This window comes from Rhinolophus hipposideros (genome assembly GCF_964194185.1).
Source record: "Rhinolophus hipposideros genome assembly, chromosome: 7".
NCBI lineage: Eukaryota > Metazoa > Chordata > Mammalia > Chiroptera > Rhinolophidae > Rhinolophus > Rhinolophus hipposideros.
Window position 1 is genome coordinate 66,910,353 of NC_138053.1, and position 56,938 is coordinate 66,967,290.

The following is a 56,938-nucleotide window of genomic DNA, read 5'->3' on the forward strand; positions in this document are numbered from 1 at the left end:
TCAATTCTCCAATCACTTGTCACGTATTGGCACTTGTGTCTTATCCCACTTACTGGTTTGTAAATTCTTAGAGGTCCGGTAGTGCCTGGCATGCATTAAGAGTATACAACAAACAGTAACAAACTAATTAATAAATTAATAAATCAATGAATTCAGATCCTATTTTAGGAATTGCTAGCAAGAAAATGTTCATCATAGGGTATTTCCCACTAAAATATTCAGGACTGGTCAGGATAAGGGAAATAGGCAAGCACATACAGTGCTGATGGAACTCTAAACCTTTAAGAGGGCAATTAAATTTTTTTGCATTCTCCCCCCATCCCCACCAACCCTGCAAATTCATTTCTAGTTAATTTATACCACCGAGATAATCATACAAATGTTCAAAGATACCTGACTATGGTAAACTGATTAACAGTCTCCCAAAGATGTCTACATCCTAATTCCCAAAAGATGAGAACCTGTGAATATGTCATATTCATGGCAAGGGGTAATAAATTTGTAGAGAGAATTGAGGTTTCTGATCAGCGAACCTTAATAGAAGATATTCCTGGATTACACTAGGTAGACCCAATGTAATCCCAAGGGTTGCTTAAATGTGGATGAGGAAGGCAGAAGGGTCAGTGTAGGAGTGATTCAGTGTTGGTGTGAGAAACCAACATTGGCTGGCTGTGAAGATGGAAGAGAACCAGGAGCCAAGGAATGCTGCAGCCTTTAGAAGCTGGAAAAGCAAGAAAAAGGATTCTTCCCTAAGTCTCCAGAGAAGAATGCAGCCCTGCCAACACCATGATGAAAACTATTTTGGATTTCTAACTTCTGGAACTGGGAGGTAATAAATCTGTATTGTTTTAAGCCACGTTTGTGACAATTTGTCACAGAAACAATAGGAAACTAATACAATGACTAAAGATACTCATTGCAGCATCATTTGTGACAAAAAAAAAATTGTAAGCAACCTAAACGCGCATCAATAAAAGCCTAATAAAATATTGTGTCATTACCCTGGGTGTCAAAGATTTTAGGGTTTCACCAAAGAGAACTGCTGGAGGTAATCTCTCTTTCTGCTTTTGGCAAGGGCTTGCCAATCAGTTTAAAATAGGAAAGAGGGAAAATACAGCAAAGAAATTCCAGTTAATAAACTATCCTGCTTGCAAATGCACAGAAAATATAACACAACACTGAGACTGTAGGACTTTTAAGTCACCCAGTCTGATTTCATTCTTACAATAAACCTATAAAAATGCCAAGCACTATGCTAAACACTGGAAAAGACAGAGGAAAGACGCTGACTAGAGAAGGAGGAGGGGAAGCAGGCAAGAGAATTTTACCAAGTGCAAGAAGTGTCGAAGCAGGGGAGAGCATGGGCAGCTCAGGAGCATAGGGACATCTAAACACACCAGGGTGGGAGGCAGGACAGGGCAGCTTCCAGGAGGAGGAAGTGCCTGAACCCAGTCCCAAAGGAGGAGTGGGATTCAACCAGACAAAGAAGACATGGAAGGCTGTGCCGGGGGAGGAAACAGCATACACAACGTTAGTTGGCATGATGTCCAATATGGGTGTGTGGGTGGGGTGGCATATGAGAAGACACTACACAAGGACTTCCACATAATTAGCCTTTTCACGTTCTCCGAACCTCAGTTTCCCCAGCTTTGTAATATAATCATAAAACCTTCCTTGCAGGAGAGGATTAAGAGATCTGCTCAGAGCCTCGGGGTCAGGAAAGGAAGACCCATCTCCTGGGGTCCCTGCCCTGTACTCCTCCTCCAGGCGATGGCTGCTCCCCAGAGAAGCCCCTTGGCTGCAGGCAGGTTGGAGCCACTTCTGGTTCTTCAAAGCCCCAATGCACTAAAGCATGAAAAATATTTTGTGGTACATTTTGTGTATATTTGACAGATCATTGCTTTTAACACATACAAAATACAATGAAATAAAATTGTGCTATTCAACATGATTACAGACTAAAATGATACTAATTCATAGTTCATTACAGGCCATGTGTTCTGATAACGGAACAGAGATTCAATTTACATAATGAACGTTTTCTTCTTTCAATCCCTTCACTGATTCTGACTCTCTATTAGACCTCATTTAGAGGGGACCTTTGAGAGCTTTCGTGAATGAGAAGCCTGGACGGCCTGCCAGTACTAGGCCCTGTTTATACTGACTTGAAGAAAGAAAGCAAACTTGTGCTTCAAAATCATCTGGGGAGTTTTTCAAACATACTGAAGCCTGGGCTTCACTTTCTAGATTCTGATTCAATTGGTCTAGAGCAGGATCCAGGCATCTTCATATTTGTTAAAAGTTCCCTCAGGTGATGCCAATGGAAAGCCAGGGTGGAAAAATATCATACCTGAAAGCAGGAGAGACTGAGAAAGAAATCCTTTCAAGTTTTATCAACTCATTTACAGATATTTGTGAAAAGACAAGCAATGGTGAAAAGAAACGAAAAGAAGTGATCAAATGGGAGCAAAAGGAAGGTTTAATAAGAAGGTGCCCCTCGGATAGACAATGGTATAGCAGAGGCACCTGGCCAGCAGGCCGGGGACAGAGTACAATGGGGAGGTTCGACCATGAACAGCAGCCGATCAAATGTTTTTACGTCAGGGAGCGGGAAGGAATCCAAAGGAATTGTGAGCAGGCTGTTCAAGTTTGCCAATTCAGTTTGCCAATACACTGGGCAGCATTCCAACCGGCAGTTATGAGGTTCCCGGGGTGGATGGAGAGGCAACTGCTGATCCTCAACCCCTACGTTGGAAATACCAGCACTGGTCAGAAGTAGCCACTACAGGGACCAGGCAGATATAACCGCACTGAGAAAGAGACAAGATTCTCAGGCCATAACCAGGATGGCCAATCTATTGCTGAAATATGGATGTGTGCAACCAGAACCTTGGAAGTCAGTTTTGTATGTCTACCCTCTAGCCAGGCTACTATACCTGGAGACAGAGATGAAGTGGCCCCTCGCATTCTCTGAGAGCTGAGTTACAAAATACATAATAGATCAGAAGAATCACCGTCGTGTGGGGCGGCCTGCGGGGTCTCTGGTCCCGCTCCCCGCATAAGAACGCAGGATATGGTGAGGCCAAAAAGGAACACCCACGGAGCCATAGGTAGGGGAGTCATAGCACTATATTCTCACCGGCGGCATCCGCCTCTCTGCAATCTGCTCTTGCTAGCCCCCATTTTTCTGCTAGTGTAGCCACGGCAGTTATATTAGTGGCCAATGGCTCACTGGTTACAGCTGACAGCCAACTAGCCACAGCTGATGGCCATCCAATCACAGTTGATGGCCATTTACTACCTGAGCCAGCACCTTTCTATGTGAGGCCGAGAGCCTGGAAACTGCTTTCTGGGGTTCTGTCCCCACAGTCACACTAAGAATGAATGGCCCTTGAAGCAAAGCAAAACTATAAAGTAAGAAGTTATCTATTCAAAGGGGTGGTCATCAGCTGTGGAGGACACAGAAAACGCAAGAAGGCACTGTTCCTGTGCTTGCTAGCTCCATACTGGGCGCAGGGTGCCCTGGGCAAGGGACTCGCCCCCACTGTCCTCAGCCCCCACTGCCTCCATCTTTGTGTGGCCCCCATTGTGTCTGGATTATCACTGAGCCTCCTAACTGTTCATCTCCCTGCTTCTCCCTTTTCTGTCCCTATACAGCAGCCTAAGTGATCCTGTCACATGAGGCAGATCGTGCTCTTTTCTGTTCAAACCCCACAGAGACTCCCCATGTCACTCAGAGTAAAAGCCAAAGTCCTCATAACAACCTACATATGACCTTCTACAACCTGGATCCCCCATCTGCAGGCTTTATCTCCTCTCCTCAGCTCTGCACCTCCACTATCCTGACCCCCAACCCCCACTCCCATCCTACACTCCCTCCCTGCTGAGCTTCAAACATGCCAGGTGGGGTCCTGCCTCAGGGCATTTGCACTTGCTGCTGATGCTCTGGAATGTTTTCCCCCTGGGCATCCACATGGCTCACTCAAGTCCTTCAGCACTTTCCTTCAGGTTGGGAGGCCTGTCCTGACTACTTTATTTCAAATAAATTCTCCCACCCCTCACTACTCATATTCCCTACGCCATGCCCACTATTTCCACACTCTACTATCACCATTGAAATACCAAATATTTCACTAATACATTTGATTATTTCATCTCCCCCCAACTACAATGTAAATTCATGAGGACAGGGTTTGGGCTGGTTTTGTTCACTGCTGTATTCCTCGTGCCTAGAATAATGCCTGGAAAATAGTCATTCAATAAATATTTGTTGGATAAAGGAACACATTAATCCAAGTACCCAGGATATCTCACGGTGCCAATGGCTTCATCAAACTCTTGAAACTGAGTGACTCAATGTGTGTTGATGTTGGGGTAACTACGTTTTTCACAACCACCTTTGGATGATGATTTGGTTTCTCACGGGGTAAAGCAGGAGAGAATACGCTGGTCAGAAAATACGTAGTCTGCTCCCATTCGAAGTTTTTGTGTGGAAGGAATAAAAGCACTAGCATGGCAATTTATTACTTTTTCAACTTCTGTAGGGTTTCAGTCTCCAGACAGCTTTGATGACGTGAGCTCTCAGCCTTCACCTGTGAGACCCCTTGGCTGCCCACTCAGAGGTCAGTCTTCCTTGTGATTCCTGGAGCTCAGCTTGCACCTTTCTTCCAAACGCTGCCTACGTTTATATTTAGGGTGAACAAACAGCAGCAACTGGGCATATATAGATTTCTGTTCACAAATGACTGGGTTGGGCGTGATGTGCGGTCATGTGTCACGTAGCTGAGGCATGGATTTGGGTCCAGCAGGCTGGGGCGCAGACGCAGGTCCGCAGCCGAACAAAGTGGCACTGTGGCCAGGGTGCCGGCCGGCTCTCTCCATCTGTGGCCGACTCCGCCGTTCTCCTGGAACTGGAACAGAGGTCCTTCTTTGTGGAAAACTGCCCTCATGAGAAGGCCAACTGCTGTGCTGGTGGTGCAAACACAGAGGGCTAGCTTTTTGACATTTCATTTCTTTCATAAAATGCAATTTAGTGTTATTCGCAAACCTGGTGAGTCAAAGAGGTCTTCTGTTCTCCAAACCACAGTTCTCCTGTATGTACTGACTATGGCTGTCATGTGGGATCCCAGGAGGTGTAAGACAGGGACAGTTCCAGTCTTCAAGGGGACGGCCACACCACCTCTTCACTGGCTAAAGCGCACGTGCTATGTATCGAGTAAAGTGACCAACACAAGCTGTAGAATCTGACCCTGGGGTCCGGTGATCTGGATTCAAATCCCACATCTGCCCTTTCTGGCTGCATGACTATTACAGAATGTCTATAACCCTGTTTCCTTGTTTGTAAAATAGTTTTGTAATGTATATAATGGAAGGTAATGTATGTAACGGCAGGTAACAGGGCTATACCTAGGGCAGGTAACAGGGCTATACCTAGGGCATAATAAATGCTCGATATGAGTGGTAAGAAAAAGAAATAGATCTCAGCCCAGGATCTATGGGTCCTTAGTGGCTAAGTGCCATCACAAACGTGATAGAAGTGCAGAGAGGGATGAGACACTGGCATGAGAGCATTGTCGGAAGGCTTCCCAGGACAGGGAGGAAGACCACGGTTTTTTATTTAGAAGGTAAAAGAATAACCTGTACCACAGGAAATAACAGACTGTGGTTTGGTTATACGAGGTCAGACAAGTTTGTGAACTTGATGCATCGGTGTTGCTAACCTTTTTGCTATCGGAGGGATTATTCATTACGAATTTGTACCAACTGGACAGGTAACCGAGTTTACTATTTTGCAGTGCTGAAAAGGCTGCGTGATAAAGTTAATAGACCTGAACTTTTCGCCAACAATTCATGGCTCTTGCATCACGACAATGCAGCAGCTCACACGGCACTGTCTGTGAGGGAGATTTTAGTCAGTAAACAAATAACTGTATTGGAACACCCTCCCTACTCACCTGATCTGGCCCCCAATGACTTCTTTCTTTACCCAAAGATAAAGGATACATTGAAAGGAAGACATTTTGATGACATTCAAGACATCAAGGGTAGTACGACGATAGCTCTGTTGACCATTCCAGAAAAAGTGTTTCAAATTGCTTTGAGGGTGGACTAGGTGCCGGCGACAGTGCATAGCTTCCCAAGGGGAGTGCTTCGAAAGTGACCGTAGTGATATTCAGCAATGAGGTATGTAGCACTTTTTCTAGGATGAGTTCATGAATTTAATTGTCAGATCTTGTATGTCTCTTTACAGTATATTTTACATATTCTCGTAACAGTACATTTCCTAATGCTGTTTGAATTTCAACAAGAAATAACACAATGAGGATTTATTTGGTCATTATGAGTCTGTTACCCTTATAAGATTGTTCCTTCTATGCCTGCACAATTTGCTTCCAGGTCTCAGGTTTTCACAGAGCTGTAACTCCACCCTCCTTTTCAAATCCTGAGTTTTGTTTGTTTTGGTTATGCTAATCTCCCTGTCAATTTTTAAATTTAAAATTTTATTCTTAAAATAGAAAATACATTCAGTCACTCAAATTCAAAAGATATAAAAAGGTACACAATGGAAACAACCTAAGTGTCCTTCAATGGATGACTGGATAAAGAAGACACGGTACATATATACAATGGAATACTACTCGGCCATAAGAAAGGATGAAACGCTGACATTAGCAACGTGGATGAACCTTGAGAATATCATTCTAAGTGAAATAAGTCAGACAGAAATAGAACCGTATGATTTCATTCGTACGTGGGATATAAAACAGAAAGGAACAAATGAACAAAACAACAAACACACAAACTCACAAACACAGACAACAACAGGGTGCTTACCAGGAGAGAAGGGGGGTGGGGGGAGGATGAAGAGGGTAAAGGGGGTCAAACACATGGTGATGGAGGAGACTAGACTCTGGGTGGTGAGCACACAATGCAATAAACAGATAATGTATTATATAAGTTTCAAATGAAACTTATATGTTATTAACCAATGTCACTCCAATAAATTTAATTTTTTAAAAAGTATATACAATAAAAATCTTCCTCCTACCCATCCCTAAGCCACCCAGTTCCCAGACCCCAAAGCAATGTTACCTCGTTACCAAATGTTTGCATCTACTTCCAGAAACAATCTGTGCATATGTAAACAAACGTATTTATTTTCTAATCTTACTTGAAGGATAACATACAAATTACTGTCCTGCCCTTTTATTGTTTTCAGGTAATTTTTCTTGGGAAATTTCTATTATTTGTATATAAAGAGCTTCTTGTCCTTTTTAAAAAATGACTGACACGTAGTTTTTAGTCCTTCAGATAACTGCAATTTATCATGAGATTACCTGTCAGCGTAGCTAAAAGGTCAAAATTTCTTTCCGTGGATTCTAGAACAGGAGCCATCAAAAAGCACCATGTGTCAAGGAAGCCCCTTTGTCTCCAGGTTCCAGGTTTTGCTTTTCCTGTGGATATTCCGGTTCAGATAGAAGACGGTCTCCTGGGCTTCCTGGTCTCACAGGATTGCAGCCTTGTATGAATATGGAGCTGGCACGTCACTACTCCAGTTGTCTCACAAAGGAGTTCGCAAACTGGGGCCAGGTGATAAAAAAGTGATCACAACTACGGCTGCCGAACACCAACAGATACAGTGAACTACTGTTGGTTTTAAGCTGGACCTAATTTGCTAAATCCTAAAATTGGACTCCAAATTGTTTTAAGATTTTTCTCCCAAGAGAAACATTTTGAATGTGTAACTTGGTATTTTCTAACTGTTAGGTTAAACAGAAGCATCATCACCAAGATGTTTAACCAAATTTGCTGTACACCAATGTTTTATTTGATTCAGGGCATGGTTGCTCCAAAAGTGACCGTGAGGCATTGAATTCAACTTTATCGAGTGAATGCACTGACAGTCATTTAGAAACGTCTGTGTGACACGAGGTCAGGGCTGAGATCCCGAGCACTGGGTGCCACTCCTCTGTGGCCTAGGCCTCGGGACGTATTTTCAAGGTGTGACAGCAGAAGACATAAATAAAATCATTCATTGGTGAACAAAAGCAGAATTCTGAGCCGTCTGCCTCAGATATTTCTGGTAAGATCTATAGGACAACTTCCTAAACATACTGATATTTAGTTCTTCAAGACCAAGTGGGGAGCCTTATTGAAAATGGGTTTTATCTCTGGAGAACTGAGCCCCTCACCACCCCAGCAGGGAGAATGAATGAGTTTGACAAGCATGGAGAATTAAGCTCTAGCAGAATGTGCAAGGATGCTGTGTTACGATTTAGGAGCAGGAACCTGCAGAGGGGGGTTGCACCTGAGGGCAGCGCTGGCCAAGGCAGGTGGAAGGTGACAGAACCACAGTGGAAAGCAGGAAATTCTGGGACCCAAGAGTGGATTCCTTAATTTTCCAGCACAGCTGATACGAAGTTCTTATTTAAATCCTTCATCTCATCCCTTCTCACATAATCACAGAGGATCTTTATTGTTCTTACTCTTGTCACGCTTTGGGCTCAGAACTTTCTATTTGTCATCCAATTTTCACAATATTTCTGTGAAGGAGATACTATATCCCATTACAGATAGAAAACTGACTCAGAGAGATTGACTAGCTCAGGGCCACACCACGTCTGGGAATATTGCTATCATTTATTAAGTACCTACTTCTGGAATATTTGTCCTTCCCATGTTTGTTATTTAGAGAGAATACTGCAAAATGGTTAAGGACTTTACATACTGGTTAATCCAATGCTCTCAATCATTCAATAAAATCTAAGCAGGCCTACCATACAAGTGAGTAAAGTGAGGCTCAGAGATGGGTTGGTAAGTAGCCTGACGTCATTAAGAGAGCGCGGAAACTAGGATACAACCCCTGGCTCCAGTGAATTGCCTTTCTCACTGCTCTGCTCAGTCGGCTTCCCTGCTGTGCTTGCAGAGAAGACCAACAACTCAGCAGTTATTAAGTCCTGCACGGAATTTCCTAGAGTGACTGAGAATTTAAACCACTAGAAAAATATGATCTGATGCATCTGGCCACCTCAAACTTAGAAAACATTTCCAGATAAGCTGACAGGACCCACAGCAACAGAATACCTCCTATGTTGTGTGTTTCTAAGCCCCTTTGAAGGTGGCTTCATAAGGACAACTGGCCTTGTCCTTGGCCGACTTCTGGTACAAGTTACTGAAGTTACTAACATAAATAGATACTTAGTGGTACTACCTGAATGGCTGATAATTTTAAATTAATCAAATTAGCTAGAGTTTCGTGAACAATTTATATGGCAACTACAGATGGAAGCTTAAGACACGAAATACACTCTTCCATTGTATAAGTCTTTCACATTAAATAAATGGAGAAAAATAATTATAGTATTTCATTGAAGCTGAGAAATAAAGCAACCTTTGTTTATTTTAAAAAGATAAACATGGCTGATCTGCACTAAGCATAACATTTTGAAGGAAATAAAACAATATTCAACATTTTTAGTCTATAAATAAATAATACCCTGTTTTACTTATTCTGTTAGCCAAAGATAAGGTTGGAAATGAGAAAACTGGATAATGCTCATGGATTTAAAGGTATCTGACATGGTATTCGATTCTGAGGCAATAAAGACATAAACAGAAAAAATGGCTATAACAATGAACTTAGTAAGAATGACATTTAAAGGTTTATACATTAACTTTACATGCTTGACTTGAGAGACTAAAACATTGTTCAAGTCCTTAATTAGGAGAACAGCAGCAAAATTTAAGACAATTGCAAATCGGCATTTAGGAATCTGCTGTATTGTTATGAATCAACGTCAAACAACTCTCAGTGAGGCCCATGAAAACCCCTACTACTCTGCTCACGCCAGTGTGCTCTGGCTTTATATTTCACTTTCAAATATGTTCCCTTATTCTGGGTTCAAACGGTACCTTCACATCCAACAGCCTAGAAGAGTTGAACTGTCTCTTCTAATGGAAGAGACATGACTGTAGAACCAGTCTCACTGTATTATAAACAACTCCATCTGTACTTAAAATAGCAAAACTAGGCTCAAGTGGACGCCCTCATGTTATAAATACATCATATAAGAGAATTATAAATAATAGAAATAAAGACAAATAATGGCATGAAGGGCATGATAGTTTATTTTAAAAAATTGTACCACACTGATCATAATGACCAGCATACACATTATGATGGCTTTTCTCTTGGGTTTGAACATTGCAGTATTTTTGTATACTGAAATGTTTCAATAGGACCAAGAACGTTAGAGAAATAAAGACCTTAGATGAAAACGAACATGACTAATTCTGGTGTCCTACCCCACAGAATTAATTTAAAACCCCTTATGAATCAGTGGCATTACAAAGTTATATAGTTATAAAGAACAAAAGTTCTTTTTTAAGTCGGCAGCATGAACTTACACTTCCTTGTACTTTAATCTTTAGTTTTTATAATTTAAGCTATGTCAACCCTGGCTAAAGCACAATCATACAAGACACCTCAGATAATTTCCATGCTACCATTGCACAAGTTTAGTTATTTTACTTAAAAAAAAAAAAAAATCAAACCACCATCAAAATAAAGAGGCAAATAAAAACTGATTTTCAAATCATTTGGAAAGCATAGTGCTTATTTGTCCAATACAGATTCAAACTTAAATGCTAGACTTAAACCTCCAAACTTATGCAATAAAATTAACATTTATGTGTAGATGGGTTTTGTTTATCAAACTGTATTTTGCAATCGTTAAGAGAAAGCTACTTTTTAGAGAATATATCTGGTTACAGTTCCACATATTTGCAGTAGAGACAAAGCCACATGATGTTAAATCTGGCTCCAAGTTATCTAAGGTATAAAATTTTCGTCAAAATTATTATACTCTGATCTTAAAAATTCAACCCAGATGAGATTACTTTTTAATGTGCTGTTAAGTAATTTCAATAATCACCCTTTTCTTTAATCAATGTGACTCACCAATATTTCAAACTGACCTCTTTACTTTCATGTCAATACCCAGGGATTTCTGAGGCAGCATAAGTTTGACTTCATAAAACAGTAGCTACTTTAACCTTTCAGTGACAATTTTTATATCTGTAAACGCAAGAATCACATTATTTAGCTCAGCAACTATGAATAACATTGAGATGTTGGCATTTCAAGCCAGAATCTCTTTGTGCTTTTTAAATGAAGCTGCTTTTGAATCTTTTTGGTATTTATCAGCCATCTGTATTTCCCTTATAATAATAAAAGAATATAGTTAAGATAAATGGCCTGGGGGATTATCAATACTTAAAAAAAAGAAAAAAAAAACAATTTCAGCATTTGGAATAGTAGAAATTATTTCTGGTCCCTCCTAGATCAACACTACTTCTCATCACGAATAACACTGAATTTTACAGACATCCCTGAAAAGTGTTTGATTAAGTAAACGAGTGAATCACAGTGGAGTCTCAATCAGGTAACAGTGTAGATCCATTAAAAACAAAAATCACACTGAATAGTAAAAGAAAATCTTCAAGCTAAAAAAAAAAAAAAAAAAAAAAAAAAACACAAAAGAAAACCCTCCTAAGAAGTAAAACCAAGTGTGTGTCCTCACTGATTCTGTGCTTGTATCCCCAACTGATTAGACTCCTCTTTCTCCGTGTTATTATAAGACTTGTTTATTTAAATCTCCACACCAAGTTTCCAGGACACTTGAGTGAAGAGCTATGCTGCTGTAGCATCTACGGGAATAGAGTGGCACCGTTTCCTTCCCTAACGGACTTCATATCCCACGATGGGAATCAAATCTCCCTCCGCTGCACCTACCAGCATGTACCAGGAGACAAAACTTGCTGTGCAAACTGATGACAGCTGATACTCCCACCTGCCCCCAATGCCAATATGAAGTTACCAGCAGTTTGTCATTATATGTACTGGCCTTTCACTCTTTCAATCAGCAAAGTTATGAAACTTAAAAAAAAGCAGAGGTGGGAGAAGATAGGGGGGTTGTTGTGGGGGTTAAGGTGGAGAAATGAAAACCAAGAGTCTAAAGGCACAAAGTCGCATAGCTGCTCTAGTTGGAGTTTGTAAACAGAGAACAGGTTGAATTTAGGTAAATCCCAATCTATGAGAGTAAAAAGGCATCCACAGCAGGCTTTTATCCAGCCAGCTTCTTTGAGACCCTTCATGGGTTTTGAGGTCTACAAAGTATGCACTAAAATACCCATACTTCAAAAAGCAATAAGGCAAATAGTATACTCATTATTCGAAAAGTTACAATGGTAGTGTAGGCATACATAGTATAATTTAGTTACAATGTGTGGTACTGTTTCTATTATATAACCATATTAACTGTTTCTTTCCTACATAATTACATATTCAGCCAAGTCTCAGTTAACACAAAACCATCCTTGTACCACCACTGATAGTTGGCAATAGCTCTTTGATAGCAGTTTTTATTCTGCTGTAGAAATTATCCTTGAACTGAAAGAACTCCACAATCCAATGTCCAGTCATTAAACACTATCATATTTGTGAAGAGCTTCTTCCAACTTCTGCGTCACTTTTTGGAAAAATATTATTTGTTGTTGTAAGAAATGCTGCATCTGTGATCTAAAGTCTCTCACTCGAATTTGATGGAAGTGGTGAATTTCAGCCAAGGTGGCAAAAGAAATAGTGTTACAGCGATCTTGAATGCCATCAGCCTTTTGGACTTCCATTTTCCCTTCTTCCACGTGTCGCCTACTCTCCTTTACTTTGGTAAGAGCTCCTGTAGTTAAAAAACAATAATAATTAAAAAAATGCATACATATATTGCAATGCCACAGTTACACAGTCAACAGAATCATGGGCACTATAAATACTTTCCTGAGCTATTTTAAAGTCCTTTAGAATTTCAAGGGATTTTTTTGTTTTAAAGTAATCTGGTAAAGTTTCTGAAAACACCTCCACTGCTGCAATTTCACTTATTAAAACTAGCATTTGCCATTGACCAATTAACTACAGTTTGTTTTATCTCTTCCAGTAGAGATACTATACATAACAGATAATAATCTGCAAGGAATTGTCCCTAAAAAAGGCAAACCAAGAAAACTTGCAGTTTTCACATTTTTAAGAGGAAAGGTGTGACACCATTACATACACGTAAGTTAAGAGTTACCCATAAATACAATTCCCGCAGAGGACGCAAACCCACTTCAGAAAGTCTCACCAAAGAATTATTGTAAGACTCCAGATACGGACTCTGAAACTAGGTAGCGCCAACTCAGGTTGTATTTTAGAAATCACGACACGCCATGAAGAGGGCAATGTTGGCAAACGTTCACTGGGGCTTACAATCCCGTGTATCATTGGCAAGAAAAGGGTAGATAATGCATGGCTGCCTGGTTACGCCTGGTTCTGACTCCATTTTCCATCAGGAGACCCATACCTGGAGCGTAAGGGCCCTGTAAGTAAGAAGTTGTTAGCTTTTGTTTCGGGGCTGTAAGGATTAGTGAGTTTTGAGTCTGCCCTAAGGATGACCTGGCAGTGAAGCCTGCGGTGCCAACAGCATCTTGTCAAGAATGTCACCAAAGGGTGTCTGCAAAGGGGGAGGGAAAGGGATGGTCACCTTGGCAGGCGCAACATGAGGGCAGACCTTCCCCCAGAAGTACAATCACATGAGGACACAGAGCCTGAGGATGTTTACGGGCAGGAAATCAAGGCTATCCAATGGGTGCTTGGAAATGAGTGATGATAAAGCTCAAATTACTTGAACACAGGCAGCTGAAGAATTCAGATTTCCTAACTCCATCTAGCACTCATTCTACTACACCACAGTGAGAGAAAAGAGAAACGTTTAGGACACCTGGCTTGGTAGTCTGAGAACATGATACTAAGGGGAAAAAAAGGTAGCCTGTTGAGGAGGAAGTGGGGAAGCTGAGAACTCTGTTTCACAAATGTTCAGTTTTAGCCAATGGTGAAATATACAACAGGAAAAGCTCTATTTCTAAATTTCTTTAAATCTCCTATATAATAACATAGAGTAACTATATTATTAATAGAAGCCCTGAGAGGTTAAACAGTGTGCTTTTAAAAAAAAAGTTGTTTTGGCATAGCTCAAAGACCTGAGAAATTAAAATCCAACACAAATGTTATACATATATATATGTATGTGTGTATATTTTCATTTATTTTTTCTAAATGAGATCTTTAAATGAAAAATAGCACAGCCCTGGAGCAGAGAGAACACCCCACTTCCACTTCACCCCGCACCAGAGAAGTGGCATCTGCTCCACAGAGATAAGTCATTCGCTATTCACATTAACAAGGCTTCAAGAAAACCCTTGACTGATTCGACTAAGAAGCCTGTCACTGAAAGTTTGGCACATATAACATTTCTAGTACAGCTGACAAGACTAGTGAAGCAACAAAGTATGCCTCCTCGTAGTTTATGTTAAAAGAGAAAAGGCTCTCGCCTCAAAAAAAGTGGAAAAAATAATTTCTTGTAGCAAATTTCTTTGTTACATTTGTGCAAGTTTCACAATTTATATGCAAAAATTGAAACTGAGAAGACCAGGAAAGCCTATGAGACAGAACTAAAGGAAAAAAATTTCAAAAAGATGACTAAGAACAGGATATTATGAAATCTCCTATTCTTTAAAATGATTTTTAAAAAAATGAGAGAGAGAACAGGAAATTATGAGAGAAAAGTCCAGGTGATTTGAGCATTTTTCACCTGAAATCAGAGGTGCCCTCGCCCACTCTTCAAACACTGGGCATGCGGCGCCCCCGCCCCGCCCCGTCCCCGCTCAGATTCCGACACACCTGTGAAGCCGCTGGTCGCCGTATGGTGATATTCTCCAAGTCTTACCTTTCTAGTCTCAGAGCCTGGCTTTGCAAGATGGGGAACAGGGCCCAGCACAGAGGAGTTCTGAAATCTGGCCCAGAGCTGTGTGAATGTCAACCAAGTTGCAGCTTGTCAATCTCCAAATGAGATCACCATATTCTCAGAAACTACCTTCTATTACACAGAATTGCACATGTGCAGCTATAAAAACCAACTTCAGAATGAACAAGTCTGACGTTTCTGCAACTGATCACATCAGCATACATTTTCAACACTCTTGGACACAGCAGCAAGTATTAAATCTAAGGCCTCTCTGAGGCCTTTTGGCATTTAACATCTTTAAGCTTTTTAAGTGGACATACCAAAGGGGCCAGGAAGAATTCAAGATTTATTTTTCTCCTAAGTATGAATTTATTTAGCAAATAATACAAATGTTGTTCTCTTCAAAACCCCAAAAGGTTGGGTTCTGGGGCAAGAACTTTAATTCGTTTAACAGATATTTATGAGGGCCCAACATGTATAGAGCTCACTGCTCCAACAGGGGGATCCGAACATGTAGGCATCCAAGTCCCGGCCCCCCAGAAGTTCTTGAGGAAGTCACCTCCCAGAGCACGCTGAGGACAGGCACACCACCATAACACTAAGTGAAACAGGACCACAAAGTATGTAATTATGCATGCGAGTTGAACATGGCTTTCACCAAGATAACGTGAAATGTGTCACAAAGGCAAATGCTCAGAGAACCTGCTCTATGCCAGGCAGTGTACTGAGGAAAACTTTGGAGAGGACAGGGATGGCAAGTGGGGGTGGGGGGACAAGGAACAGTGAATGGTGGCTGCCAAAAATAGTACTAATACAGAGGGTGCCAAAAAATGTATGCACACTTTAAGAAAGGAAAAAACTGTATTAAAATTGTAATAATATATATCGACAACAAAAGATGAATACAAGTCATGTGTATACATTTTTTGGGCACCCCCAGTATGTGCTAGGCACTTTCTGTACACTATCCCTAACCCCACTGCGAACTCTACAACAGACATCATCCCCATTTTTACAAGGAAACTGATAAAGGCACTCAAACTCTCCGATCCTCAAAGTCACCAGGTAATCAAGTAAGAGATGGAGATGGGATCTGAATGCATAACTGACTTCAAAGCACACACCACAGATATTTAGAAAAGAAACTGGAGAGCGAATGGGCAAAAAAGCAAGGTGGGCCTAAGTGAGCTGGGTGCTGGGAAATGAAGGCGGGGCGGATGAGAACCAGCTATTTCCTCTCCTCCCCTTGGCCAGCCTTCCATCCTTCTCCCCTCTCACATTCCTTACAAGGTCTCTGGCTTTTATTCTGACATTCAATTCAGAAGGCCTGTGCGAATGTAAAATAAACTATATAGGTTTTGAAATTTTCGGGAATCTTATTAATTTCATTCAATTCACTAATTGTGCCTGTAAAGTCTCTTAATATTTATAAGATGTCTGATTTTCTTATCTTTGTAGTAACACAAGGTACCACAAAACATAATATTGAAAAAGAAGCACATGTTTCAGTATTTTCCAAAATCTAAGCCCAAACTTACACGGAAGGAGGTGGGGTGCCTGTCCCCCTCCCCACAGATGATATAAATTAAGAACTACGATCGAAAACAGTAACATACAATCCCTTTAGGAATACATGGACTTTGCTTTGGTTCAGCTGGACATCCAGGCAAAAAATTATTTTCTAAGCTCGGAAGGACAGAACAAACCATTGAGGAGAGTAAGCAAGCCAAAAGCCAATTCCACTTGGAATTTTGGTTTAACCCACTTAATGCAATCAAATCCATGGCAGCATTAATGTATTAGGAGTGCAGTGGCAAGGATGTAGGAGGAGATACATGATGGTTTTTAGAAAAGAGACATGGTTCCTGTTTTAGGGGCTCAAATTATTTTTTGAGGTGACAGGATTTACATGCCTGAAACAACTCAGGACCTATACAATTGATTTGACAATTCTCAAACTGGAAATTATCTGTACACATTTCTCCACTTCATAAATATCATGATAAAGACAGAGATAGCCAAATTTTCAATCAGGTCTAGACTTTAAGGAGAGAGAGATTGGAGAAAGAAACTATTAGGTCAAATACAGATCACTACAGACTTGCTACTGTTAAAGGATACCTTTAGAAATATAAGTAATCGGTCTAACTATTACATTGTTTTGCACACCTGAAACTAAAAATAAATAAATAAACGATACTGAAAAAACCCCACCAAATGTAAGTAGTCTGTAGCTGTCCAAGCAGCAATTGCAGAGGTACAACGTAACCAGCTGCAGCACTGTAACAAAGCATCACAGCATCCTTACGCATTCTCTTAGCTGTACTGCATTTTTTACTAAACCCAAGAGGAGTGTAAATAAAAGCTAAAAACATTGCCCAGAATCTAAAGAACAAAGGGAACGCATTTGTGTCATGGAATCAATACAGAAACAGGCAAAGGTTTACAAAACCTCTACTTTCTAAGTGGCTAATTTAGGAGGAATCTGCCCACTGCCAGCTCCCTCCCCTCATAAACATTACCACATTGCTTTCAAAACAGAAAAGGGAAATGAAAGAATAAGGGAGAGTAATTACACAATAAAGTCTAAGGTGAAAAATGGTCACTGCTAGGTTGAACAAAAGACTCCATAATACTCATCAGTAGGGCAACAGTTTTAAAATGAAAGGAAAAACAGGAGTGATCGATCAGAGGGAAAAACATTTCAGAATGGGAATCTAAGTACATACTACGAAATCGTTTCTTGGGCTAACAGACAGACATTAGGTAGTTGCCTCTGGAATACTATATGGACATAGTAAGATTTTATTATGAAAATAAAATGTAGGCAAGTATTAAATTCTGAGATTAAATAAGAAAAGATAAGAAGGGGTGACAGACAATACAGCATTGTGAGTATATTCTTCTTCATTAAAAAAAAAAAGGTAACATTTCTAGTTCAGAAGAAAATACAACTTACAAGACGGTAACACACAAAATAGTGCAGCCTCCCCAGGTTACTCTGCCGAAAATACATTCTTAAAATGTATTTAAAGTACAGGGAAAGGTACTATTGAAAGTGAGGCAATATACTTCAACCACACCCCATTGCTGTGCTCCCCAACAGGCAAAAGGAACTCAGACGCCCTCCAGGACACCAGGCTGAGTCTAACAGATTTCAGTCGTTTCTTCCTCAGGACAATCTCTGTGGAAGGAGACAGAAAGGAACACAGAGCTCCTCCTAAAAAGGCTTAAAGGTTGAGAATGAACTTTCAGTCGAGGACTCAGTTTAATTATTCAATTAGTTGGGAGAATTATTAGAATTTCTTCACAGGATAGAAAGTTCAGTTAGAAACTCATACCCCCAAGGCTTTGTTCCACACGGAGGAGCAGAAACCCCAAGGACTTCCTTCTCCTCACCCAGTGCTGACAAGACAGACACCCGCTGGAGAAGTCAGGAGGCCTGATTCCAAGGAACTGGTCTCCAGAATTTTTTTTTTTTTTTTTTAAAGAGCTGAAAGGCCTTAGAAGAGTGTTGGGTACAGTTCTCTCAACCTTACAAACAAGAGGCTTAGTGACATGTCCAAGGTCCCACAGCTAATTCATGGCAAAGACCCTGCCTGCCTGAAAGCCCTACCACTCTCCATTTATCAATAACGTGCCACCAAGTCCTCTGCTACACTCTACTGAAAAGGGTCCCTCCCTTTCCACTTACGAACAATAAAAGGAAAACTAAACCTGTATTTTGACTTTGTTTTAGGACTGGTATTAACAAAATATCCTGGACTCTTGGCATTCTTAACTGACGCTGTACAAACAAAATTCCTAATGGAGTTGACTTTCATACTGCATGCAATTGGCTCAAAGAAAGGCACTTTGCCACCTTCCCCATCATCAAACCCAGCTCCACAAAACTCACGTCCTGAATTCACTCCCATCCCTCTCCTACCCTTTTCTGTGTATCTTACCAATCAATGTGAGCCGTCTTGCACGGTTTTAGAGTGTGCTGAGGCTGCAAAGAGCCAGGATGAAGTAACTATGACCTGGTTCATAACCCACATGCACTCAGTGTTAGAGGAACTATATTACACATGTTTGTAATGAACGCAAAATAATTAAAACTAAGGCACTTACTCATTTGACAAGGTTCACTAACATTATACCTTAAAGGGCTCAAATTCATTATGTATTAATTATGATCCAAGAAGTCAGCACCATTTTCCAAAGCATCATATTATTTACACAGCATACCACTAAATTATTTCCATCAGTAAAAACTGTTTAAGAAGCATCCCAATGTCATTTTTGGTTTTTCTAAAATGAGAGTAGTAAAGCTCTGGTGTCATCCAGCCAATGAGCACGTAATGAGACCCCACTGCAGGCCGGACGTCGCACACCAGCAACACAGCTCCACGGCACTGAAATGAAAGCACCATTTATTTCCTCCTGATTTGCAGAGAGAAATCACTTCCCTGGGAAGTTCTGACCCAGCCAAATGAGCCGGGGGATCAAAACCCCTCTCCCACACTGTACTGCCTCTGGCATTTTAACCTGAGTTGAAGATGTTGCCTGGCCTCCTTTCAATGTCTCCCTCTTTATGCCACTGTCCTCAGCCCCCGGGGTCTTGCTGACTGCTTCAAACACCCCCATCCCAACCGGGTCCTTTTTGCACCTGAACCCTGCCTTCCTTTCCTCAGCTAACTTTCCTATTCTCACTATGTTTTGTCCCTCCTAAGACCAATTATACAAAAGGCCCAGTCAGTCACTAAGCAACAGGGATCCAAAGGCTTCATTTTCTCCCTTAAAAAAAAAAAAGCAAGCACTTTATTTCACTTTGAAATCGTGAACATGCCAGAAACACGAACTAGATTTTCTGTCTTTCCAGGGCCTTGCCCCAGAAAATCGAAGCCATGGTGTGAGTGAGAGACGGGAGACACACTGAGGGCAATAGCGACAGGTGAGCAGACGTTGCCCAAGACTGGGCTAGGCCTGTTTTGCTTCATTCACTTGTACATGTAAAATGTTGAAAAGAAAATGCTAATTTGATCAAGTGGCCTATTGCGCTCTTATCCTCTTATCACTGGTACCCACACCCTCCCAGGCTAACTCCCCATTAACTTCTTCCCTCCCCTTTCCTTCCTACTTTTTGGTCTCCACCCACCCACTTGTTATTACTCTTTCCCCTCTCTGCTCCAATATTTACTTTTTGATTTTTTTTTTTTTTTTTTTTTGAGGAAAACATCTCAAAACACAAAGGCCAATAGCCACCCAACAGAGAAAGGCAGGACGGCCGTCCATCCAGGCAAAAGAGTCACACACGAGCACCTGCTCAGTGCAGGCCCGTGCTCTGCACCTGCATGTCTCATTTCATTCTCTTTAACCCCAAAAGAAAAGCAATTATCGCTCCCATTTTCAGAGGTGGAAAGTAAAGCACAAGGAACAAATAACTTTACTACCGTGTTTCCCCAAAAATAACACCTAGCAGGACCATCAGCTCTACTGTGTCTTTTGGAGCAAAAATTAATATAAGACCTAGTCTTATTTTAATATAACTTAACAGCAGGTATAATTAATATAATATAACATAATATATAATACCGGATATTATATTAATTTTTGCTCCAAAAGACACGTTAGAGCTGATGGTCCGGCTAGATCTTATTTCCGGGGAAACATGGTGAAGGCCAGCTGCATGGGAAGCTGGGTCTGCCCAGCTCCATAACGCAGGCAGTTCCCAGGTACCTTACCTGGTCTGACTGGAACTGCCTCACCCATGGGGAGCTCAGAGCCTGTGGATCAGCCCCAGCACACAGCGCACAGTACCAGCAGAGCACCAAGCCCCCTCATATGCCCATCTCAGGGATGCGCAACCCATGACTAGCCTCCAGACCCTCAAAAATTACACTCCTGTATCATGCATGTCATAGTAAGGGGGCTCCAGCATGGGCTGTGTGAATAAGCCCTGGAGGGTGCAAATAGTAATACTGAACTCAAGTCAGTGAGAGCAAACTTCTGAAGGGACTAAAGGTCCCTAAAGGGAAGAACTATCAAAATGCAAAGATAAAATTAATTTAAAATTCACTTTCAATTCACAAATAAATAACAAAGAACATTTGAGAAGGAGGGAAGAGGGTTGGGACAAGGAAAATAAATTAAAAAAAAAAACACAAAAAAACTGGTTGCTTGATGATGAAAAATCTAATTATTAAAAGAATTCAGACCTCTGAACTTGGTTTGGTCCTGAAGATACACTAAGAAGCAGTTTGTTCTAGGTAAAAACCTTATTATATCCTAATTAAGCAACCCTTAGAGCTTCATTCAGTAATCATGAAATATGTACAGGCAGAATAACATTTACTATGAATGAAAGCATTCACTTGAGAGTATCACAACTTAAAACATTTGATTAATTTTATTCACTATGCACACATTCATACAGTTCACGGTGTTCCACAAATGAAGAGGGAAGTCACATGGTTGTTATATTTCTGGTGGCTTGTTTGGTAAAATAGGCTATTCATTGCTAGGAAATTTTATATATATATATATAAAGGTTCTTGTGTTTCAGCTTATATTGAATATTAAATATGTGATACAGTTACTAGGGTGATAAATTCAAGAAAATTCTGTAAACACATTTTTTATCTCAGAAGTGTCTGGATACAGTGGTGAAAATGTTGATTTGCCTATGGCCAACCAAATACAAAGACTTTAAAATCTGAGAATAAGAAAACCATATATCATTTCTTAAATATTTTATACCCTCAGAATCTTAATGAGGTTGAAAGAGTATTCTTAATAATCATGAACATACAATAAAACTTTAAGAAACAACTGCTTTTATAAAATCAATATAATGATTTAAATCCAGAGAACCCAACTGATGCCTGAGGTCTGCAGTTCACAATTCCTAATTTCATAATTCTTTTGATATGATATATGGGCACAGATACTGGTCTGCACAAATAAAGACGTTAGCAAGCTGCCAGCATGTGAGGCTCAGATGATTTTTTGATGTACAACATATTTGTACGAAAGAGGAAAGTGAACTTTGGAAACTACCTTTAATCAAAGGTAAAACTGTAGTAGTTTCTTTTTTTGTGAAGGGAGACCCAAGCTAAAATAAATCTAGCAGAAGCTGCTAACCACACAAGCTCCTCTCTATGGGGCAGGAAGAGAGTGAAGAGCCACCAGCTCATGAGGAGTGAAGCCAGGGAGACACAAATGACACACCCAAAGCCAGGATTCCCGACTGTATGAATGCTTCTGAGAGGGCTGCAGTTAAAGCTGTGATTTAGAAGAATATGGCCAAAGAACGTATTTCTTGCTTTCAAGTATTTTTCCAAAATGATGTCTAGTTTTTAACTTTAGAATGAACTGCAAGCCCTGGTGTTCCCAGCTGCTTCCTAGGCTCTGGTGGCACTAACCAGTGGGCAGCATGGCCTTTACCGCTTTCCTTAGTGCTGCCCACTCCGGCCATTATGCCCGGCACCTCGCATCTCATATGATCACTACGCTTTGGGGACAATTCCTAAATCAGTTGTTTTAAACTTAAGAACACCCTTGAGCCTGGGGCTGTCCTGTTTCTTCAAGCTGGCAGGGACCAGGTTTCCAGTGGCTAGGAATCTTTACTCTGGCCACATCTGGACTTCCTTGAACTAGATCATAAAGAACCAACTAAAGATAAAACAAAGCACCTAGAAATACATCATTTTAAAATAGACATGGAATACAAGTCATAAAACATGAAAACTTACAGATAACCCATGCTGACATCTCTGCGTATTTAAAGATGTCTTACTGCAGACAATAGGTGGCTTTTGTGAAAATCGCAAATGTCAATACAACTGAATATAATCAAAGGCCCAGAAAATAGGATTTCTAAGACTCCCTTCAGCCCCATTCCTTATCTTTCCCCTGAATCCTGCTCTTCTTAATCTGCCTACTTCTATTCCTGGCATCACTACTTTCTGTCACCCAAACTTAAAACCTCAAAGGTAACCCTAGACTCAATAGAGCCACCTCCGGAAGTCGATGTCACTTGCTCCCTTCCAAAGCCACCCTCTCGCCGGGTGTTACTCTAACAGCCCGTCCTGTTGGTACTGAACCAACAGGAGCTCCGTGAAGCCGTGCCCAGGAGCCAGACCGCACACCGGGACGCCTCCGAGGACTCACACTTCCCCTCCTGTCCACAAATTGGGGATAACGAGCGTACGTACCTCAAAATCTCCCGAGGTTCGAACGGATTACTGACTATAAAATGTGAAGCATCGTGCGTAGCATACAGTAATCCCTCAAAATATGTTCGTTTTTTTTATCATGATTCAGGTACCATTTCTTCAGTTAATTTCAAACTTGTTGACTGCCTGTAGAGTAAAACTCAATTTTCTACCAGGCAAACTACGTACTGTAGCATAAAGAGCATGGGTCTGAGGTCGAGGCAAAGAAAAAGGAACTCAAATCCTAGCTCTCATAGCTGTGTGATCCTGGAAATCACTTAACTTCCCCAGGCGTCAGGTTTTCACTGGTACCAAATGGGGATAATACCTCTTTGGGGAGTTAATAGCTGCCCTGGGTTGAAGAGAATCCCCCCAAATTCATGTCCACCTGGAACCTGTGACTGTGGCCTTACTGTCACACACTGTATAACTGCGTTTCAGTCAATGACTGACTACAAATATATGAAAGATGGTGGTCCTTTAAGATTATAATGAAGCTGAGAAATTCCTACTGCCCAGTGACATAATATCATAGCGCAACACATTACTCAGGTGTTTGTGGTGGTGCTGGTGTAAACAGACCTACTGAGCTGCTAGTTGTATAAAACTAGAGCACGTACGATTGTGTCCAGTATACAATACTTGACAGTGACAATAAATGACTGTTACTGGTTGCTGTATTTATTATACTATACTTCTTATTATTTTAGAGTGTACTTTCTACTTATAAAAAAGAGTTTGCTGTAAAACAGCACGTCGTGTTACACCGGCAGCAGCCTCGTACATCTCGTGTTTACCTCATGTCTGGATTGCATCATTTTCTCGTGTTTGATTTAATCTCATGTTGTTTCATTCAGTAACACGCTGTGCAGGTTTGCAGCGTAGGAGCGGAAGGCTGTACCGTCAGCCTAGGTGTGCAGCAGGCTGTATGGACCATCTAGGTTTGGGTAAGTGCCCTCTGCGATGTTTACACAGGACAGTATCTCCTAACCATGCATTTCTCAGAACTTTTCCTCACTGGTAAGCAGTGCATGACTATTGGAAATAAGGTCTTTGTAATGTCGTTAGTTTAGGTGATGTCAGACTGGATTAGGGAGGGCTCCAACTCCCGTAACTGGGGTCCTCAAAAGAGAAGAGACAGACAGGTAGGAAGCATACCAGGTAAAGATGGAGGCAGAGATTGGAGTCTACAGGCCAAAGAACAGCAAGGCTTGCTGGCAACCACAGGAAGCTAGAAGAAGCGTAAAAGGACCCCCGATCCCACACCTCCCCGGAGCCTTTGGAGGGAGCATGGCCCTTCCAACACCTTCATTTCGGACTTCTAGCCTCCGGAACTGTGAGAAAATAAATTTGTTTCTTTAAACCACACACTTTGTAGTAATCTGTTACAGCAGCCCTGTGTGGTAATCTGTTACAGCAGCCCTAGGAAACAAATACAGTAGCTAAAATTAAAGCTTAAGATTATTTTCTACAAAATAGTTATTCCATGTTGCATATGAGGAAACTGAGGCTGAGAGAAGGTAAGTCCATGGCCCAAGGTTATAGTGAAGCCGGTGGGAGCTCTACCCCAACAGGTTGTAGACTCTATGCTTACAACCATTCTGCTGTCGCACGTGCTCTTGAATGGAATTCGACACCATGTATGTAACTGCCCAGAATACTGCTGCTCGTGTAGTAAATACTCAAAATACCTTAGCAACTCCTAGTGGCAATTGCTACTTATATTCCAACTCCCTAACCTGCTTGCCCTCCAAGTCAAGGGTCATCAAAAACTTTTTTTAAGGTTCAGAGAGTAAATATTTGACACTTTGCAGGTCAAGGCAAATCCAAGCTTATTTACATAACCATTAAAAATGGAATCATTTAAAAATTAAAAAACTATTCTTAGCTCAAGTGCTGTGAACAGGCACCTGGGTGGGTTTGGACCACAGGCTCAAATTTGCAGATCCTGCTCACTTCCAAGCATCTCCGCTGGTTCCACAACCCCTAGTCTGCAGGTCATTTTATATTCCTCCCTGTCGCTTACGCCACTCCGGTAGGCACACAATCGCTTCTGTCTCCTCCTCCCCACCCCCATGGACACCTCCTCAATTTAGGGTTTCATCATGTCTTGCCTGAATCACTATGTGAGCTTCCCACCTCACCCCACCCTGAGCCACCCTTTACTCCTGTCACCAGGACCTGTCCAGCTAAAGTGCAGGCCTGACCACATCCACACGCTGTTTGATCTTCCACAGTGCTCCCTCCATCATTTCAGCAACAGTTGTCAACCTGGAAGCATGTCCAAATCATGTGATTCTGAGAATACCAATGTCCAGGCTGCATGTTCCTGACATTTTGATTCAATAGAGCCAGGGTGGGGCCCAACTTACAGCTGTAACCACTCCAAGGGCTGAGCACTAGGCATGCTGGGAATCAGCTATTAATGTGCTTATCAAACCTATCCTAAAGCATTTCTAAGACCAAGAATGCACTTTCCATCTATATCCCTCCAAAAGTCAAAATATAACCATCTCTCAAAGGGGAAAAACAAATGCTACCCACCCAAGACTCCAACACAATTGACACTGACATCCTCTGGACTCACATGCGCTCTTACCACAGGCACTAATTTAAATCTACCTATTTCAATGGCCTGCATACACATCCTTCCTCCCTTACAGAAGTGCACTATCCAGGAGGGCAGGTACCTACTGCTCAGCACCTATGCTCAGTGCTTTGTGTACCCAAGACATTCAATGAGGTGAATTCACTCCCTCTGGATCTTACACTTTGAGTTAAACAAAAGGGACCCCAGGAAAAGTATTATAATGAAATACTTATACATCAAGAATCAACATAAAGTGAAATTACGAGGTACAGAATATTAATTTTTCTGGCACACGAAATAAAGCATTTTCAAACTCCTCTTCTCCCCAATGAATTTTAGAACGTCATTTCATAAATGTGTAAGTCTAAGACTTTTAAATCACTCACATGTTCATTAATGACTTCACCCATAAAATATATCCAGACCCTATCTTTATTTCTCATACGCTTTTAAACTCTGTTATCCATCATCATATAAACAGAAAAACAAAAATATTCAATATATCACAGAAGACATCTACCTCAAAATCAACCGAGAAGCACTTATTGAGTTTCTACTTCATGAATTCAACAAGCATTCATAAAACACTTACTATGCACATACAGAACAGTGGAGCCACATACTAGAGGAACATAAAACATGAGCGCCACACACTACCCAGGAACAGAGCAATGCATATAGTCTTTGGCACACCAGTTAGCATTCCATCCGTGATTACTTGGGAAAGGACCGTGGCCAACTGGGATGTTCTGAGGAAAGGAAGCAGACCTGAGGCCTCGTCGTCTGCGTCTGCGCCCGTGTGGGGGTGGCGGGTGTGGAACAGACGCAGGAGCCTGTTAATCTACAAGGATGCACCTCAAGTGTGGGCTGCCCCTCCACACCTCTGCTGCACTCACAGCCTTCCTCATCTCAGCTGATGGAAACGCCTTTTTTATTCCTGCTCAGGCCCAAAACCAGAATCACACGTGATGACGCCTCTTCCTCTGATCCCCAGGAAAACCTGTTAATTCTGCCTTTAAACCATACCCCGAGTGGGGCCCCCCCACTGTCTCCTAGTCCCTACCTGGGTAGGGACTAGGCCTCCATTGTCTCTCACCTGCATTACTGGAATAGTTTCCTACTGGCTCCCTGCTCCTACCTTTGACACCCTCACTCCTCCCCATTCTATTAACAACACAAAAACAGGAGCTACATCTGTTTAAAGGTCCAATTGTACAGCGTTCCTTGCTCAAAACCCTGCCGATTCCTGTCTCACTCAAGGTTTTACTCCAAGTCCCACAATGACCTACAAAGCCCTGCGAATCAGAACTTCCGCGACCCCACCTGTTAGGAGGACCCTCTGAGGTCCAATCGCTTGGCAGCCTCACTGCCCCTCCTCTGTGCAGCAGAGGGGGGGAAGGGGGGGCAGGGCCTCTGCTCTAGCTGTACCCTCTGCCTGAGAGCTCCCCCCAGACACCTGTTTGGCTAACTCCCACCTCCTCCACGTCCCCGTTGCAATTTCACCTTCTCAGTGAGGCCTACTTTGACCACCCTCTTTAATACTTCATTCTGTGTCCCCATCCCCACCTGCCCTGCTCCGCTTGTAGTTTTTTCCCCCTAACACATACCACACTCCAACATACAATTTATTACTGTGTTTGTTTTTCATAGTGTCTCCACCCTGCTAGAATACAAGCTCCACAGGGGTGGTGATCCTGCTGGTTTGGCCATCCATGCAACCCTAGCATCTTTACCAGTGCCTGATCTATGACGGACACGGAAACATTCACTGAATAAAATCAGGTATTTTTCAGAGGACCTCATGAATAAATTTAATAATTTTAACTCAATCTCCTAACCACTGTCTTTCTACTTGCTGAATAATACATCAAATCACAACGAGAGAGAAAAAGTTCTAAGAAAAGGAGTAGAAGCGACATGTGGATTAAAGCTCATTCACACTAAAATTTAATCAGGACACAAATACAAGATCAACAATACAAAATGGTTTCTACTTTTGGAAAGGAGATACTACTGAGAACTCAAAGTATACATTTTGTAAGAGGGAAAATCCATCACAATTTCTCTCTATGGTGACTCTTTTAATTACACCCTTCATTTGGGTCAGAGAGAACGTGTCCAGCCATCCACCACGCCTTTGCTTCAGAACAGCTGGGAGCTCTGCCAATAGGCAGGAGGCCAGGTATTAATCGTTTTCACATTTGTAGCACCTGGTGGGGTAAGCAGGTTTGCTGATCTGAACTAAATGTACACGAATGTTCCTTCACATCAACTGATAAAGGATTTTCACGCTCCCAAATTACAAAGTCACGTAAGCAGAATGCTATTGAAACTACCCTGAAACAATGTCTAATTGTTCATCGTATACTTCAGAGGAGTATTTTACTTTCAAGGTAGAAATGATGCTATTAAAAACAATGTCAACTAACAACAACAAAAAAACCCTAGGAAATCATGGACCTCCTATTTACAGATGAGGAAACTGAAGCTCAGAAAAGTCAAAGTGATTTGTGCAAGGACACAAGTAATTTGGAGGACAGAGCAGCTGACAGGAGATAATTTACATAAACTCTTTAATGTGAACAGCAACAAAATGGTGACTCTGAATAACACAGACATTTATTCCTGTTACCATTTCTCCTGGTGTGCAATGCAGGCCAGCTAGCTGTACTGAAACACAATATTCAACGGCTATACCGATGACTCCTTGGGTTTTTATACTTCTGTTTTTATACAGTTCTGGTGTTAATAGGCTAGCTGGAGAGATGAGACGACTGGAATTGTCTTTTAAAGAGAGTGAGTGCCTCCCATGGTAAAAGTATTTTTCTATTAATATTTTTCAAAATTAAGCATTCAGTGACCTTATGAGGAAGTGTTCCTACTTTGCCAGTAAGAAACTGAGGCTTATACAGGTTACAACAACTTGTCCAAAGCTGCCGGCACACCCACTACTGGTCCCCCAGATTCCGCACTGGCCACTGTGATGACACTGCAGATGTGGCGCTTGCCGTGGCACAATGCCCCTTTATTGGTGGAGCTGACTCAGCTTCATCAGACTCAGGCCAGCCCCATTTCCTCTGCACAGGCTTGGCGGGGCTCTTAGCCACCCGGCCCACGGGTTCCTCTGTCACTAGTCAAACAACGCAGTGAGGATCCCACAGAGTCCCGGCCAGCCCTCCTGCACCTATGGATCTGTGGTCTGTACACGTGGGGTGACAAATGCACAGGTTTGCTGGGTGCAGTCTCTGCAAACAGAGCTAAGCATTACTGTGCCATTATTTGTGATAATCATTTAGTTCACGGTATCACAGAGCTTCATAAATAAACGGCAAATTAAATCTAACTTGATATTAAACTCTGATTTTAAAATACTTTGAGACAATACAGTAATAGATTTTTTTATTCAGCCTGAAGAAACGAAACGTCGGTTAAGGAAAGTTTTATGCTTGTAGGGGAACTGACCCGCCCCCCTCCCCCCAGAACTTCTCAGTTGTTTGGGTTCCACCATCGTGTTTAGAAATCCTAAGACGACCAGGCAGGAACCTATGCAGATGACATTTCTGAATAAAGAGGAAAGTCCAATTGAACCCGAGAGTTATCAGAAGAACGTGAGTCGGAGTGCAGGCCCCTGCCTCCTTCGGTCCTATGGTGATGAGCCTAACAGACTGGGCTTCCCTGTGTGATTCTGAGGATGTCAGAGAGAGGAATGACAAGGCGATGTTAGCAGTGTCACCACCACCTAGCTTCATGACCAAGCCTGACTGTGACCAGTCACACTGACATTTTATCCGTGGAACTCAGTGATCCATTTCAAAAGTCCCCAAAGTAACCTTATTTCATTAAGAAAATACAGACTGAGCCAAAGGTGAAGGCTACAACTGAAGTCTCCTTAAAAAATAACTGGGGGTAGAAATAGGAGAAAGGAGAAATAGGTTCAATTAAGATGGGGCCAAAACAAAAAAGATGAATGACCTCAATTTCTAGCCCAGAGATTTCAAAATAAGGATGAGTTTGTAAACAGCCCGCTTATTAGACCTTTTCTCTGTATTCCTGGCACCACCCTCTCAGGGCTATTTTTAGCCACAGGAGAATGGGGAGCAGATAGGAAAGGGCTCACTGTGGCCCAGCCTTACCTTGCATGCCCTGCCGGGACTCCGGCTATCTTTAATTAATGTCGGAGGGACATTAGACTGACCCTACACGTGGTGAAAGGAAGCACAATGGTGAAATTCTACCCCGCAAGACTGATCGGCCCACTGCTGGTGTACCATTCCTGAGGTCCCGGGGCTGTTTTTTGTTGAAAAGAGGCTCCATCTGGAACGTTTACAGAGAGCAATGAAGTAGCCCCTGAATATTTAATTTAAGAGTACAGAAAACAGGACTGCCAGCCTGTTTACTTGTCTAGTTCTGACTCTCTGCTTTACACCCTCAGACTACATTTACCAACAAATCACTTTTATACGATTTTATACTTTTTCTCTGGAATAAAGAAATCTCCCTTGGAGGGGGGTTGTCACTTTGTGGGGGGTGAAATGTCTGGCTATTGCATTGTTTTGTGCACCTAAAACTTACCAAAAAAAAAATCTCCCTTAAAGTGACTCCCTCCGGCTATCTAGTCCATATTCATAAACAAAGATAAAACCAATATTTCTCATCATCTAATGTTTACAGTCTTTTCCTTTTGCAGTATTCCCCAAAAGATAAGCCTAAAGCTTTTACATCATGACTTGCTGCCATCCAGATTAAGTTTTATTATATACTAGAGATTAATCATACCTTTGAAAACAAAACTGAGTAAGCTAAGAAACTGATGGTGAAATATATTCTATGTACTACTCCAAACTCACCAACATCAGTATTATAAAAGCAGACTGCAAGCAGAGATGAAAAAGAGAGCGAAGATAAAAGGCTACCATTTCAAGAAAAGAAAATTGAGACCACAGGGTTACAAAGCTGTGATGGACATGTGCATGCTGCCTAGTCAGGGATCAATGAGCAAAGAATTTAAGGGATTCCTGTTAAGACAAAGCAAAATATGAATAAAATTCAAACAGATTCTAAATTTCTATCTACTGTACTGCAGACCAGAGCAAGCTGCCTTCTTCCTTACACTCAACTCCATTAACCAAAATAGGTCTGTTAGATTATCAAGGACTCCATCAGTCAATGAAAAAATTAGAATTCTAGAATTCTCCTTTAGCTTAAGGAACCATATGGCTCTCTTCACTTTTGTAGAAGTACTTACACTAAAACCATTATTAAGTTTAAGCAATTATTTCAGTAGGAAGTACAGGCAGAAAAACGCCAGTCCACATTTAAGAGTACTTGAGTTTTCCACCCTCATTCTGGAGCTGGTTCCTCACCAGCCTCAGATGTCCATCCTGAGACCAGTTGTGTTTTCTGAATGGGACTTGAAGGCAGGCTGCAAAGCAGATGGCTGTCCTCACAGCACAGAAATATTCAACACAAAAATTCAACACACTAGTTGAATGCCTGGCAAATTCTGTAAAGAGGGGTCTACCAGGTAGCAAGGCCTGCTTCTGCTCCCCATTTTCATTACTAAAGCGTATAGGGAAAGGTAGGGGGTGTCATGAAATGACCAAGTGAAAATAAAACTATCTGAAAAGTACATGAAAAGATCATTCATTTGCTGGAGAAAGTTATGACAGAATTGAAAGTCAAACCAGAGCCAACTGTCCAGCAAGCGCTGTCCAGAACCTTCAGCGGTGATAGAAATGTTCTACATCTGTTGTCCAATATGGGAGCCACTAGCTATAAAGCACTTGACACACAGCAGTGTGACTAAGGAACTGACTTTATTTTATTTATTTTAATTAAACAGCCACATGTGGCTGGCAGATCCAGCATAAAACAGCACAGATCTAGAACACGGAAAAGCATGCTCCTGGATAAAATAGCTCAGAGGAGTCTAATATTCCTGTCCTTTCTCCCAGGAACTAAGGGGGGTGGGGGAGAAACTTAATTAACTCCCCTTCTTAACTGCTTTAGTAATTAAAAGCATTTTCTAATCATTTTCCGTGTCATCTGAATGTGGACCTCCTAATGCATGATTAGAACATATACAATGTAGTAGTGAAACTACCTTTCTCTTACTATAAACAATGAAAACTTGAGTTGAAATAATTATTTTGAATTTATGAATTTCTCCCTAAGTTGAAATGTAAACTTTAGACCAAATGTTTATAACAAAAGACTGTTTAAATTGCTTAAAGATTTTCATTCATCTTTTTTTGTTGTTGGTCTTCTCTCAAAAGTCACAGTAAGACCTTTGATGTGATTATGCTTTGAGACCTTGGGGAAAAGAACAACCTGTAAACAAAATCCCAAGTGCACAGCCTCAAAAAAGATTCATTCCAGTAGCAACAGGGTAAAGGTGGTGGTGGCGGGGCGTGAGCTGCTCTTTACAACCACAAGTTTTGAAGATCCATAGCATGTTAAAAAAAAAACAAACAACTTTATTTATTTAGCCTGGCTTATGATATTTGTCTCATTTGCCTTCCTAAAAATCGCCACCACTAGCATCCTTGATAATCACTGGTTGTAAGCAAATGCTTTCAGCCTTATGCACTGCACACTACTGCTTTAAAAGGCAGTACATTCTAAAGACACGACATCTAGGGACACGGCCTCCCTGTACGTTATACACCAAGGCTACAGCAGAAACAAACTATATTGAATATCAACTGGTGTTCTTTCCGAAGTGTCTACAGATTACGTTCAGTGCTCTTGAATCTGTTTAAACACATGAAATGGAACTGGTTTTAATGAAGGCAGTTGCATCAATCCCAAGCAATAGGAGATCATTTTAGTTTTAGGATTAAAAAAACAAATAAACCACACGGTTTAATAAGACTACATGGACTACTGCTGTAAACTCAAAACAGGTTTCAGAACAAACATCATATGTTTGCTAATAATTCCGACAGCAGGTTACTTGACAAAACTAAGGATGTGGTCTGAATGACAGTAAAACCAGTTAATGAAGCCACCGGGCAGTACAAAGTCACCTGTGTCAAGGCTGCAGATGGCCCTACTTGGCTCCACCCTTTCAACTATTTACCAACAATTTGCATTAAGTTCACATAAAAATGTAAAAAGGCAGTCAACACGGGTCCAGATTGATGTAACAATGAAATTTAAATGTAAGGTCTTGCATTAAAGGTTCAAAGAGTCAGTCCCACCAGCACCAGCCAAAAAGTCAAGGATTCATTGCAATTTATGCCAAAAAAAGACGTAGAGAATGTAGAAGCAGGTCCAATATAGGCTGCCAGTGATATGGTTGCTCAAACAGCTAATTCAATTTTAGACCGCCTTTACAAAAAGTGAGTCAGAGGACTCCCACACTTGGAAGGGAAGGAGAACGGCAGAGGGGAAGGAAGTGAGACTGCTGTCTCCAAAGGTCGCAAGGGCTGACATGTTGATGAGGAATAGACTTATTTTGTATGGTTCCAGGGAACAGAAAGAGAATCAAGACAGGCAAATTTTAGTCAAATACATACAAGGAAGAATGTTTCAAAGGTCAAGGTTGTTTATAATTGGGCTGGCAGATCTGGAAAGGCAGTGAGCACTTCATTACAGAAGACCAGACCTGATGACCCAAGGTTTCCACCCTCGAAGGAAGTTAGATTAGGGGATTCCCTCTCTTCCCCACCCCCCCACCAATGAACCACCTCCCTAACTCCAACACCTCCCATTCCCTCTCATTCAAGGCATTCTATCAGAATGCAAATTAGTGAGTACCACTTTTTAAAATAATAATCTGCAATTTTCAGTGCTTTAACGGAAGTTAGGGGCACTAAAAATTAATTATAATAAAACAAGCTCTGACCGCTGGGCAGCTAAATCACTGGGATACCAGAAATACTGCTCTCACACACAATATTAGATTCTATACATTCTAGGTAGTTTCCCTACGTCATTTTCCAAAATAATATTCTTAATTTCAGTCTTAATAGACTCCAAATTCAAAATAACTGAGCTTAAACAGACTTTCATAAAACTGCCTAAAATTTTGCAAAGGTTGCAAGCAAGAAGCCTGTGCAGGAAGTCCTTAAACTGCCCCAGCTAGTAACTGAGAGAAGTAATCCTAATTCCTCTACACAAGCAGGGACTGAGAGGTGTGGGCAGTGAAAGCAAACTTACCTTTATTTGCCGGTATCAATTCTTCCCCTTTATTTCCATGCTTCCCGAAACCCAGCGTTAAGTAACACTGCAGGGTTCAAATGGATGCCTAACATGATTTGGGTTCCATTCTAATTCTACCCTAGACACAAGATTACAGGTTCCAGAAACTCATTACTCAATATTCAAACTGCAAAATGAGAGCAGTGTCATAAAAAGTACTCTCAGCACCTTCTCTGAAGGGTACCCGCTCCCAGTCGGGAAACATCTGAAGGAGCACGCTACCTGCCCACAGGCCCCCACACTCAGGGACACAGCATAGCTGTCCACAGCCCTGCTGGATTCCAGCCCTGGAGGACAGTAGTCTGAAACAGGTACAGGACTTCTGTCAACGTCATCCCTTTCACCCCGAACAATACATTCCACGCTATCTGCTCCAAGGGCCAGGCTTTACCTTTCTGAACGTGGATGATGTCGGGGAAGTTGGCCAGGTGCCCCTGGTACAGCGCTAACAGGTCCATGACGGGGTCCAGGTCCTGCCTGGGCTGCTCGGCGAAGAGCTCGCCGATGGCGTCGTAGGCATCTCCGGTGAAGGCGATGGCCTGGTTCAGGCCGGCCGAGAAGGCCTGCTGGTCCAGCTCGAAGGCCTGGCTGAGGCCGCGGAAGGACTGGCCCACCTTCTGGTACTCCTTCTTGAAGCCCGTCACCTGCTTGCGTGCGAACTCGTTGGCCGTGTGGTTGAGCTGCAGCGCGCTGTCGTCCATCTTCTTGGTGAAGCACTTGAAGCCGTCGATCTTGCTCTCCACCTCCTGCAGGTCGAGGGCGGCGGCAGGGGGCGTGCTCAGAGTCAGGAAGAAGTTGGCGCCCACCATCTCGTCCTTCTCCGCCTTCCTCTTGCCCTGTTTCCAAGCCTTCTCGTCCGTGCCGCTGGGGCACGTCAGGAAGTGCTGGAAGACGTCGCACTGCGCCAGCACCGGGTGGCTGGCCATGTGGTTCATCCACCACATCAGGCCCTTCCTGCGCTTGGAGATGAAGTCCTCTTCGAAGCGGCCCGTGGCCTGCTTCTCGGGCAGGTGCGGCACCGAGATAACGGGGAACTTCTCCGCCAGGCGCGCGTACAGCCAGTCGAAGTGCTTGTAGCGCCGGTGCACCGGCACCTGCGTGTGCGTGGGCACCAGTTTGTAGGAGATGTAGCTCTTCATGCCCTTGAACTTGGTCTGCTTGGTGGGGTCGTCGATGGTGCACTGGAAGGGGTAGGGGTTCTCCTGCCACTCGGGGCCGTAGGGCCCCAGCACCACGCACAGCTTGTCCCCGTCCTTCACGAAGCCTGACGCCTCGCCCAGCACGAACGCCTCGCCGCCCGACTTCACGAAGGTGGAGAAGCGGTTGAGGTTGCGGCTCACGGTGGCCGAGCTCTTGGCCCCCGACGGCGGGTGCTGCGGGGGCGCCGAGCCACCGCGGGAGCCCAGCGACAGGTCGGAGCGGGTGGAGAAGCGGTAGCGGCCGGCCGCGCCCCCGCCGCCGGACGACGAGCCGTCGAGGTCCGGGTCCGCGCCACCGCCCGGCGCGCCGGGTTCGTCCGCCACCGTGGAGCTGTCGTCCCACTCGTCGTCCCAGTCATCGTCGCTGCCCTGGCTGGCCTGGTAGCCGCCGCCGTAGAGCTGCTGGGGCGACGGCTGCAGGGCGCCCCCGCCGTACGGGAAGCCGGCGCCGAGCGGCTGGAAAGTGCTCGGCGGCGGCGCCTGCTGCGGCGGCAGCAGCGGCTGGAAGGCGTCGGGCGGCGGCTTGAAGGAGGCGGGAGGCACCGCGGGCAGGGGCTCGAAGCCGCCGGGAGGCACGTTGGCGTAGCGGGCAGGGGCGCCCGGGCCGCCGTCGCCCACCGGGCCGGGGTCGGGGGCGCGGATCACCTGCACGTACGAGGCCGGGAAGAGGCCGCGGTCGCCGCGGCTGTTGACCCCCTCGAGCCAGCCCTCGATGTCCTGCTCGCTGCACAGGCTGAGCACCTCGTGCTCCCGCAGCGAGATCTCGCCCGGGTTCTCCGACCTGAAGTCGTACAGCGCCCGGGCACGCAGCGCCATGGTCCCCGCGCCGCGGCGGGCGGCCCCCAACTCCCGGCGCCCCGAGCCCGCCCGAGGGGGCCCACGGGGGAGCCCGCGCCCTGGCGCGCGGAGAGGAGCCCCGAAGGCAGCGCGCACTCCCGAGCCCCCGCCCGCCGGTCGCGCCCTCCTCGCCGCTCCGCGGGCCGAGCCGACTGCGGAGCTGAGCCGCCGCCGCCGGCCGGGGGCGGGGCCCGCACCCTCCCACGTCCCCAGCTGCACTAATCTACGGCCGAGAGCCGCCAGGCCAGAGCAAGCGATAGCAGAGCTGCCGCGCTCGCCCCCCGGTCCGACTCTGTGGCCGCTACTGCCCCCTCGTGGACAGGGCGGTGCAGTGAGGCGCCGGAGTGTCCGCCGCGAGGGGAGGTGTCGATTCAGAAGCGAATGGTCTGAGAATTTTTAGGCTGTTAAGTCAAAAAGCTCATCCTAGAAAGTAAAGTAATACAGTATTTGCGTTCCGGCTAAACGTTCCCGCTCTGAACTTTCAGTGCATGTTCCTTGAAGGACTTAACCCACGCATCTAATAAAGGATTTTCAATGTGTATTAGCGATTTCCCAAAGGAGAAAGATGCTGGAGCTGTAGGCTGACAGAGCAGCACCCTTTCACCTTCTACCCCTGGAGCCTTTAGGAAAGACAGGGAGGAGAAGACAAGAGCGAAGTAAGGAAGGTGCTGTGTTTGACTAATTAAGGGGCAAAGGGTGGCGTAGCAAGGGAGGCACTGGACAGTTTACAACAAAGTAAGTCTGCACAGAGCGCTAGCGTTTTGCACGTGTCTCTTCTCCTTAACACGTGTGTAGTGCAGTGAATGACAGCTTAGACTTCTCAGCCAGGGTGCTGGGTTTGAAGCTACCTGATGACAATACCTAGCTGTGTAGCCTTGAGCATTTCCTATTCTAGGCTGTGAAACTGGGAGATTGAAAATCTATTTCAGGTGTGAAAATCACCAGGCGTTTGAGGCGATGGCATTTACAGACGGGTTAGGCAGCTTGATGAAAACAACGGTTGAGGAACTATTGGGTGTCACCTACCTACCTTGTAGGGTTGTTGTGGGGGTTGGGTAATACATCATGTAATTCCTATTTTACAGATGGAGAAAATGAAACAGACAGATTAATATGCGGCAAACACTTTATGTGGTAAACACAGTTTAAGTGTTTTTTTGCTGCTGTTGCTGCTGTTACTGTTATTTTGGAAAGCGAAAACCGGGTCCTCCTTCATAAAGAAAATAGAGGTCTCAGAATCACAAACCCAGCGTGTATGCGGGAGGATGGGTTCCACTCCTACTTCTGGTCCTTATCTGAAATCAGTGATCATTCCTCTCCCTTTATCTCTGTCTTACTATACATATGTGGGGACAAAACCCCAAAAAACAGTTTCCAGGCTCTCGGCCTCACATGGAAGGGTGCTGGCTCGGGTAGTAAATGGCCATCAACTGTGATCAGATGCCAGCAGCTGTGGCTAGTTGGCCGTCAGCTGTGACCCGTAGGCCATTGGCCACTAATATAACGGCTGTGGCTACGCTAGCAGGAAAGGAATGGGGGCTAGCAAGAAGATGGTGGCTGGCAAGTGCGGACTGCTGTTAGGCAGATTATGTAGATCCTGCTTCCTGTGTCTCCAGCCAAGCCTCCAGCGAGAATATATTGGTTTGACTCCCCTATCTATGGCTCCGTGGGTGTTCCTGTTTGGCCTTACCGTGTCCTGCGTTCTTGGGCGGGGAGTGGGAGCTGAGACCCTGCACGACAAATGGCGCAGTGAGCAGGGTTCCCTGCGCGACACATGGCGTAGTCGGCAGGATACGGTGCTGGCCAAAGCTTTCCGAAGGGCAGTGGAGCAGTTTGCGCGTATGAAAGCTCAGTCTGAGGAAGACCAGGAGGAGCAGCTGCTGGAGAGCTCGATTCCCATGGAGGGGTGGAAAGAAGTGGATGGTTCCCCAACCAGCAGAGGCCGGAGAAAGCGGAGAAAGCGAAGGTTGTTGCCGCCCTGTGGGCTGGGAACTGCTTGCTGAGGCAGCCCGGATGTAGGACTTTTAGTCCCAGGAGGAAACGCTTGCTGAGTCCTCCTTGGGAGATGAGGGTGAGGTCAAGGTCATCCCTCACCCCCAGGACAGCCCTGGTGAATGACTATGGACTATGGGGAATTGCCTTCTATCCCTAATTTAATGGACGCTTGACTGTTTGGGAACATACCATCATGTAGTGGGACTGGTTGATGTTTGCTTTTGTGTCTTGACTGGCCGCCATTGATAATATGTAAGCACCTTGATGTGAGCCGCTGTTGTTCCAGCACGGTACCCCGAGAGGCACAGAGAGAGAGTGGCAGTGCCCTGAGAGCCCTGGCTGTGTCCAGGAAGTCTGGCTGTGTCCAGAGAGAGTGGCAGTGCCCTGAGGCCCTGGCTGTGTCCAGGAAGTCTGGCTGTGTCCAGAGAGTGGCAGTGCCCTGAGAGGCCCTGGCTGTGTCCAGGAAGTCTGGCTGTGCCCAGAGAGAGTGGCAGTGCCCTGAGGCCCTGGCTGAGTCCAGGAAGTCTGGCTGTGTCCAGAGAGAGTGGCAGTGCCCTGAGAAACTCTGGCTGTGCCCGGGTAGACAGGTGGTACCCTAAGAAGCCCAGGAAGTCTGGCTGTGCCCAGAAGTACTGTGGTGGTCCCCTGAGAAACCCTGGCTGTGCCCGGGGAGACAGGTGGTACCCTAAGAAGCCCAGGAAGTCTGGCTGTGCCCAGAAGTACTGTGGTGGTCCCCTGAGAAACCCTGGCTGTGCCCGGGGAGACTGGTGGTACCTTAAGAAGCCCAGGAAGTCTGGCTGTGCCCAGAAGTACTGGTGGTGCCCTGAGAAACCCTGGCTGTGCCCAGAGAGCCTGGCTGTGTTCAGGATAGTGCATTCACCTCCAGGCTCCTTGCACAGGGCCCCTCGCAGAAGACGCTTGTCGTATAGATTGTGAGGCGAGACCCTGTAGGGGTGGAGTGTGGGGACAAAACCCCAAAAAACAGTTTCCAGGCTCTCGGCCTCACATGGAAGGGTGCTGGCTCGGGTAGTAAATGGCCATCAACTGTGATCAGATGCCAGCAGCTGTGGCTAGTTGGCCGTCAGCTGTGACCCGTAGGCCATTGGCCACTAATATAACGGCTGTGGCTACGCTAGCAGGAAAGGAATGGGGGCTAGCAAGAAGATGGTGGCTGGCAAGTGCGGACTGCTGTTAGGCAGATTATGTAGATCCTGCTTCCTGTGTCTCCAGCCAAGCCTCCAGCGAGAATATATTGGTTTGACTCCCCTATCTATGGCTCCGTGGGTGTTCCTGTTTGGCCTTACCGTGTCCTGCGTTCTTGGGCGGGGAGTGGGAGCTGAGACCCTGCACGACAACATATTTGTATCATTTTAAGATAAGTAAAAAAAAAAATCACTTCCTGAAATATTAATTCCAATCTCTTCTAGTTGCCTTTGATTCACATCTTCTTTTCCTTCAATGTATAATTTGGCCAAAGCTTTTTCTTCTCATAATCCCCTTATTAAGTCTGCCTAATTATTCCTTTGAAGACACCTCTAATTGGCATTCAGCATTCATGTGTCATTAATTTCAACTTGTCCTATGACCCTTTTCAAGCAAATCTGGGAAAGAGGCCAGAAGAGCATACAATTATTGTAAGGGCCATGGTATTCTAAGCGTCCTGCACAAAACCACCAACACAGTATACCAGAACTACTCCCACAGTGTTTATTTCTAATACAAAACCTTAATTCAATTCAGTAAGCAAATTCTGAATTACATTTTTAGGTGAACATTTTAGGTTAAGACTCTTCTTACAGTAAGCAACAGAGGTCATTGAATTTCAGTGTCAACAATTTATGTAGTCAGAAACACAGTCAGGGCCTAGCCTGGTGGCTCAGGTGGTTGGAGGGCCATGCTCCTAATGCTGAGGTCGCCGGTTTGACTCCCACGTGGGCGCATGAGCTGTGCCCTTTACAGCAAGATTGTGAACACCGGCTGTCCCTAGAGCTGGGCTGCCTGACCGAGAAACAACAAACTTGAAGGGGGGGGGGGGCGGGCAGAAGAAGGGGGAAAATAAAGAAACATGGAGTCAACATTTACTAAACATCTAGAGTACAATTTATTTTACTTATTAACTCATGAGGAACTAACTTAGAATATTTAACATAAATACATTTAGTTTCATCTTTATTCTTCTGGTAGTTACTTTTTAAGTTCAAGAGTTAAAGTAATGTGAAACTTGCAATACTTCAGGCTTTGAAACAGGGAGACTAAGAATTTATTTCAGGTGTGAAAATTACCAGGCGTGTGAAGTGATGACATTTACAGATGGGTTGGGCTGCTCTATAAAAACAATGGTTGAGGAACTATTGGGTGTCAGATTGTTTGCAGCACCAGTGCACAAGCAAGTGTTTGGCTGGTAGGAGTCTGGGGAGGCTAGGCATCAAGCTTCGTGAAGGACAGGAACAGGCTATTCATGGTAGCTGGCCCTGTGGCACCCAAGTGGCAGGAAAAACGTTACCCCATAGGGTCTTGAATGTAGATACAATAATGTATTTTTAAAAGATTTCTCTAGAAAATGAAGCATATTATGCATAATTTAGTTTCACAGTCATCATTGTATCAATTATTTCTATTTATCACACTTTTGTAAAAACAAGTCATTAGGGGACACTAAATAGCTCCAAACAACTGTATCTTCACACTTCTTCCCTTGGCCTGACAGGCCTTTGGTGGCCTGGCCTCTGCCTCCTATCCTTCTCCTCCACTACAGAGAAGCCATAGTGGTTTCTTTGCTATTTCTGGAACAAGCCAAGCATATTTCTGCCTTGGACATTTTTTAATGCACTTGTTTTTAAGAGAAATTTTAGGTTCACAGCAAAATTGAGCAGAAGTTATAGAGATTTCCCACATATTGGGTTGGTGCAAAAATAATTGTGGCTTTTGCAATTTTTAACCTTTTAAACTGCAATTACTTTTGCACCAACGTGATACATCTGTCCCCACACATACAAAGCCTCCCCCACTATTAACATCCCCCATGAGAGTGGCACATTTGTTACAATTGAACCTACAGTGACACATTATTATTACCCAAAGTCCAGACTCAGGATTTACTCTGAGTGTTGTACATTCTTTGGTTTTGGACAGATGTTTAATGGCATGTATCTGCCGATATAGTATTACAAAATAGTTTCCCTGCCCTAAAACTCCTCAGTGCTCTGCCTACTCATCCCTCTCTCCCTCCAACCCCTGGCAACCACTGATCTTTTTACTGTCTCCATAAGTTTGTCTTTTCAAGAGTCACATATAGTTGGATTCATACAGTGCATAGCCTTTTCACATTGGCTTCTTTCACTTAGTAATATGCATTTGAGTTTCCTCCATGTATTTTCATAGCTTTTTAGTTCATTACTTTGTAGCACTGAATAATATACTACTTCCTGAATGTACCACAGTTTATTTATCCACTTACCCTGTTTCCCCGAAAATAAGACGTAACTGGACCATCAGCTTTAATGCGTCATTTGGAGCAAAAATTAATATAAGACCCGGTCTTACATAATATGAGACCGGGTCTTGTAGTAAAATAAAACCGGTCTCATTATGCTGTGGTGTGGTGTGGTGTGGTGTGGTGTGGTGTGGTGTGGTGAGGTGAGGTGAGGTGAGGTGAGGTGAGGTGAGGTGAGGTGAGGTGGTGATGTTTTATACTAATTGTCGTGTGGGGTCTCTGCGGGGTCTCTGCTCCCGCTCCCCACATAAGAGCACAGGATGTGGCTACGCCAAAAATGAACACGCACGGAGCCATAGGTAGGGAAGTCATACCACTATGGTTTCACTGGAGGCTGAGTTTACACGACGTGCGACCTGCTGTCCACTTTGCTGCCAACCGACCAACTCTCCTAAACTCTCCTTTGCTCTCCTCAGCTTCCCTCCGTCCTCCGTAGCCGCGGCAGTTATATCAGTGACCAATTGCTCAATGGTTACAGCTGATGGCCAACCAGCTACAGCTGATGGCTATCTACTACCCGAGCCAGCACTTCTCCACATGAGGCCAAGAGCCTGGAAACTGCTCTCTGGGGTTCTGTCCCCACACTAATATATTATAGTATAGTATAGTATAGTATAGTATAGTATAGTATAGAATAGTATATAGTACATTATTATATTATACCTGGTCTTATATTTATAGTAAAAATGAGACCAGGTCTTATATTAATTTTTGCTCCAAAAGACGCTTTAGAGATGATGGTCCGGCTAAGTCTTATTTTCGGGGAAATACGGTTGCTACTGAAGGACATCTTGGTTGCCTCCAGGTTTGGATATTTATAAATAAAGCTGCTAAACAACCCTATACAGATTTTTGTGTGGATATGTTTTCAACTCCTTTGAGTAAATACCAAGGAGTACAATTATTGGATTGTATAGTAAGAGTATGTTTAGTTTTGTAAGAAACTGTCAACTGTCTGCCGAAGTGACACTACCACTTTGCATTCCCATCAGCACTGAATGAGAGTTCCCGTTGCTCCACATCCTCATCAGCATTTGATGTCAGCGTTCCAGATTTAGACCGTTCTAATAAATGTGGTACCTCAGTGTTGTTTTAATTTGCATTTCCCTACTGACATATGATGTGGAATATCTTTTCATGTGCTTATTTGCTATCTGTATGTCTTCTTGATGATATCTGTTAAGGTCTTTGGCTCATTTTTAAATCAGGTTGTTTTTTTTCTTCCTATTGAGTGTTAAGATTTTATTTTTAATATTTTGGACAACAGTCTTTTATCAGATGTCATTTGCAAATATTATTCCCAGTCTAAGGCTTGTCTTCTCATTCTCTTGACAGTGTCTTTCACAGAGCAGAAGTTTTTAATTTTAATGAAGTCCAGCTTATCAATTAGTTTTTTCATGGATAATGTCTTTGAAGTTATATCTAACAAGTCATTGCCATACCCAAAGTCATCTAGGTTTTCTCCTATGTCTTCTAGGTGTTATATAATTTTGAATTTCACATTTAGGTCCCTGATCTATTTTGAATTAATTTTTGAAAAGGGTTAAATCTGTGTCTAGATTCACTTTTTGTGTGTGTGTGTGTCCAGTTGTTCCAGCACTATTTGTCAAGAAGACTCTTTTGTCAAAGACCAGTTGACTCTATTTATGTAAATTTACTTCCGGGCTCTCTGTTTCATTCCATTGATTATCTATTCTTTCACCAATACAATACAGTCTTGATTGCTATAGCTTTAGATTGAGTAGTGTCAGTCCTCTAACATTGTTCTTCTCCTTCAATAGTGTGTTGGCTATTCTGGGTCTTTTGTCTCACCACATAAACTTCAGAATCAGTTTGTAACTATCTACAAAATAACTTGGGTTGCATTGAATCTATAGATCAAGTTGGGAAGAACTGACATTTTGACAATATTAAGTCTTCCTATCCATGAACATGAACTATCTCTACGTTTATTTAGTTGTTCTTTAATTTATTTCATCAGAGTTTTGTTGTTTCTTCATATAGATCTTGTACATATTTTGTTATATTTATACCTAAGTATTTCCTTTTGGGGTGGTGCTAATGTAAGTGGTACTGTGCTTTTAATATCAGTTCCACTTGTTCATTGCTAGTATGCATAGGAAAACAGTTGGCTTTTGTAAATTAACCTTGCATCCCTTAAAAGTTCCAGGAAGTTTTTCTTTTAGGAGGAGGGGGAGGCTTTTTTTTATTCTTTTGGATTTTCTACATAGAAAATCGTATCACCTACAAACAAAAACAGTTTTGTTTCCAACCTGTATGCCTTTTATTTCCTGTTCTTCTTTATTGCACTAGCTGTCTCATTTTGGTATTAAGGTAATGTTGGCCTCACAGAATGAATTAGGAAGTGTTTCCTCTGCTTCTATCTTCTGAAAGAGATTGTAGGGAATATGCATATTTTTTTTCCTTAAATGTTTGGTAGAATTTACCAGTGAACCCATCTGGGACTAGTGCTTTTTGTTTTGGAAGGTTGTTCATTGTTGATACAATTTCTTTAATAGATGCAGGCCTATTCAGATTATCTATTTCTTCGTGTGTGAGTTTTGGCATATTATCTTTTAAGGAATTGGTCCGTTTCAACTAGATTATCATGTTTGTAGGCATAGAGTTGTTCATAGTAGTTCTTTATTATTCTTTGAATCTCCAATGGGATCTGTAGTTATATCCCCTCTTTCATTTTTAATACTAGTAATTTGTGTCCTCTCTTTTTCTTTGCCTGACTAGAGACATATGATCTTTTCAAAGAGCCAGCTTTTGATTTTATTGATTTTTCTTTATTGATTTTCAGTTTTCAATTTCATGGATTTCTGCTCTAATTTTTATTATTTCTTCTCTTAGCTTACTTTATATTTAATTTGCTCTTCTATTTCTAGTTTCTCAAGGTGGAAGCTTAGATAACTGTGTTAAAATCTTTCTTTTCTTCTCCCCTTTTTCTGCCTCCCCCCACTCCAGTTCAAGCCATTGTTTTTCAGTCTAGTTATGTCGGACACAACTCCCTGGCCCATGCTGGTATTATGAGCCTTTGTGTTATTTAGAAGTGTATTGTTTAATGTCCATATATTCTGGGATTTGGAGGTTATTTTTCTATTATTGATTTCTAGTGTAGTTCCATTGTGGTCTAAGAATAGACATTGTATGATTTCTTTTTTTTTTAATGTGTTAAGGTGTGTTTTATGGCCTAGAATGTGGTCAATTGTGGTGAATGTTACATGTGAGCTTGAGAAAAATGTGTATTATGCCACTGAATAAAGTAGTCTATACACATCCATTATATAAAGTGATTTGATGGTGTTCTTGAGTTCAACTATATCCTTACTGATTTTCTATCTGCTGGATCTGTCCATTTCTGATAGAGAAGTGTTGAAGTCTCCAGCTATAATACTGGATTCATCTATTTCTCCCTGCAGTTCTATCAGTTTTTGTATCATATATTTTGACACTGTGTTGTTTGAACATACATGTTATGTCTCCTTGGAGAATTGAGCCCTTATAATTATGTAATGCATTTTTTTATCCCTGATAACTTTCCTTACTCTAAAATAAGCTCTTTCTGAAGTTAACATTATCTACTTCTGCTTTCTTTTGATTAGTGTTAGCATGGTATATCTTTCTCCATCCATTTACTTTAATCTATATGTGTCTTTATATTTCAAGTGGATTTCTTGTAGGCAACATATAATTGGGTCTTGTTTTTTGATCCACTTTGATAGTATCTGTCTTTGAATTGATGCCTTTAGACCATTGATGTTCAAAATAATTATTGATACAGTTGGATTGATATCTACCATATTTGTTACTACTTTTGATTTGTTGCCCTCGTTCTTTGTTCCATTTTTGTCTTCCACTCCTTTTCTGTCTTTTTTTGCTTTTAATTAAGTTTTCCATGATTCCATTTTTTTCTCGTTTCTAAGCATATCAGTTATACTTATTTTTTAGTGGTTGCACTATAGTGTGCAATATACATTTACAACTAATCCAAGTTCACTCTCAAATAACAATATATTGCTTCACAAGTAGTGTTAGTACTTTATAATAACAAAACAATACTAATTCCTCCTGTCCCTTGTATCATTGCTATCATCCACTTCACTTAAATATAAGCAAACATAAGCATATACATATGCATACATAAGCATAGATGTGTATGTATATATAATGCAATCAAATTAAGTGTTGCCGTTATTATTTTGAACAAACTGATATCTGTTAGATCAATTAGGAATAAGAAAAATAAGTTTTTAGACACAGACAATAGTTTAGTGGTTACCAGAGGGTAAGGGGGACAAAGGGTAGTAGATGATGGTAAAGGGGATCAAATATATGGTGATGGAAGGAGAACTGACTCTGGGTGGTGAACACACAATGTGATTTATAGATGATGTAATACAGAATTGTACACCTGAAATCTGTGTAACTTTACTAACAATTGTCACCCCAATAAACATTAATTAATAAAAAAGAAAGAAAGAAAAAAGAAAGAAAAATGAGTTTTTATTTTACCTTCTCCAGTGCTCTTCCTTTCTTTATGTATATATGAGTTTCTGACCATTATAATTTTTCTTCTTTCTAAAGAACTTCTGTCAACATTTCTTACAAGGCTTCTACTGGCAATAAATTATCTCAATTTTTGTTTGTCTCAGAAAGTGTTTCTCAGGGTACAGAATTCTAGGTTGGTGTTTTTTTTTTTCTCTCAACACTTTAAATTTCACTCCACTCTTTTTTTGTTTACATGGTTTCTGAGAAGTGCAATATAATTCTCATTTTTGCTTCTCTGTAGGTAAGGCATTTTTTCCCTCTGGCTTCTTTCAGGTTTTTTTCTTTATCTTTTATTTTCTGTAGTTTAAAATGATTTGCCTAGCTGTAGTTTTTTGTTTTTATTTCTTGTTTTCTGGCATTTATCCTGCTTTGTATTCTCTGAACTTCCTGAATCTGTGGTTTGGTATCTGACATAAACTTGAGAAAATTCTCAGTCATTCTTTCAAATATTTCCTCTGTCTTTTTCTTTCCTCTCCTTCTGGTATTTCCATTACATTTACGTTATATCTTTCGTGGTTGTCCCACAGTTATTGGCTATTTTGGTCTTTTTGTTTCCTGTTTGCTTTTCAGTTTTGGAGGTTTCTATTGAGATATGCTCAATCTCAGCAATCTTTTCCTCAGTCATGTCCAGTCTACCATAGGCCCATCAAAAGCATGCTTCATTTCTGTAACAGTGTTTTTGATCTCTAGCATTTCTTTTTGGTTCTTTCTTAGAATTTCCACCTCTCTGCTTACATTTCCCATATGTTCTTGAATGCTGTCTATGTATCTATGAGAGCTCTTAGTATATTAATCATAGTTGTTTTAAATTCCCAATCTGATGATTCCAATATCCCTACCATATGTAAATCTGGTGCTAATACTTTCTCTCTCTGTCTTTTTTTCTCTTCCAAGTGTGCTTTTTGCCTCTTAGAATGCCTTGTAATATTTTCTTGATAGCCAGGCATGATATATTGGGTAAAAAGAACTTTTATAAAAAAAAGCCTTTAGTAATGTGTAGTAAGTAAGGTAGAGGTGAAAGGGAAGCATTTTATAGTCTGATGATTAGGTCCCATCTTTTAGTGAGATTGAACCTCTGGAGTGTGAACTTTACATGTGCTTCTCAGGTTTATTCCTCCCCTTTGGTTAGACAGGATGGCGAGATTGGGCTGGAGTTAGATATTTTTCTTTCCCAGGTGAGTTAGGCTCTGATAAAACTCCAGCCAATTATTCATCTCTGGTTAAATAGTTTCTCCTGAGGGCAGACCTTGTTAAGAACAGAGTGATCTGGCATATTTCAAAGTAGCTCCTTTTCCCCTCCCCCTGCCAGTAGCACGAGGGGATTTTTCTCTGATATTCATTGTGAGAACCTGGGAGTAAAGCTCACAAAACTGTGAGCCTTCCCAGGAGTTTGTAACTCTTGAAGTCGTACACAATAAACCTGTAGCAAGTCATCAATTACAGTTTCCTACTCCAGCATTAGTTCCCACTGAAGTTTCTGCTCTGGTAAGTTATGATTTTCCATATTTACCTGTCGATCTCTCCAATTTGCCCTATGACTTCACTTCTCTTATGTATCTAAGAAGAGTTGATTTTTCAGTTATTCAGCTTTTCACTTGCTGTTAGTGCAGGTGTCAAAAAAAACACCTTTCCTCCCACCTTCTATGTTCTTCTAGCCAGGCTAATAATCAACTTAACATTAGACAGAGTAACAGGAGAAAATGTCCAAAATTTATTATGGATGTACATTTGGAAATGTCATAAGAATATAAGACCCAAAGACACACTAGGCAGTTGAGGTTTATATGCCCTTTTGGACTAAGAAGAGGAGCAGGGGTCTGGGATTTCAAAGGGAAAGCAGGCAATTTACAGGTAGGTGGGAAACAGCATTAGGAATAGAGACATTGGAAATGTAATGGCTGTGTGCGATGTCAGAGGAGTAGTAGATGGGGGAAAGGGGTATCACTGTGTGAGACATATAAATGATAAAAAAGAGAAAAAGCAAATGTGGTTAAACAAATTCTTGCAGGCCTACCCAGAAACAATAGGACACAGAGGGAAGTAACAAACTTTGCTGGATTTCTCCCTGTCTGCTACATCTAGTTTATATTTGGATACTAAGATGGTGCTGCCTTCCTTTAAGCAGGTTTTTTTCCATCTGAATTCCTTTAGGCAGGTAAGGGGGAAGGTCAAAGATTCTGAGTCTTTTGTTTCTGAATAACCAACTTAGAAATCAGTATCCCAAAAGGCATATTTTGGGGTAAGTAAACTTTGGTCCTCCTCATTAGAATGGAGTGATAACTTCCAAACTTCCTATATGCCAGCCCAGAAACCAGAACTTGCCTCAGGTTTTTGTCTTTGCTGTTTTCTCCGCCTGGAACCCTCTTCCCCGAGACCCACCATGCCATGCCTTCACTTTATTCAGTCAGTGTGGCTCTCCATGCCGCTTTCTTCTCCTTCCTTGGACAACCCAGAAGTAAGATGGAGAGAAGGTGGGTTCCTAAGTCACTGACCCCAATTAGACTTTGTGAGAGAAGAAATCTTTGTTGGGTAAGTGTGGGGATAAAGCCCCAGAAAGCAGTTTCCAGGCTCTTGGCCTCATATAGAAAGGTGCTGGCTCGGGTAGTAAATGGCCATCAACTGTGATCAGATGGCCAGCAGCTGTGGCTAGTTGGCCGTCAGCTGTAACCAGTGAGCCATTGGCCACTAATATAACTGCTGTGGCTACACTAGCAGAGAGAATGGGGGCTAGCAAAAAAATGGGGGCTAGCAAGAGCAGATTGCAGAGAGGCGGATGCCGCCGGTGAGAATATAGTGCTATGACTCCCCTATCTATGGCTCCGTGGGTGTTCCTTTTTGGCCTCACCATATCCTGCGTTCTTATGTGGGGAGCAGAGCTGAGACCCTGCAGGAAACCCCGCCGGACGCCCCACATGACAAATGGCGCAGCGAGCAGGGTCCCCTGCACGACAGTAGGCCACTGAGGTGGAGGTTTTTTTGAGGCATCTAGCTTTAGTGATCCTGATGAATGCCATCTCCTTCCCTCCCTCCCATCGCCTTCCATCATCCATGGCTACCTTTCTTTGTAGCACTTTCTATGTAACATAAACACATCTGCATATTACTTATCTCCCCTTATTAGAGTGCAAACCTTTTAAGGACAGCAAGTTTGTTCTGGACACTGAGGATACAGCAATGAACAAAACAGACATGGTGGGCAATCAATGGGTATTTCTTCAATGAATGAATGAGGGGTGCCCACTTATTTGTTTCTTGATGGTCAGCTCTTCTCAGTAGCTCTTCATGAGTCTGAGTCCCTCTGATACTTGCTCTAACTAATTGTTTCTAAGGGCAACTCAGTGACAATTCTCTTTAAATCAACAACCTGAACATTAACTCAGCCACCCAGAACACCACCCCCAAATTTTCTGAGGTCCTGGAAATTTCACCATTGACTAATTTATATTTGTATTCGGCTATTGTATAGTATTATAAATAGCACTATATATTTTACTTGGCAGCTGTTTGTTAAATGTATCAAGTATTACACAAATACATACATAGGATTTTACAAGCACTTCCACTTTTTGAAATCTTATTTCCTGCTGTATTTTCACAGCAGCTCTTCCATGGACAGAGCAAATACTATTATCCCCGCTGTCACAGAGCAGGAAACCCAACTGCAGAGAAAGGGATTTCCGCTGAAGTCACGTGGCTAGCAGTTGGCCCAGTGGCTACTTAGCTATCCTGAGAACTTCCATTGTCTGAATCATAGGTCTGCCCTTGCTGGCTACTCAAAACTGTTATGGTTAAAGCATATTGACCACTTGCTAGAAGCTTTGTAGCTCAGATTTAATAGAAGGCCTGGATTCAAGGATAGTGCTATGACTGAAAGGAAGGCTACGTACTGTGTCTCTTTGTCTACTTGGTTTCAACAGGACCATAAGTTCCATGAGGGCGAGGATTTTTACCTGCTTCCGTCACTACTGTATGCCCAGTATATTAAATCAACTAAATATATGTCAAATGAATGAATGAACACATTAATCTGTCCGAAACTTAGTTTCTTAGTCTGCAAACTAGAAATAAAAATACTCACTTCATGGGGTTGTAACAGGATTTAATGAACTAATAAGTGCCTGTGGTGTTCTATAATGCTCATAGTGTAAAAGTGTTTTAATACAATTTAAGATATAGTCTAATTCTTAATTACAATCAATTTCCCAAATTGTGTGATTCATTCTTCAGGTGAGTAGAGAGTTCATTGACTTAGACTTATTTTCACATTTAGATTCTATGATATTCACTTCTTCTGTAGTGGTAATTATAGTGCAGAATATACCACAAGTACCTAAAAAATTATCTACCACTATTGAATAAATCTCTCAGTTTTCAGTGCTGGGACTCTTTCACACATAGCTCATTCCTACTCTGAAATCAAACCAAGGACCTGATTCAATAATCGTTACCTGATTCAATATTCATTACCTGACAGATCCCTTTATAAATTTTTCTCTTTCTTCAAACATGTGTTTCCTAAATTAACTCAGCTATTGACTGATGGGTATGTTCTTGTAGATATTTTTCCCCCATTTGCTTTTTTACTGTCTCCTTTTGAATTGTAGCCTCTGTTTCTCTTCCTGCCATATATATATATATATATATATATATATATATATATATATATATATATATACACACACACACACAATTTCATAGTTTATAAGTCAATATTCCTCAGTGTTTTGTACCAAAAGTCATAAATTGTCAAGCCAAGACCTGAATCTGGCCTAATGCTTAGTTTGACCAGCATTTAAAATGTATACGATTTCTCCTTCATTCAAAAATATGGATTTTTGATGCCTTTTGGAAAAAAGTTAGAGGATCTAGCTACACTGGGGGCCAGCATTTCCACATCGTGATTATTGGCTTGTTCCCTTTGGATATCGCATGTCCTTGTGAGTTCACAGTCCTCACTACTCTTTGGTGCTGTATACCTAATACTTACATCACCTCCCATCTCAGCCCCTGTAGACACAGGAGTTTGTCCCTCATACATCTTCCAGGGCGAAAGCAATCACCCCAGTAGCGTCACCATGAATAGTTCAAATCTCTCTGCCACAGCTTTCTTATGAGCTCCACACCCACTTCCAAATATGTCCTGAATATCTCCCACAGAATATCTGCCAGTCTGTTCTTCCTTCCTTCCTTCTTTGCTTGCTTCCCTCCATCAAGCATGTAGGCTTCAGGATAAAAAGAAAATAGCTGCTTCATCCCTCAGTGAGCTGGTGGGTAAAATTGACATGGAAACCATATAATATGTGCTATGGTTAAGGTGTAGGCAGGAAATTATGGAACTTAGCAGACCAGGGCGGGAGTTAGGATGGTAGTCAAAAAAGGCTTTCTGGAGCAAACTTGCTAATTTAATTAATTCAAGCTAAAGAATGATGGGAAAAGGGTAGCGGATGACTTTTATTCCAGGAGGGTTGACAGAAGCCAGAAACCTAAGAACCTATTCTGCCTTCTTCATTTATTATACCAATATTTGAGTGTCCACTATGTGTGGGCCATGCACTATGCTAAAGGCTGAAATGGTCCCATGAAACTTAGAATTGAGGGATCCCTGGGTAACAAAGTGGATAAAAGGGTCATTTACTGAGATGAGCAATACATGAGAGCAGGTTTTGGCTAGGGAAAACGAGTACAGTTATGGATGTTGAATTTGAGATGCTTACAAGACACCCGGGTGGAAAGGTTCAGCAGGCAGTTGCACCAAAAGGTCTGGAACACAGAGAGAGATGAAGAATACGGGTGTGGAGTTAGAAGTCAGTTGCCCATAGGTGGTAATTGAAGAGCTGTGAGATGGGAAATTACCAGAGTGAGAGAGTGTTGATAAGAGATGGGAAGAGTAGGCCAATGCCAGATAGTCTCCTTTCATCACTCCTTTTCTTCTGCATGCCTGAGAAGGAGAGATCAGATAGGTAAGAAGAAATTTAGGAAAGGGATATCTTGGAAAATAAGAGAAAATTTTTGTCAAAGAAGAGAGGGGGAAAGTCACATCAGAAAAAAGATGAAGAACAACCATTTGGATTGAGCAAAAGAGGTCATTCAACAGATTCACCCTGCTGGCTGACCACAGGCCTGCTGCCTCCTGGTTTTCTTCCACTGATTATAGTGTTGCATACAGAGAAGCTCCCCAGGTGGAAACTTCAGAGGTACCCTTACCTGCTGCTGCCACTCCTTCATCTCTTACCTGTGTCCTGGAATTAGCCCCTTTTCTCCAATCCATTCCACCACCAGAATACATGCCCGTAAAGACTTGGAACTTTTAACACAGACTCTTTCCTCTGCCTGGAGTACCCATCTCTCTTCATCTGTTTGGCAAAACTGTTAGTCATCCTTCCTTTGAAATCCTGTACCTCATCCCCCAAGAACCTTCTCTTGGCAATTCTGGCAGAACAATGTATTCCTTCCCTTGTGTTCTCACAGCATTCTGTCCATACCTGTTTTGTGACATCTATTCCATTGTGTTAGAGTCGTTGCTAACGTTCCATCAGGGTAAAAATTTCAAGAGTGTGAGGTGATGGTTTTTGCAAACTGGCATTATCCTTGGTTCATACCTGTATTCTCTCTGGCTATCCTAATACAGGAGATACTCAAATATTTCATGTTGGAAATAATCAAATTATAGTAGCTATAGGAAATATTAGCGTATTATAAATGTGGACATCAGCCAACTTTAGGAGAAGAATAGAAGGAGATGTTTTGGGATAAATATGGTGAGTTTCAGTTCCTGGATATAGAATTGGAAAGAATCTTCCATTTTTATTCTTTAGCTCAGAAAAAGAAAAAAAAAGTCATTTGTAACGTTAGAATATAGTAGATCAGGAAGAGAAGAGAAAATTGAAAAGTATCCTGTTGTTCCAGGAAAAGAACCTAGTACTCTGAGAGAAGCCCTTACTTCCTCCACTGCAGATGAAGGGGTAGCTGTGTTTGTCTGCCTTTCTGATGAATTCTAATGAGGCTTTTATCTCATTAACATATCAAAACTCCATTCATGCACCTTTGCCTGGAAGTCAGAAACTGCAGGAGAATCTAAATTCAAAGAGTAATTGAACAAGAACACTTAAAAGAATAAACAACCAAACAAAACCTAAATGAAATTTTACTAAAGATCGATTTTCACAACATATTGACGAGTTCTCTAAGACACCTATCCAAACACACTGACTCATGTCTCTAACATGAGAAAATGACTTGGAAGAGAAATGAATATGCATATAATAGAATATTTATCACACTAAGAACTCAATCAACATAGCATTCTAGGAGAGTGTTGCCATTTACAAATTAGATGTTGTATAAAACTGTATACTAATCCAGTAATCTAATTTGTACTAGATGGGTACAGAGCAGACCTCTTATTGAGACATGGTAGATATATGCTTAAATATGAGCTATAAATAACACTTGAAATAAGAGGTCATCAATTCAAATGCCCTCATGGAACAGGCAAGTAATGTAAATGGGTGGAGGGGTAGGGAGGGGTTTGTCAGGAGTGGGGGACTTGCCATGAACTGAGGAGAGCCCTCCCCATCTAAAGGGGACACAGACTCAGTCCTGCTCCTTGGTCACATACCAGAATGAAGACCATGTATTGCCAATATGGCTTGATTTTTCTAAGAGGCCAGAAATCCTGATATGTATGTAAAAATGTCCTGATTCTTAAAATATTGTGTGAGTCCAATCACATGTATCCAAGGGCAGCATTTGCTCTACTGGCTTCCATCTTGCAGCACCCATTTTGAAAGTCCACATTATTTCTTACCTGCCTTAATCCTAGCTGGAGGAAGAATGCCTCAGTCCTGCGAGGCAATGCTGTGCACCATGGACTCCACTTCTGGAAATGTTTAAAGGTCTTCTAGGAGGGCAGGCCATTGACAAGGCAGATATCTGCAGGAGGAACACCCATTTCCAGTCAAGGTAGGATAATGGATTTTCACCAGTTCCTCCTTTAGAGGAAACCTCTGCTCTCTTTAAGATCACAAATGTCATTCAAATGTCCTGTCAGAACAAGAAAAGGTGGGCTGCTTGTGATTAAACATTTTCCCCATCCCATTCTATGCATATTATCCAAACTAAGAGAACATGTTTATAAAAATTAGAGCAGGATGGAGGAGTGGTGGAGTGGGTCACATGACTGCAGTGGCATAGAAAGCACTGACACAAAGGTCTACAGAGCCTCTAAGTGCCATTGTCAGTTTTCCAAACTGACTCAGAAATATACCTAGAGAAAATAGTGCAAAAGGAAAATGCACACATTGGTATTTCACTTAATCCATAGCATTACACACACACACACAGCACACATCAGACACCGCTTGTATATGAGATAAAATTTTAGAAATTCAGATTCAGCTAAATAAAACATTTTAAGTGACATGGACAGTTTTCTTGTTTTAGGAAATCTTGTGAATGAATTCTTTGACAAAGAATTCTGTTAGCATATGAAATAGATATGTAAAGGGTCTTTATAAATTTGTATTTCCATATAACATAAATTCATTTTTGTATATAACTTCCCAATACCTGGAAATGAGTCTAGTGGCTAAATCAAGCATGCAGAAAAATTACAAACCTAAAATATTTTTGAAAGAATCATTATCTACGACCTTCCAGTTGTAAAATAAATAAGTCCCAGGGATGTAACCTATAGCATAAGTAAAATAGTCAGTAATATAATTTTGTATGGTGACAGGCAGTTACTAGACTTATCATGGTGATAACATCGTAAGGTATCTAAATGTTGAATGACTATGTTGTACACCTGAAACTAACATAATATTGTATATCAACTATACTTTAATAAAGTAAAGGGGGAAAATGCATAATTATCCCAGGCACCACATAAGAGACCTGAACTTCGTGCCTTGATGCAAAGTAGCAACGTGGGTGGGAAACTTGCAGAAGACCTTACACTGCCATTTCAGTGTCCAAAAGGAAGGGGTGTTTTCACTGCCGGGTAATGACTGTCAAAGCCGAACTCTCAGGAGCCAGAGGTTTTGCTCCAGTGAGATAATCAGGCTTTACTCTACCCCATTGGGACTCTCAGTGGACCCAACCTCAATACTAAGCCAAACTACTACTAGAAAATGATGAGGCAAGGCTTCCAACTAAACTGGGATTTTCCCTTTAAAATGAATTCAAGGAAATCTTTTAGCATTGTCCATTTTTGTGCTTATTGATATCTGGGCTCCGGAAAAATATAATACAAGTGTGAGCAGCAAATTTATGTGCAGTATGGATCTGAAGCTTCCTAAGTGCGCGTACTTGAAGGAACTGCTTGCTGGAGAGGGCATTGACAAGGCAACCTTGGGGACACTATTTGTCCTTAACTCAACCTTCAACTCAACTGATAGGAAAGGAAAAGACGCCATCTTTGCTCGGATTGGTCCATAAATACTTTTCTGGTCTTCTTGGGGGTGAGGGATAGGGAAAGAAGGAACTTGCAATAATACCAACCTTAGGAGTTGTTATGACTTAACTGAGATTTTCCACAATGTTCCTGTTGGTTTTTTTCCCTCTGTGCAGAGTCTTCAGAACTAGCCAAGCTTAGTTCACCAACAAGTTAACAAATATTTCTTGAGCAACTACAGTATGTTGTACTAGAGATAAAAATATGAATAAATTATAGTTGCCTTCTATTGGTTTGGAAGGGGGTAGGGGAGGTGAGGAAGAGAGATATAGACACAAACATCATTTGATAATTTCAATGCAGTGTGTTAATCACATGCACACATATAGATATATGTGTATACAAATGTATATGTTCATAATGTATATGTATTTGTGTGTGTGTGTGTGTGTGTGTGTGTGTGTGTATTGGGGTGCCAAAAAAATGTATACAAGTGGACATTTTGGTCAACGTTGCTCAAGCAGTAGTTCGCCATAATCAGAAGTGTCTGAACGCTGATGGTAACCACTTTGAGCACCCCTTGTAATTGCAGAAGTCAAATGTGACTTGCATTCATCTTTTGTTATCAGTATATATTATTACAATTTTAATACAGTTTTTTCCTTTCTTAAAATGTGTATACATTTTTTGGTACCCTCTGTATAAAATATTGTATGTATGTGTAAAATACTAAGTGCTGATTTTATATAAAATACTGTGTTAATCTCATTACAAACTACCACACTTAATATTCACCCAAAAGAGTTGTTTTGAGGATTGTCATTCTCGAATTATGAAGGAGGAAATTGTGACTCAGGGAATTCATGATCTTCCTAAGTTTAGAAAGCTGGTAAATGGAGGCGTGGGACTAAACCCAGGTCAACCTGATGCCAAACCTTGGTTCCCAGCCACCTCACTGGACTTCCTCTCATATGAAGTTAGACATAAAGGAGCAGAGCTGGTACTTGAGGTTTTGTGTTTTCTTTTGTTTTTGTTGTAAGTTTTTTGAATAGGTATTAAACTTACATGATTTAAAACTCTGGGAAAGTCTGGCTCCCATACTGTCTACTCTCTACTTCCAGCCCTCTCCACTATCTCTGTCCAAAGGACAAAACTTTTGTAATTTCTTGTTATTATTCAGGAGTTCCTTTACACAAATATGCTAATCCCTGCCTCTCATTACACAAAGGAGGCACACTATACACATTGTTCTGCAACTTGCTTTTTAAAAGTAATGATGTATCTTGGAAATATTTGCATGTCAGGGTGTAGAGAGTGTTCTCATTCTTTTTTCCAGTATTATAACATCACATTATATGGATGTACCATACTTTATTTAAATGTTCCTTTTCCCGTTTGATGGACATTTATGGATGCTATGTTGACCATGCTTCCTTACTGAATTCTCATTGCTTTTAGTAATTTTTCTGTTGATTATTTTGAGTTTTTCTGGATGATAATATCATTTCCAATTTTATACTTTTACTTTTCTTTTCTTGTATCATGTCATTGGCCATTACCAGACCTGGCTTTCTAAAGGAGTAGAGAGGACTTAGTCAAAGAGAAGGTTGATATTCCAGGTAGGAAAAACGTCAAA

The 56,938-nt window shown here is 42.1% G+C and overlaps 1 protein-coding gene across 1 annotated transcript; it reads right to left on the reverse strand.

Moving 5' to 3' along the window:
- Window positions 1-9,374: 9,374 nt before the first annotated feature.
- On the reverse strand, window positions 9,375-35,976 carry SNX18 (sorting nexin 18). Its single transcript, XM_081053544.1, has 2 exons — window positions 34,222-35,976; window positions 9,375-12,737 (listed from the first exon to the last, which is right to left on the reverse strand). The coding sequence occupies exons 1-2, from the start codon at window positions 35,843-35,845 to the stop codon at window positions 12,484-12,486; spliced, it is 1,878 nt and encodes a 625-aa protein (XP_080909670.1). The 5' UTR covers window positions 35,846-35,976; the 3' UTR covers window positions 9,375-12,483.
- Between the last annotated feature and the right edge of the window lie 20,962 nt (window positions 35,977-56,938).

Bases quoted from the DNA above. Each gene is read 5' to 3' on its own strand.
- SNX18 (XM_081053544.1), bottom strand. From the start codon at position 35,845: ATGGCGCTGCGTGCCCGGGCGCTGTACGACTTCAGGTCGGAGAACCCG. The intron at 12,738-34,221 runs GTAAAGCCTGGC...TTTTAACTACAG, and splicing joins CATCATCCACGTTCAGAAAG to GAGCTCTTACCAAAGTAAAG.